The sequence below is a fragment of the Nicotiana tabacum genome, chromosome 1, assembly GCF_000715075.1.
Source record: "Nicotiana tabacum cultivar K326 chromosome 1, ASM71507v2, whole genome shotgun sequence".
NCBI classification, from domain to species: Eukaryota; Viridiplantae; Streptophyta; class Magnoliopsida; order Solanales; family Solanaceae; genus Nicotiana; species Nicotiana tabacum.
Genome location: NC_134080.1, coordinates 6,804,215 through 6,876,303, shown reverse-complemented (window position 1 = coordinate 6,876,303; position 72,089 = coordinate 6,804,215). Strand labels below are relative to the sequence as shown.

Here is a 72,089-nt window from a genome sequence, read left to right as displayed (position 1 = left end):
TTAATCAGTTGACTATTTACAACATTTGTCAATAATTAGTCTAAAACAATAGAAGCAGACTGTTTTAGTCAGCATTTTCAGAAATGAAAATTCGTAATATAACTAATCGACGAACTTAATCGAGTCGATTACACACATTGTAAACAATCATAACCAACAGAAACATTTCACTTTAGAAATCAAGTAGACGGGTAGGGAACAGTATAACAAAATTAATCAAAACAAAACTATGAAAAATCCACAAGTTATTAAACAAACGAAAATACATACAGAATATCACAAACAGAAATAGAAAAAATACCTTTGAATCTTCAATTTTAATCCGACTCGAACTCAACTTGGATTTGGATTTTTGTTTGAAATCAAACAGACCTTAGTCGAAGTATTTTCCACTGAAAATACTTCGACTAAGGTCGATTGAACCTCAATCTTTACTTAATCTGAACAGAATCCGAAAGTTTGGTATTTTTAGGGTTCTTAAAAATTCGATTTGGGATTTAACCATTTCTGGTCAGATTCGAGAAGAACCAAACATGATACATGGGTGAGGGTAGCCTAGGGGTCATTTGGTGTTAGTTTGAAACGGATCTGAGTTTGTTCTTGTTTGGTTCGAATCTTCAAAAGAAGATTCGAGAAGTTCAGAACTGATTCGAGCCAAACAAACAACAGATCCATACTCAGGATGACTAGGGGAAGCTATGGTGTTAACTAGGTGCTGTTTGGTTTAGATCTGAACTTGGCTCGAATCTTCAAATGAAGATTCGAGAATCTTCAGGGAGATTCGAACCAAGCAGATAACATATTTGGATAGAGGAGGTTCAGGGGGTTCTGGGGTGTTATTTTGGTGACCGGCGGCGTTGATGCCGCCGGGTTTCAGGCGAAGGGGAATAGGGGCGGCTAGGGTTAGGGGTCTGTTTGGGAAGACGATGAACAGGAGAGGATGGGGGGGTGTTTAGTTAGGGGCCGGGGTAAGGGTTTGGGACTTATATAGGGGTGGGGTGGATTGATATCGTCCGTCCGATCAAACAAGATGAAGGGCCAGGATTAATTCATTAAACCAAACGACGTCGTTTGGTTTAAAGTTGGGGTCGGACTGAATTGGGTTAATGGATCGGGTAAGGGTCTTGGGTTAGGGTGATGAAATCTTGGTCGTTGGTTGGATTTAATCCAACGGCCCTTGATGAGAGGTGACCAAACGACGTCGTTTGGTTCTGGCTTTGAATTGGACCGGACAGGCTGTTTGGATTGGGCTGACGGGGGGGTAAATTGATTTGGGCCTGGATTTTAATCCAGGTCCAATCTTTACAACTTGTATATTTTTTATTTATTGATTTTATTAATTAATAAAATCCTAATTAAAAATAAAAACAAAATTATCATTACAATAATATTAACTATAATATAATTTTAACTTCACAAAAATATATTAATTACTCTATAACAATTATTTAACACATAGACAAAACATCAATCACACAGTGAAACATTTGAAATAGAACCAATGCATATTTTTGTGATTTTATTTAAATTATCTTTTAAATGCATAATTAAATCCTATATGCATGCAATATGTATTTTATTTTATTTTCATTTTATTAAGACATAGTAAACATTTACGGATATAACACAATTATTTAGCATCACGCAAAATTCAAAAATTACACAGTAAAAGAAATTTATTTTATTTTTTGATTTATTTTGGAGTAGTTTTCGTAAGGCAAAAATCACGTGCTCACAAAATCTAGACAGCAATCTGACCATGTCAGAGGTTTGAGAAAGTTATTTCAAAGGCTTCGCAGGTACAATCTTAAGCTCAATCCTGCAAAGTATGCTTTAAAGGTGCCATCTGGGAAGTTGTTGGGGTTTATAGTCAGCCGGCGGGGTATTGAATTAGACCCGTCGAAGATCAAAGCTATTCAGGAACTGCCACCTCCAAGAAACAAAACCGAGGTGATGAGTTTGTTGGGAAGATTGAACTATATCAGCAGGTTCATTGCTCAGCTCACGACAACTTGTGAGCCGATTTTCAAATTGTTGAAAAAAGACGCTGCGGTCAAATGGACTGATGAATGTCAGGAGGCTTTTGATAAGATAAAGGGGTATTTGTCGAACCCACCCGTGTTGGTCCCGCCAGAACCAGGGAGGCCCTTAATTCTATATCTGACGGTTTTGGATAATTCATTCGGTTGTGTATTGGGGCAGCACGATGTTACGGGTAGAAAGGAGCAGGCTATCTACTATCTTAGCAAGAAGTTCACATCTTACGAGGTTAAGTATACTCATCTGGAAAGGACGTGTTGCGCTCTAACTTGGTTGGCACAAAAGTTGAAACATTATTTGTCATCCTACACTACTTACCTCATATCTCGCTTGGACCCGTTGAAGTATATTTTTCAGAAGCCCATGCCCACAAGGAGGCTTGCAAAGTGGCAGATCCTGCTTACAGAGTTCGACATTATCTATGTGACACGGACTGCGATGAAAGCACAGGCGCTAGCCGATCATTTGGCTGAGAACCTCGTCGATGAAGATTATGAACCTTTGAAAACTTATTTCCCTGATGAAGAGGTGATGTACATTGATGAATTGGAACAAGCCGAGAAGCCGGGGTGGAAACTTTTCTTTGATGGGGCTGCAAATATGAAAGGTGTGGGAATAGGAGCGGTACTTATTTCTGAAACCGGTCAGCATTACCCTGTTACAGCTCGGCTTCGTTTCTACTGTACGAACAACATGGCAGAATATGAGGCATGTATATTGGGATTGAGATTAACTGTGGATATGGGTGTACGGGATGTCTTGGTCATGGGTGACTCGGACCTACTAGTACACCAAATTCAAGGAGAATGGGAAACACGGGATTTGAAGCTTATACCGTATCGGCAGTGTCTGCATGAGCTTTGTCAACGGTTTCAGGCCATAGAATTCAGGTACATTCCAAGGATTCATAATTAGGTTGCCGACGCTTTGGCTACTCTGGCGTCGATGTTGCATCATCCAGATAAGGCTTATGTTGATCTATTGCAGATTCAGGTTCGTGATCAACATGCTTACTGTAATATGATAGAAGAGGAAATTGACGGCGAGCCGTGGTTCCATGATATCAAAGAGTACATTAGGGCGGGAGTATATCCGATACAGGCCACCTGTGATCAGAAAAGAACGATTCGGCGATTGGCAAGCGGGTTTTTCTTTAGTGGAGGAGTGTTGTACAAAAGAACTCCAGACCTCGGGTTGTTGAGATGCATGGATGCAAGACAAGCCACATCTATCATGACTGAGGTACATTCCGGAGTTTGTGGACCACATATGAGTGGGTACGTTCTAGCAAAAAAGATTCTCCGAGCAGGTTATTATTGGCTCACGATGGAGCAGGATTGTATCAGTTTTGTGCGTAAGTGTCATCAGTGCCAAGTGCATGGAGATTTGATTCATTCTCCACCATCAGAATTACATACGATGTCCGTACCATGGCCTTTTATTGCATGGGGCATGGATGTTATTGGGCCAATTGATCCAGCAGCGTCAAATGGGCACAGGTTTATTCTGGTAGCTATAGACTATTTTACCAAATGGGTGGAAGCTAAGATGTTCAAGTTTGTGACTAAGAAAGCTATAGTCGACTTTGTGCACTCAAATATCATCTGTCGGTTTGGGATTCCGAAGGTAATCATCACGGATAATGGAGCTAATCTTAATAGTCATTTGATGAAGGAGACATGTGAGCAGTTTAAGATTACCCATAGGAATTCTACTCCATACCATCCCAAGGCAAATGGTGCGGTTGAAGCAGCCAATAAGAATATAAAGAAAATACTCCGGAAGATGGTTGAAGGGTCTAGACAGTGGCATGAGAAATTATCGTTTGCATTGTTAGGGTACCGCACCACCGTTCGTACCTCGGTGGGGGCGACTCCTTATTTATTGGTGTATGGCACCGAGGCAGTAATACCTGCAGAGGTGGAAATCTCGTCTCTGCGAATCGTTGCGGAGGTCGAGATCGATGATGATGAATGGGTGAAAAGCCGTCTTGAGCAGTTGAATTTGATTGACGAGAAGAGATTGGCATTAGTGTGTCATGGTCAACTGTACCAACGAAGAATGGCAAGAGCATACAACAAGAAAGTGCGTCTAAGGAAATTCGAAGTCGGACAGTTAGTACTGAGGCGGATTTTGCCTCATTGGCTGAAGCAAAAGGAAAATTTGCCCCAAACTGGCAGGGACCATTTGTAGTAACCAGAGTGTTGTCTAACGGAGCATTGTATTTGACGGATGTGGAAGGAAAATGTATAGAAATGGCCATCAATTCTGATGCGGTCAAGAGATATTATGTATGATTTCTTTATTTCTGAATGTATCTGTTTGTATTTGGCATATCTTAAAGATTGAAATGATGAAGGCGTTTTGTCCTGCTATCCAAATACTTTTATCCCTTGTCATCCCCTTTGAGCCTTACTTATTTTTCATACCCCTCTTTCGGAATCAATGGCACTATCAGGGAACACAGATGTCGAACATAAAAGAAAGAAGAGAAAAAGAAAGGAAAAAAAAAAGAAAAAAAAAGAAGAAAAGAAGGAGAAAGGAAAACTGAAAGCAAAGGAAAAGAGAAAGAGAGAAAAGAAAAAGAAAGAAAAGGAAAGAAAGAAAAACGCAACAACAAAGGTAATTATGATACAGTGAACTACGTTTGACTTGATCCCGAAAGGGTACGTAGACAGCCTTACTCCGAGGTTCAGTCATACCAAAATAAAATCCAAAAATCCCCAAGCAAGAAACTGGGGCAGAAGTTGTGATTGTTGTGAAAGTTGGATTCCGAAAGTTGTAATTTGAACCCATTTGAATTGTTTTGAGCCTTTTATACCTTTCTTTCTAACCCAATCTAAAAGTCTACATTACGGTCCAAAGAAAGACCTTCTGATCAATTTTTGATAAATGCCAAGTCGAGCAACTAGCGGTAATTCACGGCACTGGCAACACTCTAGTTCAAGCAAGAAGAACAAAAGATAAAAATGAGAGAGTTTTATGGGTGAAAACCCTCACGGGCACCGTAAGGTGACGGGAGCTGAGAGAAAATAAAATGAGAGAGTCTTAGTGGTGAAAACCTTCACGGGCATCTCAAGGCGAAAGTGAGTTGAGAAATGGCAAACTGAGAAAGGTTTGTTGATGGAAATCGTTTGTGGTACCGCAGGAAAACAAGGTTAAGGTCTGGGTAATTCAAACAATTGATGGAATTTCTGGGCAATAAGGTATGACAACTGAGAGTTGTTTAGTTGGATCGGTTGGGCCGATTAGTCCGAAATGCATGTCATGACAATTGGTGCTAGCTGTTCCGATCAGATAAGTTTCTTTTCTTTACTTCATTTTTAGTAGCCATCCGGTTTTGGATTCTTCTTATCCTTAACCCGTAAAACCATTGCATTTCATTCTCTTTTGGGGGTTTTGTTTGTCTAAATATTCTAATGTCAGTTATGTTCAAAAGCAAGTGGGAAAGGATTTCAAGGCTCACTGTCAGCTTCCGGAATTGTAAAGCACAACGTGGTCAGAGCATGTCAAAAACAACCTGATGTCAAGTGGAATACAGGGAATTAACGGAAGTTTCATCGGTGAAATGATTGGGGAATGTCGTGGGAAAAGCAAAGGTTCAAACAAAAGGGTCAGAAAAGTGAAATAACATCATGGGTGTAAAACATTTAGGTCGCTAGAGGTTGGGAAATTTAAAAGTTGGTCAGAAAGTCAAGCAGTTCAGGGTCAGTGCGTGAAAATCAGTCAACACAAAGCAAGGCAATGGAAGGATTTTTCAGCAATAATGCCATCAACTAACCACCGTTTTAAACTGACGAAATTTTCTTTGATTGAGCAAGGGCAGAAAAGTTAGTTGTTGAGGAGGAATTCTCCGGGAGGGAAAAACAAGCAGTAATCAGGTTTGACCGGAAAGTACGGTTTGATTAAATACAAGATAATCATGAATAGCATAGGGGAATATAATTTGGATGCAAAGTTTGCATGATTAGGATAAATGCAAGTTGTCGGGACCTTCCTGGAGAATAGGACGTAATTCAAATACCCGGGTAAGATAACTTGGTACAGTGAGAAGTAACACCTTAGGTTCATAACTGTTTGGAGTTGTCAGGATCTTCCTGGATAAAAGGATGTAGTCTAAACCCTTGAAGATAACATGATGTAGTGAGGGTAATACCTTAGGTTTGTAATTATGAGGAGTTGTCAGGACCTCCCTGGATAATAGGATTTAGCTTTCAATTCTTAGTAATATGCGATAATATGATTCACTTCAACACTCACCCATACACTCAGCTTCCAAACTGGGGCAGAAAATTTTCGTCGGTCGATTATTTTGTTGAAATCAGGAGTCCGCCTGGAGAACAGAGACATACTTTTCAAGTTTGATGTTAGGAGTCCGCCTGAAGAACGGAGACATACAGTTTAAATTTTAAAAGTCAGGAGTCCGCCTGGAGAATAGAGACATTCAATTTCAAATTCAGAAATCAGGAGTCCGCCTGGAGAATAGAGACATACCATTCAAATTTTAAGCAATCAGGAGCCCGCCTGGAGAACAGAGGTGATACAATTCAAATTTTAGTTTTCAATCGATTTCTTTGTCTTTTTGAAGTCAAGAGCCCGCCTGAAGAACAGAGGCATACAATTCAAGTTTCGGAAGTCAGGAGCCCGCCTGTATAACAGAGGTATTTCAAGTCAAGTTTTTCTAGTAACATGTACCCAGTTTCCAAACTAGGGCAGAAAGTTTTCTTTGTTTTGTCTATTTTTATGAAGTTAGGAGCCCGCCTAGATAATAGAGGAATACATTTCAATTCCAAGTTCAGCAGTCAGGAGCCCGTCTGGATAACAGAGGAATACATTCAATTTCAAGTTGCGGAAGTCAGGAGCCCGCCTGGACAACAGAGGAATACATTCAAGTTCAAGTTTATTCAGGGTCAGCGATTTGGAGAAAAGGAATAACATCTCAGCTAACAATTAGAAGTAACAACAATGGATTTCACCAAGAGAACACAATGCAACAAGGGAACAAAAAATGCAAGATAACAAGACAACAAGGAAGTACAAGAACAAGTTTGAAGAATTTAGATAGGATTTTGTATTTCGTAGCTCGTAGCTTAAGCTAACTTCTTTTATTTTCGACATGGTGTAATAAGGAAGGTCAGCGAGCAGTAGCAGCAGCAGTAATCGCAGTGAAATCACAGCTCCTGGTAATCCCAACTACCAGACATTCCCGAACTACACTGACCTGATTCCTGTTTAGCCCAGGATATGTAGGCAACTTCTGAAGCTGAATGCGGTCAAACTTTTCAAAATGCTTCACAACGGAATGTTTGAATGGGCAAAAATCGCTCGTATTTGCTCACTTATCTTTGCACGAAAACTCTTCGTGTTTCCGAGCAAAGAGGGGCAGCTGTGAGCACGTGATTTTTGCCTTATATATGAATAATTCCCAAAATTCAAACAAAATAATTTTTTCTTTATTTTTACAATTCTTGTGAATTTTGGTGTCATTTCGTGTTAATTGTTTGCATTTTATTTGTGCATGTTAATTCATATAAAACACAAAAAATATGCATTTGCATTTAGGATATAATTTTATATTTTTAGGACCGATTAGTGGTTAGTTTGTTTTAGAACCAAACATGAAAAATTACAAAGTATCTCACTTTCGCTTTTTTATTGTTTTAATAAAAAATTGGCGTAAAATAGGTTTTAGATAATTTTTAGAGTTTAATTAGTTTAGTTTTGAAATATATTAGGACTTTATTTTAATTGTTGCAATTCTATAAAATCAGAAAAATAATTACAAAATTACAAAGTGGAAAACAAAATAGATAAAATGAAATAAAAAAGGAAACAAAGCAAAAAGGAAGCAATTGGGCCTTTTTCTGAAATTGAGCACCAGCCCAATCACGCCCAAGCAGCCCAGAACCCTCCGATCCAAGGCGTTAGATCAAAACGACGTTGTTTGGCGTCGATTAATCCAAGCCGTCGAGGTCTCATGATCTAACGGCCGGGAAGCCCCACTCCTACACTATATAACTGTCCAAACCTTACCCCCCCCACCCCGGTCCTTCGCCTTCCTCACCCTACCTCTCCTTGCAAACCCTAATCCCAGCCGCCCCAAAATCCTCGCCGGAGGCAAGTGCAACCTACACCGTTCAAACCCAAATTAACACCATAGATCCCCCATGAATCCCTCTTTCCATTCCCGCTATTGGTTTCCCTCGAATATTGCCAGAGTTCGTCGAATCTCCGTTTGAAGTTTTCCGGCCAAGTCGCAAGTTCGTCCAAACCGGCCCAAAATCATACCACACCATCCCCAGACTTCCCTCAACCCAAATCCATGACCATCTTCCTTCGAATCCCGATGGAGCGGCTCGAATTTCAGATCTAAGAATTTCTGGCCAAAACACTAACCCAAAATCTTTGTGATTTCAGATCGTAATATCCTTAACCATGTGTTCTCTTGTAAAAACACATGGTTAGGGATGTTACGTGTCAAAAATCCTAAAAGATTCGGACGTCGATGGCTGACCGGCGTTTCTCTTGGCATCAGTGAGCTCTCGTTTTCCTCTCTTCTATTTGCTTCTATTCTAATACTGGCTAGTGTCCAAAGTTTTTGTCAACTCCGTATGGATTCCATGTTTTGATTTATGGCTTGATTCTAATTTATTTTGTTCTTGGCATATTAGTTTACTCTGTTTCGATTCAAGAAGTTAGTTTAGGTTTTGATTAGTTTAAGTATAATCAGAATAATTGTTCTTCACTTTAGTTTGCTAATGGTAAGTCAATGCTAATGTGTTTTGTTGATAATTGGTCATTGGTTAAGCGGGCTTTGATCGGGATTGATTTCAGTTAGTATTAGTTGATCATTCAATTTTAGTGTTAATTGGTGTAGTGTTTAAAATATGTGTATTGGATATAGCTGAGTAAGTCATTTGTTAATTAACTTTAGTTAAGTTTTAGCTAGGGTGAGGGGATTGGGATCAGTTAACCTTAGTCTGTAGTTTTCAGACTATTGGAAGGGCATTTTAGGCATAGAAAGGGGCAGTTTCTTTAGGAATAGTAATTTCAAAGTAGGGGTAAGGGTAGCATAGGTATTTTGGGGGGTAGAAGAGCATCCTAGGGCCTTCTAGAAGGGTACTTTAGTGTAGATATTAGCACAGTAGAGGTATTTACTTGTTGAGCAAGTCAAAATAAAGGGACCAAACTGAAATAAGGGAGGGGCTAAAAGAGAAACCTAAAATCTGATTCACCTTCTTGTGTCACCTATAAAAAGGGCATCAAGTGCCTTGAGGAAGGGTCTTCTTTTAAGCCATTATTAGCTCCCAAAAACTCTAGCCATTATAGACTTCAGATCTGAAGTACTGTTCCATTAGGCATTGAGTGACTTTCAATTCTCAGCTTTCGATTTACCACTTCCTAGTTCAGATTTTTGGTTGTCATGACTTAGCAGTCTCCTGGATCTATTTTTTTTTTTGAGTTCATTTGAATCAGTTCAGGCCCTTCAGTTGAGGCAACAATCGAGTAGTGTGTTACTTAATGTTTGTTGAAGCTGTTTTGTGTTAAATCATACTTGTTTGGTTGTTGTTTGAGATTGGTTCTGGTGCTTAATTCTCCCTGAGCTGCTGAATATTGCTTTTGGATACTGCTGCTGTTTCACCTGCTTCTGCTAACTCCTTCTTCTTTCACTGCAATTCAAAAAACCAGGTACATATCCTGAAGTTTGACGCTATGTATCTTCATTTCACTGGAAATATGAATCAGGATTGAAGTGAACTATCTGCTGTGGAGTTGTAGTTTATATGATTTTGGCATTAGTGCTTTCTATATGTAGTTCATATGTTTCATTATAATTATATTCTTTGGTTAAAACTGGTGATGCATGTCTGATAGTCGAGTCATGTAGCTAAACATATGCTCATTGGACTGTTAAACTCATTGACTTCATTGTAGGTAGATAACCTGTTTAGATTGGTTTGGTACACACGTTTGATAATTGATTTTTACAGCTAGATTTGAGTTATTGGTACTGTTAAATATGGGTTGTGCAAATCCAATTGTCTCATGCTATTTGTATTCAAATTGAGCTCATAAATTGTTAATTTGGTATAGTTAAATATCGTTGTAGGTCTGGTTCTGCATGCTTTTAGTTTAGTCTAGGATATTTTAAAAGGTAATCCGAGCTTCTGTGTTAGTTTGAATTCATATTTCTGCTTAAATTGAGATTAGGACTATTGAGTCTTTGATGAAACATTAGTTGCCTAAGCAATCAAGCTGGGTGGGTATTTGGAGTTGCATCCACTGTCCTTACCCAAGCTCGATCCTGAGCCATGTCTTCAGGTGTATGTAATTGTTTGGGCCTGGCTTCTCACGCTATAGGCCCAATGTGTTGAAATTTTTTTTTTTTAAAAAAAGGGGAACGTCGGGTGGGCCAGGGCCCATGTGGGAATGAGATTTAGCCTTGTGAGGGCTCGATCTCAGGCTGTCAAACGGACTGCCCTCACGAGTTTAGGCTTCCTAGGGGATTCGATCCCAGGTGCAGTCATCTGTCACTTGGGCTTCTTTCTTTCCTACCTGACCAAAATATTCGAGCCGTTTCTGAAGCCCATCAGTGGTCCAACTCGTTGTTGAGCTTGGACTACTGAATTTCAGTGCATAATTTCACCGGACAGTTCAATTCTCACGTAATTAGTTTTCTTTCTTCTTTTAGAGACGATTGATCAATAGAAAATTGTAGTCACTCTCAAATGGGCCTTTTTAATAAAAAATGTTGAGACGAATCTCGCCAAACAAAATCATGTATACGAGTCCTCAATAAGTGATTATTAAAATGATTAGAATTTGGGAGGGCCATTTAGCGAACTTCTCGACCTTCCCCAAATAATATTACGTTACAATATTTAGGCGCAATTTAATTAAATCACTTTCTTAAAACTCGGGTGCGCATTGATGCGACCCAAATTCAAATCTCGACGAAGTTGAAATGTGTTGACAACCGCGGGTGCATTGATTGCGACGTGGTTCGAAGTACATTTTCACGACGTCGCAATTCTTTTAGAATAAATAATGATAAAAAGCGGTTTACGAATAAAAGGCACATAAGCTAGCATGTATTAAAATCAGATGAAATCAAATACAACAGTTAAGCGACCGTGCTAGAACCACGGAGCCCGGGAATGCCTAATACCTTCCCCCGGGTTAACAGAATTCCTTACTCGGATTTCTGGTTCGCGGACTGTTAACAGAGTCATATGTTTCCTCTGTTCGGGATACGACCGGTGACTTGGGACACCATTAATCTCTCAAGTGGCGACTCTGAAATAATCAATAATTGAATCACGTTCCGATTGTCCTTTAATTGGAAAAAACTCCTTCATGCCCTTTATGTGGTGTAGGTGAAAAGGAGGTGTGACACGGACTTCATGCCTAGATCCTAACACGTTGTCTAACTGTGAAATAATGAATCAAGAACCAGAATATGACGAAGATGAGACTTTTAGGGAAATAAATCGAGAACTCGAACAATTTGAGAATAAACCTAAGCCAAACTTAAATGAAACCAAGCCAGTCAATTTGGGTAGTCAAGAAGAGATCCGGGAAACAATGATAAGTATGCACGCCAATGAAAGCACTAGAGATGCATTGATCCAACTTTTGTTCAAATTCAAAGACGTGCTTGCATGGTCCTATGATGATATGCCAGGACCGAGTGTTGATTTGGTAGTGCATAAATTGACAACTTATCCTGGTTGCCCGCCTGTCCAACAAAAGCAAAGAAAATTCAAAACAAACATCAGTGATAAGATCAAAGAAGAAGTCACCAAACAGTTAAAAGCTGGTGTGATCCAAGTTGTCCGATACACCATGTGGTTGGCTAATGTGGTCCTAGTGCCAAAGAAGGACGAGAAAACCCGAGCGTGTTTGATTATCGGAATTTGAACAAAGCAAGCCCAAAGGACAAATTTCCATTGCTAAACATCCACATTCTTGTCGACAATTGTGCTAAACATGAGATATAGTCTTTTGTGGATTGTTATGCTAGGTACCACCAGGTTCTAATGGATGAAGAAGATGTAGAAAAGATGCTTTTACCACACCCTAGGTCACCTACTATTATCGGGTCATGCCGTTTGGTTTATAGAACGTCGGGGCAACTTATACGAGAGCTATGACTGTCATCTTCCATGACATGATGCACCAAGGAAATTGAGGTGTATATGGATGATGTGATCATTAAATCCAGAACGCAGGACGACCATATACGGGATCTGAGAAAGTTCTTCGAGTGTCTGCGCAAGTATGACTTAAAGTTAAATCCAGCTAAGTGTGCATTCGGAGTTCCATTTGGGAAACTTCTGGGGTTTATAGTCAGTCGGAAGGGTATCGAGTTATATCCAATAAAGATAAAGTCTATTCGGGATTTACCGCCTCCAAGAACCAAGAAAGAGGACATGAGTCGGTTGGGAAGATTTAATTAGATCAGCAGGTTCATTGCTCAGCTGACTACCACATGTGAGCCCATATTTAAGTTGTTAAAGAAAGACGCGGTGATTAAATGGACGGATGAGTGTCAAGAAGCTTTTGATAAAATCAAAGAATATTTGTCAAATCCGCCGGTGTTCGTTCCGCCTGAGCCTGGAAGACCTTTGTTCTTGTACTTGACAGTCTTGGAGAATTCTCTTGGTTGTGTTCTCGGGCAACATGATGCGACCGGGAAGAAAGAGCAAGCCATATACTTCTTGAGCAAGAAATTTACTAGTTATGAAGCCAAGTACACTTTGTTGGAAAGAACTTGTTGTGCCCTAACTTGGGTCGCCCAGAAGCTTAGACATATCTGTTGGCTTACACCATATAACTCATAGCAAGAATGGATCCTTTGAAGTACATATTCCAAAAACCGATGCCCACGGGAAGGCTAGCAAAATGGAAAATCTTGCTCACTGAGTTCGACATTGTCTATGTCATCCGCACGGCCATGAAAGCCCAAGCCTTGGCCGATTATTTGCTGAGAACCCAGTTGATGATGAATACCAACCCTTGAGTACTTACTTTCCGGACGAGGAAGTGAATTCAGTTGAAGTAATTCCAGAAGGCACCAATGCGTGGAAAATGTTCTTTAATGGAGTTGTAAATGCAATAGGTGTCGGGATTGGGGCAATTTTGATTTCGCCCACTGGTCAGCACTATCCAGCCACAACCCGGTTTTGGTTCTTCTGTACAAACAACACCGCTGAGTATGAAGCTTGCATTATGGGTGTGAATATGGTAGTTGACATGGATGTGAAAGAATTGTTAATCATGGAAGATTCTGACTTGATTATTCGGCAAGCTCAAGGTCAATGGGAAACTCGGGACATCAAGCTAATCTCATACATGCAACATGTGGAAGATCTTAGAAAATAGTTCAAGTTTGTTGAATTCAGGTACATCCCTCGATTCCATAATAAGTTGGCTGATGTGCTAGCTATTTTGGCGACAATGTTGCCATATCCGGGTAATATCCATATTGACCTATTGGAGATCCAAATTCGAGAAAGACGTTGTTATTGCAATACAGTTGAAATAGAACCAAATACTCAGCCATGGTAGCATAACATCAAAAGATTATTGAAAATAAAAAAATATCCTGAACAGCCAGTGGAGACCAAAAGAAAACCATTAGAAGGCTAGCCAGTAGTTTCTTCTTGAGCGAAGAGGTCTTGTACAAAAGAACTCCAGATTTGAATCTTTTAAGGAGCGTAGATGCCCAAGAGGCCGGAAAGATCATGAACGAAGTGCATTCGGGAGTATGTGGGCCCCACATGAACAGATATGTCCTTGCAAAGAAAATCCTTCGGGCAGGTTATTATTGGATGGCCATGGAAAATGATTGCTTCAGTTTTGTCCAAAAGTGCCATCAGTGCCAAATACACGGTGACCTGATTCATGCACCGCCTTCAGAGTTGCATCCTATGTCAGCACCTTGGATGTTCGTTGCCTGGGGTATGGATGTCATTGGGCCGATCGAGCCAAAAGCTTCAAATGGGCACAGATTCATCCTGGTTGCCATTGATTATTTCACAAAATGGGTTGAAGCAGTCACTTTCAAAGCCATCACCAAGAAAACGGTGGTGGACTTCGTGGATTCCAACATCATTTGTCGTTTTGGTATTCCTAAAACTATCATTATAGACAATGTTGCAAATTTGAATAGCCATTTGATGAGGGAGGTATGCGAACAATTTAAGATCACGCATCGTAACTCTACCCTTTATCGGCCCAAAGCTAATGGTGATGTTGAAGCTGCAAACAAGAATATCAAGAAGATCCTTAGGAAAATGATCCAAAGCTCTAGACAATGGCATGAAAAGCCGCTTTTTGCATTATTAGGATACCGCACAACCATGCGCACATCAGTTGGGGCAACACCCTATTTATTGGTTAATGGCACCGAAGCCGTAATACCTACAGAAGTTGAGATTCCCTCTCTTTGAATCATTATTGTAGCTGAGATTGAGGATGATGAATGGGTCAAGACCCGTTTAGAACAATTAACCATGATTGATGAAAAGCGGATGGCTGCAGTTTACCACGGGCAGTTGTATCAACAAAGAATGGCCCGTGCCTCCAACAAGAAAGTGCGGCCTCGAAACTTTGAAGTGGGGCAACTCATTTTGAGACGTATTCTCTGCATCATGAGGAAGCAAAAGGAAAATTTGTTCCAAATTGGAAAGGTCCGTACATTGTAAGAAAACTGTTGTCGAAAGGAGCACTGTATTTGGGAGACATCGAAGGAAATGATCCCGAAACAGCTGTTAATGCTGATGCGGTCAAAATGTATTATGTTTTACCCTTTTACGCGATTTTAATACTCTCTGATTGGGATGACGAAAGCTTTCATTTCTCACTACCCAAACACTATCAACCTTTTGCAAATCCTTTCAGCTGGTTACTCTTCTTTAATTACCCTTTTTGGAACCAAGAAGTTGTCATATTAAAAAAATGATAAAAAAATGAAGCAAAACAAAACAAAAGTTTTCCTTGAACTACGTTCGACTTGATACGTAGGCAACCTCTCTCTGGGGTTCAGTCACACCAAAATAAAAATCCATATTTTCCCAAAGTTGAAACTGGGGCAGAAGTTACAATGATCTGGCAATAGTTTTGCTTGAAAGGTTCCAAAGTTGTAATTCGGTCCAAGTTCTTTTTACCCAAATCCTTTTCAAGTCCTTCCGATCAATCGGCAAGAATGTTAAAATTGGAGAATACAATTGTTGAGGTCTGATACAACAAAATGAGAGAAATAAAATGAGAGAGTCTTAAACCTTCACGGGCACCGTAAGGCGATGGTAAGCAGAGAAATTAAAAATGAGAGAATCTTATTAGTGAAAATTCGCAAAGAGCACTATAAGGCGACGATAAGAAGAGAAATGAGAGAGGTCAGCTGGTAAAAACCCGCAAAGGGCGCCACTGATCGAAAAAGAGATCCTCACAGCCATCGGCATCGGCAGAGTCCTAGCAAGGTTTCTCAATTTCGAGGCAAAAGTTGTGATGAATTTCTGAGAGTCAGACGGTTTGCACAGATCAGGCATCCAGTCCAAAAGACATGTCATGTTCATTGAAGTCTGCATGTACTCCATATAAGTCCTTCTGTCCTTTCCCCGAAAGGGATACCTTTTGTTTAAATTTATTGTCCTTTCCATTGTTTGTTTTTCTTTGAATTACTTTTGGTCTAACTCTATTCCGAAACTAAGACAAATAAAGGATGGTAAGACTGATTTACAGGGCTTTTGTTTGATACGAGCTAATATGCAAAAGGCACTCAGCCTCGTCAGGGGCATCAAGTTGACCTCGACTGGCCATGGCGGCCGATGCTTCAAAATCAAAACTCTTGGAAGGAGAAAATCAAATTGAAGCGCCTATAAAGGCAAATGAAGTTGAAAAGGTTAAGCAAGGTTTGAAAAGCCAAGGTACCCCAAATGCTCTAAAATTGAAGTTGGAAGAAAGAAACTAGAAATAAAAGGCCTGCAAAGGCGAAATGAAGTTGAAAAAGGTTCAGTTCCATGCGACTAGCCGTTACATCAAAGTTTGAGGAGCCAAATGTTCCTCAATGCTCCGAAGTTAAAAATTTAAAAAGAAAAAGAAAAAAAAAAGAAACAACAAAACAAGTTAGAAGTGAAAGGCCTACAAAGGCAAAATAAAGTCGAAAAGGTTGAATCCCACGCGACTAACCGTCATGGCAAAGTTTGGAAAAACCAGAGGTTCTCTAGGGTCAGAAATGCAATTGTTATCAAGAAACAACCAGTTGCAATTGAAAGGGCCGAGATCAAGTGACTGAAATAACCAAGGCCACAAAATCAACCACCGCTTCAAACTAATAAATTGTTCTTTGTTGAAAAAAAAATAGGAAACAGGTGAAATCCAGAAGCAACCTTGCAAAAAGCAGGTGCTACCAAAAAGAAACTATGCAAGGGCTAAAAACAGCTTTACAATGACAACCCAAAAAAAGAGAGGGAAGTTTTCTCCATATTCTTCCCCCACTTTACTCATTCTCTTTATTTAAAAAAAAAAAGAGAGAAAGAAAACAAAGAAAATTAAAAACCATGATAGTATGGGGTCTCTAATCCCTAGCTGCGTTTTTCCAACATAAGGTCTCCATTCCCTAGCTGATGCCAACATATGGTCTCCACTCGCTAGTTGATGCCAGCATAACCTGATGCCAACATAGGGTCACTACTCTTTAGTTGATGCCAACATAGGGTCTCCACTCTCTAATTGATGCCAGCATAACCTGATGCCAACATAGGGTCATCACTCCCTAGTTGATGCCAATGTAGGGTCACCACTCCCTAGTTGATGCCACTATAACCTGATGCCAGCATAACCTGATGCCAACATAGGGGCCACTCCCTAGTTGATGCCAACATAGGGTCACCACTCCCTAGTTAATGCCAGCATAACCTGATGCCAACATAGAGTCACCGCTCCCTAGTTGATGCCAACATAGAGTCTCCACTCCCTAGTTGATGTCAGCATAACCTGATGCCAACATAGGGTCACCACTCCCTAGTTGATGATTTTCCAACAATAGAGTCTCTAATCCCTAGTTGATGTCAGCATAACCTGATGCCAATATAGGGTCACCACTCTCTGGTTGATGCCAAAATAGGGTCTCCACTCCCTAGTTGATGCCAGCATAACCTAATGCCAACATATGGTCACCACTCCCTAGTTGATGCCAACATAGGGCCTTCACTCCCTAGTTGATGCCAGCAAAACCTGATGCCAACATAGGGTCACCACTCCCTAGTTGATGCCGACATAGGTTCCCCACTCCCTAGTTGATGCCAGCATAACCTGATGCCAACGTAGGGTCACCACTCCCTAGTTGATGCCAACATAGGGTATCCACTCCCTAATTGATGCCAGCATAACCTGATGCCAACATAGGGTCTCTACTCCCTAGTTGATGCCAGCATAACCTGATGCCAACATAGGGTCACTACTCCCTAGTTGATGACCAACATAGGGTCTCCACTCCCTAGTTGATGTCAGCATAACCTGATGCCAACATAGGGTCACCACTCTCTAGTTGATGCCAACAAGGGTCTCCACTCCCTAGTTGATGCCAGCATAACCTGATGCCAAATAGGGTCAGCACTCCCTAGTTAATGCTAACATAGAGTCAACAATCCCTAGTTGATGCCAACATAACGTCTCCACTCCTTAGTTGATGTCAGCATAACCTGATGCCAACATAGGGTCACCGCTCCCTAGTTGATGCCAACATATGGTCTCCACTCCCTAGTTGATGCCAGCATAACCTAATACCAACATAGAGTCACCACTCCTAGTTGATGCCAACACAGGGCCTCCACTCTCTAGTTGATGCCAACATAACCTAATGCCAGCATAACCTGATGCTAACATAGGGTCACCACTCCCTAGTTGATGATTTTCCAACAATAGGGTCTCCAATCCCTAGTTGATTTCATTTAGATATAGGTTCTCCACTCCCTAATCTTTTTTTCCCAAGGATACACAATCTTGATTTTTATTGCATTCAATAATGAAGTAGTATAGAGTTTTGGTTACAAATAACTCACGAAATTTTTCTAGTGAAAACTGGGACAGAAAAATTTCATTCGTTTGTTTGTTTTGGTATCTGAGCAGGTTATACCTCGAGACACAAGGTTCGAGACGATCAAAAGAAGAAGTCTCAATCCGGAATAAAAGAAAAAGAAGAAAAGAAAAAGAAGTGAACTCAAAGTGTAGAATCAGAGAAAAATGTGGACTGCTCAAGACATGATTGGAGTCATAGGCTTTGCATGTCCCGCATTGATCCGAAAAGTTGAAGGAGAATGAACTAGCACTTGCAGCTAACAAGCATCAAGATTCAGATCAGAGTCTGCATGAAGAACCAACCAAGACTCAAGATCAAGCTTTAGAAGATTTATAGATATGAATCTTGTAACCCGTAGCTGATAGGCTTTGTTAGTTTAGTTTTTCATTTTGATTTTGGTGTAATAAGGAGCTCAGCAAGCAGAAACAACAGCAACAACAGTGAAATCACAATTATTCAGTAGTCCCAGCTACCAAAACTTCCAGAACTACACTGACCTGATTCCTTTATAGCCAAGGATATGTAGGCAACTTCTAAAGCAAGGTTTAGTCAAACTTTTTCAAAATGCTTCCCATGGAGTATCCAAACGGGTAAAATCGCTCGTGATTACTCACTTTATCTTTGTCCAAAAACTCTTCATGTTTTCGAGCAAAGATGGGCAGTTGTGAGCACCTAATTTTTGCCCTATGCCTAAAATACTCTAAAAATAGTAATTGCTTTTATGAAATTTTCAGAATCTTCTCATACTTAGTAGCATTTCAAATCATGAAAATAACAAAAAAATATGTTATATTTTTAGTCTTTGCATTTTAGATCTAACTGCATAAATTGAAAGCATTATTAAAACGAAAATCACAAAATGATGTTCATTTTTATATTTTTTTAGCTTTTAGTGTTAAATTAATAATTTTCTTTCATTGATTTAGGATTAATTAATTATGTAAGTAATATAAATAGATAATTAGTTTAATTTTATAAATTAGATTAATTTAGGACTTAATTTAAGATTTTAATTAATTTAATTAAATTTTTAAATCAAAGAAAAGAAAATAAAAAAAGGAGAAGAGACTATTTTTTGAACCTCAAACTAGATTGGGCCAAATTTAAATGACCCAAATGATTTAAAATCGCCCCAGCCCATTACCCAACCAGACCCCCCATCTCTCATTAAAAGCATTCACCCTCCAAACCCTAAAAGATAATAGATCAGAAGATCCCCCTCCCTCCCTTCTCTAGGAAAAAAACCCAGCGCATTCCCCCTTCTTCTCCACTCATACTCTCACACAGACTCCCCTCCTCACACACATAATTGATTCATACTTTACTCATCTGTACATCTAGAAGAAGAAAAAATTCCGAAAGAAAACCAGATCTGAAAACTAAAAAAAAAATGCGTTGGAAGAACAAAGAAGAACATTTTTCTATCTGCGAAAATCTTCACGTTCTCTTTTTCGGGTTGTTTCAAAAATTGTGACATGATTTAAAATGGATACTCCGGTTACCCATATTAGCAAAAACAAAAAACAAAACGAAAGTTTGTTGCTGATGGCATCTTCTTTGCGGATCTTAACGGAGTGTTGACGCGTGAAGTGTTGGGGATTTTGCTTTGCTCGCTGCTGTCTCTGTACCGGAATTTGTACAAGATGCTCTCCTTAGCTAAGAGCTAAGAGATCTGGGAAAATTTAAAGCATTCAGATTCACTTCCGTCTTACGGTACTGTTTCGATTTCAACTTAGTAATTAAGATTGGTTTAATAATGCTCACGATGTTATTGTGTTTTGCTTGCTCAAATTGCTTTCTTTGTTAGTGTAGTTGACTGAACAGTGCTAATTATGGCTAGAATGAAATCATTTGGTAGATTATTGAATACCCAGTTGCTTGTTTTCATTTGGTTATTATAAATGTAGATAGTAAAAATTAATGAGAGGAGGGAATTGATGAAGCTATGTTATGTATTTACACTCTGTCTAAATGAAGGCACAGTCTACAGTTGTTGAGGCTTTAATTGTTTCTTCCGAATTAATTGTTCCGATCAACTTGCGTACAAGACATGTTTTGGATCAGCTTTTTCTCGCTTTAATTTCTCTCTTTGTAAATTTAAGTAGTAGTTTGTAAATTTAAGTAGTAGTAATACATTTGCTTTTTTCTGTGGTCTCCATTTTTACTTTTCGTAAATGAGGTTGTGTCCTTAAATATATTTCTTGACTCTCACATCAATTCCATATCCATAAGCCATGGCTTCATAATAATCTCAAAGTAGTCTTAGAAAGAATAAATCACGAACATCGTAGCCTGCTTTAGGTGCGATTAATAATAATTATCGTGATTGTGTACACGTTCGCGTGACATAGTTACGATTTCCAAAATTAACTAAAGTTATGCGTTCCCGCAACTTCGGCCGAACAATCTTAATAATTAATAAAGCGCAATTAATTATGTACACGTTCGCGTGACATGATTTTAGCGCCCCAAATAAAGCGGACTTATACACATGTAGTCCATTTCAAAGATAAATCCATAAAACGCCATAACTAAAACGGTAAATGATAAAAATGCACATAGGTTTTAAAACATGTAAGTAAAATAATTTAATTAAGTCAGGTATGATTAAAGCGACGATGCTAAAATCACGGAACTTTACATCATTAAAGTTAAAGAGCAGGTGAAGGAGGCGATTCTTGATTTCTACCAAGAACTTTATACTGAAAATGAGGATTGGAGGCCTACTGCCTCCCTTGAAGGACTAGGTTGAGCTCTCTTGAGAAAGAAGAACTGGAACATGATTTTGATGAGGAGGAAGTTCTATATGCCATCAATTTTTGTGCACCTGATAAGAGCCCTGGTCCTCATGGCTTCACTATGGCGCTTTACCAGAATTGTTGGGACACCTTAAAGTTTGACATAATGGGAGCTCTTAGTCACTTCCATGCCAATTGCCATATGGTTAAATCCTTTAATGCATCCTTCATTGCTCTTGTCCCTAAGAGAAAAGGTGTAATTGAGCTCAAAGACTTAAGGCCAATTAGTCTGATAGGTAGTGTCTACAAGATCATGGCAAAAGTTCTTACAGAAAGGCTGAAGAAAGTGATTGGAAAATTAGTTTCAAGCTATCAAAATGCCTTCATCAAAGGCAGGCAGATCACTGATGTAACTTTTATTGCCAATGAAGTGCTAGATTGGAGGCAAAAAAGTGGCGTTCCTGTACTTTTATAAAGCCTTTGACAAACTCAACTGGAAGTTCCTTGTCTCAATTCTTTGGTAAATGGGATTTGGGGTGAGATGGATCAAATGGATCAAGTACAGCTTCTCAACTATGAAGTATTCTATCTTGTTCAACAGGAGCCTTATAGGTTTTTTCTCTCCTGGAATAAGGCAAGGGGATCCCTTATCCCCTTTTCTCTTCACACTGGCAATGAAGGGACTTAGTAAAATGCTTGAAAAGGCCAAGCAATTACAATGGATAGAAGGTTTCAATGTGGACAGAGCTCAAAGCTCCCTAGTCAATGTATCACACCTACTGTTTGCCGATGACACTCTCATTTTCTGTGGTGCAGAGAAATCTCAGGTTCAGTACTTAAACCTTACTCTCATGTTCTTTAAAGCTATGTCAGGGTTACACATCAACATGTCCAAGAGCATTTCTACCCTATTAATGTGGTTGCTGAACACCACTTTCTACCCTTGAATAAAAGTCCAGGAACACCACTTTTTTGCCTCCAATCCAGCACTTCATTGGCAATAAGAGCTGCATCAGTCATCTGCCTGCCTTTGATGAAGGCATTTTGATAGCTTGAAACTAATTTTCCAATCATTTTCTTCAGCCTTTGATGAAGGCATTTTGATAGCTTGAAACTAATTTTCCAATCACTTTCTTCAGCCTTTCTATAAGAACTTTTGCCAAGATCTTGTAGACACTACGTATCAGACTAATTGACCTGAAGTCTTTGAGCTCAATTGCACCTTTTCTCTTAGGGACGAGCAATGAATGATGCATTAAAGGATTTAACCATATGTCAATTGGCATGGAAGTGACTAAGAGCTCCCATTATGTTAAACTTTAAGGTGTCCCAACACTTCTGGTAAATCGCCATAGTGAAGCCATCAGGACCAGGGCTCTTATCAGTTGCACAAGAATTGATGGCATATAGAACTTCCTCCTCTTCAAAATCATGTTCCAGTTCTTCTTTCTTAGCAGACCTCAGACAACCTAGTCCCTTCAGAGAAGCTTTTCATGGCTCTTGACCTCCTTATGCAGTTGAATATCTCATTCTCAAACCTACAAACATTGAAGTTGCCCCCTATAACCCAGCATTCATTCCAGAGGCCTCTTACAGCCGCCAACTCATTCCAAAGGTCGACCATTTCCCAGTTAGTATGAGGTCCGTAAACACTAGAGAAGAAAAATCTGAAATCTACCAGGGTGCCTTCAAACAAAGCTGAGATAGTGTGTTGACCTTGATGAGAGTCTAAATATCTCCACTGTCCCTTGTCCCACATGATTAGAATACCACCCCTACTATCACTAGCTTTAAGTCCGACCCAAGCTACCCACCTTGAACCCCATACATGCCTTACCATTGACACAGAACAATTTTCAGTCTTTGTTTCTTGTAGGCATACGATGTCTAACCTCCATTTTTGAATACGTGACTTAATAGTGTCTCTTTTGCACAAATCATTGAGCCCCCCCCTTATATTCCAGCTTATAATTTTTGCCTTCATTCAGAGAAGGCTCTGTGAAACTTGCCTCTGCTTGACTTACTTCCTCTATCATAATTAACTAAGCATTTCAGCTTTTTGGCAATAATCTCCCCCCTTTTCTTTGGAGCCACAGATTAAGCTTCTTACTTAAAAAGTTGGTGTAACCATGTAAAACAGTGCTGTTGAAACAGAGTACTCTTTCAGAATTAAAGTGGAACAAATTGAGCTTTCCAAGCGAATACTTTCTGCCTTGCCTTCTGTTGCTTGTTTTGATATACCTCTATCACATATTAGTCCCACTACATTGCAACATATTTCACTTCCCTTATGCATGTAACGTACACTTTTGACATTGCAGAGTGATGACATTTCTTTAAATCTCCTGCAGGCTTTATAATTTGATGGAGCTGGAGGATAGCATTTTAGATTTCTCTGATGAAGAGGAGGGCTTCGAGGATGATGATGTTAAAATGAATGATATTGAGGAAGGAGAATTGGTTGAGAGGATTTCTAAGACTGGATTAGAGGAAAGTGGTGATGCATGTGCTAGTTTGACCAATCCCGTTTCAAGCAATAAAAATCAGAGACCCAAGAAAAACAAGAGGAAGAACAAGCGTAAGAGAAGTTCTTCGGGTCCAAAGGTCACAGATATTAACAGGTTTGTTACGCTAACCATACTCATTATACCTTTTCAAGGGGAAAAAAAAGCTTTGCGTTGCTTATCACCATATGCATATTATGTTTATTTCCTTACAGAAAGCATTATTGAGCTTGATCTAGTTTGATGAAGGGAAGATAATTGCCTTTATGGGTTGGATACCATATGATTGATGCATGGATTTAGTTTCTTTTATAATCTAGCCATATATAAGTTGTGCCAAAGACTAACATTTTAGTCAAAGTTGTTGCTTCATTTTGTATATACTAGTCGTTACAAGAATTAACATCTTTATTATTTGTTGTCGAAATGTAGCAGGCTTTGACTTTCTCTTTGAATTTTTGTCTTCAGATTTGTATTGGATGTCTGTAAACGCTTGAGAGAGCGGAAATCTTATCTCATATGGACTGCGGTTGGTTGCCTTGGAGTATCTGCTTTGAGTGATCTGGTCAAAGAGGTATGCTTTTTGTTCTATATGCTTGTTTTCTTAAATGTCGACTTTTGTTGTCATATCTGATTGTGGTTTAACCCATTAGTTTAATTTTGAATTTAGACAATTAGTGTGAGCATAACTTCACCAATCTGCCCACCCCCCCCCAAACTCAAAAAAAAATACTAAATAAGTCAATTTAATTTTTATTGTCACACAGATCCCGAAGTTGGATTCGCTGAAGCTTATGACCTCCATCTCAGTACTCATAAAGATGATCTTTTATTTATTTCTTTAGCTACCACAGATTGGGCATTCTAGAATTTATCTACCCCCTGAAATCCAGACTTAAACCTTGGGTGCAATTTGATGAGCTTTTGCTATTGATATTCTATGAGTGAATTTATGCATTTGTTGGTGTGCGACACCCTTAATTTCTCATATTGGAATGAGTCGGATGCTCTTTTCTGGGAATACCCTGCTTCTGTGGACATGCATTTTACTTGTAAAGAAGTTGAAGTTTTGTGAGTAGAAAACTTCAAAAACTTGAAAAATAGTCTAAACCACTTCTTGGAACTAGAAAAATTCATGCTGAAAAACTTCCCAAATATGGTCACTTTTTATAACCAAACAACGTTTACAAAATATTTTTGAAAAAAGTGAAAAAAACTTATGGCCAAACGGGAGAGGGTAAATTATTCTATTGAATGTTCAATTGTCAATTGGACGTGTTTGGTTGTACTTAACTAGCAGCGAATTGCTGGCATATGGCTGTTGCATGTGAGGGTCTGATGAGTATTTTTGCATAGTTTTTTTGACAAGTGAATAAATTAGGCCAGAATAGAACGAAGTTCTGGATTTTGGCAAAGGCAGAGCTTCTGCGTTTTATGATTGGAAATGATAATTTTGCTCCGGAGCCTATTTGCTTATGAAGATGATAGTTGCCCGTCCAAAAAAAAACCTAGACCTTTTTTTAATGAAGGATTGCATGTATGTGTTAACGTTTATTGTTCTCTAGCCAGTGAGTTATACATACATGTTTTCGGTCGTCATACCCCTTTTCCTGCATATCTAGTGCATAATTAAAGAGAAAAGCTATAAGTTTTTATAAATTATAAGTTCTGTTACAATTGTGAGTCAGTTGATCACGCTGCAGTAAAATTTACAGGTGGATGCAATTCAGAATTGTGGTGGCCAGAAGACTGCTGATGGCAGGCGTTTCCGAACAGGCGGTGGGATATTATGGAGCATCCTTAAAGTGCGAGATCCAAATGCATACAAAGAGATAATGAAGAAAGGGCAGGAGTTTGAGGTGGGTTATAATTTTTTAGCGTTTATCTTGTTGATAGTTATTCCCTGTGCATGTGGCAATTTTGTGGCCCAACCTGGAAAGATCATGAGTTCCATCATCAGGTGCTGAAGATTTTGTTCTACCTACTCTCAAATAAAAGAAAAAATAAAGCAGGTAACGTTGAAGAAAAGAAATAACCTTTCCTTCTCCCAAAAAAAAAGAAAAAGAAAGAAAGAAAAGAAGTAGCTTTTAATACCAATCAAAAAAAGAAAGAACCTTTAATAAAGGCTACATGGAGGTGTTTGTAAGGTTTACTTTCTTATTTGGTAAGTTAAGATGAGATATAGCTTTATATATTGTTTGACTCCACTCTATATTATTTAGTTCAAGTCAAATATTATGAAATTACCAATGTATCTTTGCTCGTTGCACTACTGTAATGCTCTAATTTTCAAACTGCATATTTGGTCATGTTAGTAATTTAAGAAAAATGTTTGAATGTTAAGTGAGTATTTTTGTTGTGCTCTAGTATCACTTCCTCGAAATTAAAATGCACAGTTTCTGGGAAAGCCTCCAGCCTTTGGATAGCCATGGTTATTCTTGTTGCAAGGACTATATTTATCTTACCTATCAAAAACACTTCTCAGTTTTTGCTATTTCTCGTAATTCTAATGATCTTTCAATGATAGCATGCATGCTGTATTTGTAAACAATTGCATATATAATTTAAACCGTCAGTATGCTGGTCACTTCTCCTATTATGTATCTATATACCAGTGTTCATTAAGAGCCTCATTTCAATAATAATTGCAGAAGCAATTTAAGCAGGCTAAGCTCAAGCAAGAACCACTCCCAAATAATGAAGCTTCTTTCGAGAGATCTAGCCAGACCACTGTGGGAGACAAAACTACACCCACTTCTAAAGATGTGTTGCTGCAACAAGTTCAGCAGTCAAATAGTGGAGCCAAACGTGCATCTGTTCATGACAGAATAAGGGTGCCCATCACGTATGATGATATATTTGAAGGAATTGATGAAGGAAGGGAATCAAGGGATTCGTTGGCTTAATACCTTTTGAAAAATCGCTCATATGATATGGTGGAATGAGGCGATCTGAAAGATATATAAAACTCAATGCAAGTGGCATATGACGATCAGCTTAGACTAGGGGATTGAAATGAATCAACTTGATTTTTGATGGTCTTCTATGGGGTTTCAAGTTGAATTTCACTTGTGAACTCCTAGATCCCGTGGAACTGTTCCCTTCCATTTTGTTCATTCTTATTCAGAGTAAATACATATCTTTGTTGTGGCCCGAAATTGTTCCAAATCAAATTTACACTTTGAAATTGCTTATAAGAATGGAAAGAAGTCGTTGCTTGATAGCATTAAGGATTGATTTTGTCTGTAAATTCTTTTGCATGAAACTTGTGAAATCATGGCTGTAAGTGTTGCCTGGTGCCTGAGACACTTGTGTAGTGTTGATAACCAAGTAATAATATGATGAACAATGATCAATTTTTTTGTTGGTTCCTCTTTATCCTTATTTATTTCTCAACCTGGAAATGAGTCTTATCAAATGTGTCTATGCACACACTAGCAACTTACAACTCGCAAGAGATTATAGCCATATATCTTTGAAGTCTTCCTACATTGGACTCCAAAATATTGATCACAGAAATGAAAATCTGGTTGATTGTTCTTAACTATATTGCTAAATTTCTACAACAGAACCCAAAGTTATAGTAGCTCAAGTACAGTGAACTTCTATATAGCTGTGGCTTTTGCAGTTTGGATAAATGAAAAGCTTGTATTTGGCCATAGTTCAAGTACTATTTTGCAAGAATAGGCAGGACATGGCAGCGCGTGGCCATGGCACGAGTTCGGGCGTCGCAGGGCATGGCCATAGCACGACGCAGAGCGTCGTAGGGAATGGCAGGGTGTGGCCATGGCACGAGTTAGGGGCACGACGCAGAGCGTCGTAGGGAATGGCAGGGCGTGGCCATGGCACGAGTTAGGGCGTCGCCGGGCATGGCAGGGCGTGGACATGGCACGACGCAGAATATAGCAGGACATGGCAGGGCATGACCATGGCACGAGTCATGGTGTGGCAGAGCGTGGCCAGGGCACGACGCAGGGCATTGCAGGACATGGCAGGGCGTGGCCATGGAACGAGCAGGACGTGGCAGGACATGGCAGGGCGTGGCCATGGCACGATATAGGACGTGGCCATGGCACGATGTAGGACATGGCCATGGCACGACGCGGGACATGGCAGGGCATGGTCATGACACGACGTCGCACCAAGCCGCACCATGTCGCACCACGTCGCTCCACTGCGCACCATATCTAGTGCTAGCCAATGCTTAGTAACAACACAATGATGTTGGCGGTGGTGGGAAGTTGCGGTAGTTCGAGCGATAGCGACCGACGACGGTTGGTCGATGCTTGGTGGTTGGCGGCGGTGGTTTGAAATCGGAATCACTTATGGTGGTTGTGACAATAGAGGTGCCTCATGCTTATTGGTGGTTGGTCATCTATATGCTTTTATAATAATATTATGTATTTTACCTATTTTTTTACAGATTTTCTATTAATTTTTATGCATTTTTTGTAATTTTAAATAGTTTTTACGTTACTTTTTTATAAAAATATTTACTCTTTTATGTGTTATATTATTACTAGATGTATTGGAAATTTTCTAGATTGTTTTTTCTATATTTATAATAATTTTCATATTATTTAGTATTTTATTAAGCATTTTTCGTTTTATAATAAAAATATTTCAAAAAAGTATTCCTTTTTGTAAAAAAATATCATTTACAATGTTTAAAAGTCATTTATGAGTATATTAGCTAGGTTGTACTTTAGTTTGTATAATTTGTTGTTGTACATGTCTATTATGATTCTCTAGCCAAAACATGTCTACTCCTGTCACTTGGATTTTTTTTAAAGCATATATAAGTGGGGTAGAGGTGTTGAAAGGTACTTCAAGGCGCTTGCTGTCAGGCTGAGGCGGGCATGCATGAGGGACGCTGGCATGGGGCGTGGGCATTGGGGGCATGCACGGCTTGTCCGTGCTACGTCCCCGATGTTCGCAAACCACGCCGGCAAGTACTCGTGTGAGCTCGTAGTACGTCTGGTGGCGACACCGCTCGTGGCAAACATTGGCTTTTGGCAACAAACAGCGGAACATCGTGCAAGTAGCGCCGCAAGGTGCCATGCACATGGGGCTAAGCTCAGTACATGTCGATTGCCATCGAATATTGCGGGCAACATCGAGGGGCGACATTGCTCGTGGCGGCTGATGGCTTTTGGCATCGGAATAGTGGAGTGTCGTGCAAGTAGCGCCACAAGGTGCCATGCGCATGGGGTGAAGCTCAGTACATTGCCGATTTTCATCGGTTGTTGTGGGTTGTGTCTGGCATCGCTCGTGGCAGCTGATAGCTTTTGGCAACAAACGACGGAGCATCGTGCAAATAGCGCCGCAAGGTGCCATGCGCATGGGGCTAAGCTCATGATTGCCATCGATTGTTGCGGGCAACATTGGGAGGCGACATCGCTCGTGGCAGCTGATGGCTTTTGGCAACGAACGACGGAGCTCAGTACATTGCCGATTGCCATCGGTTGTTGGGGGTTGTGTTTGGCATCGCTCGTGGCAGCTGATGGCTTTTGGCAACGGAGCGTCGTGTAAGTAGCGCCGCCAGGTGCTATGCGCATGGGGCAAAGCTCAGTACATTGCCAATTGCCATCAGTTGTTGCGGGCAATATCGGGAGGCGACATCGCTCGTGGCGACTGATGGCTTTTGGCAACGGAACGATGGAGCGTCGTGCAAGTAGCGCCGCAAGGTGCCATGCGCATAGGGCGAAGCTCAGTACATTGCCAATTGCCATCGGTTTTTGTGGTTTGTGTCTGGCATAGCTCGTGGCAGCTGATGCTTTCGGCAACGGAACGACGAAGCATCATGCAAGTAGTGCCGCAAAGTGCCATGCGCATGGGGCGAAGCTCAGTACATTGCCGATTTCCATCGGTTGTTGCGGGCAACATCGGGTGGCAACATTGCTCGTGGCAGCCGATGGCTTTTGGAAATGGAACAACAGAGCGTCGTGCAAGTAGCGCCGCAAGGTGCCATGCGCATGGAGCGAAGCTCAGTACATTGCCAATTGCCATCGGTTGTTGTGGTTTGTGTCTGGCATAGCTCGTGGCAGCTGATGCTTTCGGCAACGGAACGACGGAGCATCATGCAAGTAGTGCCGCAAAGTGCCATGCGCATGGGGCGAAGCTCAGTACATTACCGATTGCCATCGGTTGTTGCGGGCAACATCGGGTGGCAACATCGCTCGTGGCGGCTAATGGCTTTTGGCAACAAAATAACGGAGCGTCGTGCAAGTAGTACCGCAAGGTGCCATGCGCATGGGGCGAAGCTCAGTACATTGCTGATTGCCATCGGTTGTTGTGGACTGTGTTCGTGCCTTTCACTTGTGGCGCCTTCTTCGTTTCTACACTCCAACCCCCTGTTTGTGCTTTGCGGGGCTTGTTTTGGCTTTGCAATGCTGGCATCGGCAACAACACATGGTTGCGCGTCGCGTGTTGGGGCTGTTGTTGGCATGCATCGGCGAGGCAAGTGTACGTGCGGCACATGAGTGGTGTTCCACTTGTATGGCTAGGTTGGATCCCTGCTTGAGCAACAACGTCCTAGCCCGCATACCATCTCAGTCATGACACAAGCGCAAATTAGGCTTGTTCAGCATCGGTTTTCTGTGTTGCATACCTAATGCCAAGGCATTATCAAGCACAATCGGTTGCCTTTCGCCCCTAGCGTTCGACGTGCGGGGTGAACCAAAAGCTGCAGTTATGTCTCAGGTCGTCCTCGCTTCGCCCTTCGATGGCTTGGTCCATGACTAGTATGCTCGGACTCTCGGATTTGGTAAACGCAATAGGCATGGGTTATTCATTGGCTTCTATCTGCCCAAAGAATACTCCTTACGAATGACGGTCGTGCTCATCTTGGACTTGGCCGTGCCCTTTGGGTCGGCCATGCTCATGCGACGCCGGCGTCAATGAGCAATGCTACATGGTTGATCCTGCCAGTAGTCATATGCTTGTCTCAAAGATTAAACCATGCATGTGTAAGTATGAACAAATTCAGACGGTGAAACTGCGAATGGCTCATTAAACCAGTTATAATTTGTTTGATGATATCTAGTATTCGGATAACCATAGTAATTCTAGAGCTAATATGTGCAACAAACCCCGACTTTTGGAAGGGATGCATTTATTAGCTATAAGGTCGACGCGGGCTCTGCCCGTTGCTGCGATGATTCATGATAACTCGATGGCGGCGACACATCATTCAAATTTTTGCCCTATCAACTTTTATAGAATTTACTCATTTTTAGTAACAAATTCATTTTCTAAAAATGTTAATTACATATTTCTGATTATAAGTCAGAATTTGGCGGCAAAAATTATAGAACATAAAATTAGAAAATAATTATTACGTAATTACTAGTTACTAGTATTAATTGTTAGAGCAACAATATTTACACCTCATCACATTCAAATTCGAACTTCAAAGCATAGCAAGGTGGGTCCCGCTTACAGCTTCTCCTACACACTTCCTCCCTCCATGTTATATCATACACCCGCTCTTCCCAATTGGCGGGAATTTTTCAAAAATCCCCCAAAATCAAAAACCCTAATTCGCGCAAAAATTATTTAAATCCCTAATTATCTTATATATACAACAGAGTCACCCAGTCAGTCACATCTCGCTAACATCAAGGACCAATCCATATTCCTCTCCTCTAGGTGTTCGACGAAATTCCTCACAGAGAGGTAAAAAATGTATGTGGTGAAGAGAGACGGTCGACAAGAAGCTGTTCATTTTAATAAGATCACTGCTAGGCTTAAGAAGCTGAGTTATGGACTCAGCCCTGATCATTGTGATCCGGTGCTTGTTGCTCAGAAGGTCTGTGCTGGTGTTTATAAGGGTGTTACCACTAGTCAGCTTGATGAATTGGCCGCTGAAACTGCCGCTGCTATGACTGCTACCACCCGGACTACGCCTGTGTGAGTCCCTCTATATATCTGTGCTTCTGTGTTTGTTTGATTTTGTTGATCTATAGAAATGCTGTTGAATTTTAAGCATTTGTTCAAGTTTGGGACTCATGTTGCCTCTTGATTTAATTTTATGTATGTGTTTACTTTCTTTTCGTTGCTTTGGGGTTTAGTTTCAAATGTATGTTTCCTCAAATATCTGATAAGTTTAAACAATGTAGGGACTCTACTGATTTATTGGTTATGTTTATATTTGGAAATGATATGTTGGTCTGGAATATTGAAATATTCGCTTGTGAGTTGCTAAAGTTGAACATTTTATTGAATTTTATTGCTCGTTGGAATTGGTGTTTTTTCAAATTCAGACTCTGGTTTTCTTTTTCAGTCATGATTTGCTGAATTTGAACATTTTTAGTATTATTTTTCAGTTTTATCTCTTGTTTTTCCCTGTCTGGTCCCTTGTTTTATAGTGCTCAACCTTGCTTCTGTATGCATATTAGCTCATTTTGGATCTAGGCAAAAGATTTTTTTTTTTTTTTTTTTAAATGTGCGGTTTCAGAGTAGATAATGTTTGTTCATTTGATTTTTGAGTTATGTAATGAAGCAATAGAAAATAGTAATTAGACTCTTCCCTTGCTTTTATGCTCATTGAAATAATTCAAAGGAGAATTCTCTTACATATGCATATATGCTGAAATTAAAAAGGAAATTAAATATATGAGATGTTTGGCTTCAAATGAGGAAGTGGGGAGACCAAAGGAGTTTCTATTAACTCCTCTCCTGTTGTAGGATAGATCGGCTGACGCTTATATAGTGCATCCTAGGACAAGGTACTTTGTCTGTAATGAACATATTAATTAATCTCTAATTTGTTCAAAACTCTTGAAAGTGCAGCTGGCCGCAAGGATTGCTGTGTCCAATCTGCACAAGAACACCAAGAAATCATTTTCTGAGACGTAAGTGATTTGAATCAACGTTTGTCCTTGGCCTTCCGTTTTCTTTTTTTTTTCATACAAAATGCATGTTGGTATAGTGATTAATAACCAAGTGCTGGTTGTAATATTGGAATATCACAGGATTAAGGACATGTATTACCATGTCAGTGAGAGATCTGGATTGAAGGCACCACTGGTTTCTGATGAAGTGTACGAGATAATCATAAAGGTATCACTGCCATTTGAAATTTTCCTTTATGTTTAGGTATTGAATTACGGATAAGGCTTTTAGGTGGATCAAGAGCTTGTTTATAATTGCCTTTAGATACCACTTGTTAATAACTTTCCTTTTTCTCTCAGAATGCTGCTCGTCTGGACAGTGAAATCATATATGACAGAGATTTTGACTATGATTATTTTGGTTTCAAAACCTTTGAGAGGTCTTACCTCTTAAAGATTCAGGGTAAAGTTGTAGAAAGGCCACACCACATGCTGATGAGAGTATCTGTTGGGATACACAAGGATGATATTGAATCTGCCATCAAAACGTATCATTTGATGTCTCAACGATGGTTCACTCATGCATCTCCAACATTATTTAATGCTGGAACTCCAAGACCTCAAGTATGTCAAACTTTTATTTTTTTGAAAGCTGTGTTTTCTTTTCTTGATTTGATGATTCAACTAAGTCATCATGAATTTGTTCCACTATGTTATAAAAACAATCCAACATTGACCTCTCCTGCTTAGTGACATCCTTAGTAGAAAGTTCCCTAATTGTTTACATTGTGTTCTTTTGTGATTTGCAGTTAAGTAGCTGCTTCCTGATATGCATGAAAGAGGACAGTATTGAGGGTATATATGATACTCTTAAGGAATGTGCTGTTATTAGCAAATCAGCTGGGGGAATTGGAGTTTCTGTGCACAACATATGTGCTACTGGGAGTTACATTCATGGAACAAATGGGACATCGAATGGAATTGTTCCTATGCTGCGTGTATTCAATGACACTGCTAGATATGTTGACCAAGGAGGTGGCAAAAGAAAGGGTATGGCCTCATTCCTGTGCTTACTTTAGAATTCAAAAGTGTAAGATGTAGGGACTACTTTCACTTTTTCTCACTGTGTTATGCTGCATGTAGGTGCTTTTGCTGTCTACCTTGAGCCTTGGCATGCCGATATATTTGAATTTCTGGATTTAAGGAAGAACCATGGGAAGGTATAGTTAGTACTCTTCATGTCATCAATTGTTTAATATATCTGTCTAGTGGGCCTGCACAAGTTCTCTGCTACTGCAGTAGAATATTCCTTACTCCTTTCATATGATAAAGCTTGTCCATACTCAGCAATTCGACAAGATATGGGTGATGTTTCCATTTCTGCAGGAAGAGCATCGGGCACGAGATCTTTTCTATGCTCTTTGGGTGCCAGATCTTTTTATGCAAAGAGTCCAAAGCAATGAGCAATGGTCTTTGTTTTGTCCAAATGAGGCTCCTGGACTGGCAGATTGCTGGGGTGAAGATTTTGAGAAGCTGTACACAAATTATGAAAAGGAGGTAAAATCAAATCTTGTACTGAGGTTAATTGTACACTATTTATAGGGTGGATTAAATGATCCTTTCAGCATTGATCTTAAACAATGTCCTTTTGTCAATTCAGGGTAAGGCAAAGAAGGTGGTTCAAGCACAAAATCTTTGGTTTGAGATCTTAAAGTCCCAGATAGAAACTGGGACCCCTTACATGTTGTACAAGGTGGCTTTCATATGGTTCTGTTATTCTTCTCATTGTTTGTCTGTATGCACTTAAAGTTTTACTCAACCACTATTCTGTTTGTTATTGTAGGATACTTGCAATAGAAAAAGTAACCAGCAGACTCTTGGCACTATCAAGTCGTCTAACTTGTGTACTGAGACTATTGAGTACACAAGTCCAACTGAAACTGCTGTGTGCAATCTTGCTTCAATTGCTCTACCAAGATATGTTAGAGAAAAGGTAGTTAAAATTTATATATGCTTTACAACATTACTTGTCCTACTTTTGCCTTGCCTCTTAGTGTTGCATTGCCTTTATGTCTTTCAGGGAGTGCCAAGTGAATCACAACCATCTAAGCTTGTCCGGAGCAGGGGTTCCAAAAATCGATACTTTGATTTTGACAAATTGGCAGAGGTTTGATTTATTCTGACTACCAACTCCTCTGACATGTTTTTCTTGGATATTGTTCTTGATTTTGTTCTGTTTGCCATATGTTACAGGTTACTGCATTAGTCACTACAAACCTGAACAAAATTATTGATGTCAATTACTACCCTGTTGAAACTGCAAAAAGGTCCAACTTACGACATAAGCCTATCGGAATTGGAGTCCAGGGTCTTGCAGACACATTCATGCTGCTTGGCATGGCATTTGATTCCCGGGAGGTAAGTGCTGTCGATCATCTTTCCAAGCTGTACATTTATTCTAATGATTCTGATCTTATACTTTGTCTATGTATAGGCTCAGCAGCTAAACAAGGACATATTTGAGACAATATACTACCATGCATTAAAAGCTTCTTCTGAATTAGCTGCCAAAGAAGGCCCATACGAGACATATGCCGGAAGTCCTGTAAGCAAGGTGTTTATCCTTCTGCTCCCAGATTTAACTGATGGGTACTGTGCGGATAACTTGTTTGGCCTTACATTGTGTGTAGATGGTCATCCAGAATTAGTCAAAATAGTTGCTAGACTGTTAAGTGTCCTAACCAAAAAAAGAAGGCATCTCCTTACTAGTTCAAATTTGAATATGTGATACAAGTTTAAAGATAATCCTGAAAATGCTGAGAACCAAAATAATACACAATATTGTAGAACACGAACTGACTGCCAGATTTTATTTTGATTCAGTATTATCAATTCACATTGCATTTCCACTGAAGACAATGTTGTGTTCAGGGTACTATCCAGCCAGATATGTGGGGGAGTAACACCATCAGATAAATGGGATTGGCTATTCTTATGTCTATGATTGTCATTGATTGAGAGTATATATGTATTCTGGCTTTTTTCCAGTATTCTATTTCATTTGTTCGCTGATACCTCGTGGAATCATCAGATGTTGAATGGTGTCCCACTCGATAAGTCATTGCCTGAACATTTTCACCAAATGCACCTATAATTTTTCACTTCATTTAGTTGGATGCATTCAAAAGCCAATTATGACAGTATACATAAGTTTCACCTCAACTAATATTGGTCTATCCTCATTGATTGCCATATTCCGAGCTGCATGAATAGCACCATAAACAGCAATAGCACTTTGTATACTTCTTATTCCATAACCTAGTCCCTTTGTCACAATGCCATCACCTGCCACAAGAAGAAAAAAGAGGAGAAGCTAAGGAGATAACATAGATTAATCACATTCCCATGTCCAAAAAATGTAATTTAGTTCCCCCTTTCAGGTTTTATATATGCTTTATTTTCACTTAAATAATATAATTAAGTAAATACAAGTGTATCCTTTCTAACATGTTAAACTTTTAGATAAGGTGGTAACACAATTTAGACCGAATTAAGAGGAAATGAATTTACTTCGGAACTGTTCATATACAGGGGTGCTTGGAAGAAAACTTGTACCATCTTTAAATTTAAAGAATTGCTTTCTGGGATTCCCTGCAAGCTTGTACCATTTTTATATTTAGATTTTTCTATAACAATTTGATATTTATTGATAAAAATAACTTTTGGTGGTATCGAGCTTTAGAACTACTCATGGTCAATAAGAGACTAAAAATATTGTCGCCAAATTACACCAATTATTTTAATTTAAACAGGGACCTTGTCTCTAAAAGATAATCTGGGACGACCAGTTAAAGGTTGGTTGCTAAAATGGTTTAACGATTGAAATATATTTATTTTTTACGACCAGATTTTCTGTCCATCTTTAAAAGTATTATACGACCAGATTTTCTGCCCATCTCTAAAAGATAATCTAGGACTAGTTGGAGGTTGGTCGCTAAAACGCTCTAACGACGGGAATATGTATAATTTTCATCGCCTTTTGGGGACGAGATGTGCAGTCTCTAAAAGTATTTTACGACTAGATTTTTTGCCCGTCTCTAAATCAATTAACGACCAGTTTTTTGGACCCGTCGCTATTGACTCTTAGCGGCGGAAGCTATTACGACGGGTTGCGACCAGCTGTGGCCCGTCGTTATTTCTTTTTTGGGGACCAGATTTGGTCTTTTAGGGACTAGATTTCCCTTCCTTAAGGCCGTTTTTCTTGTAGTGAGTAAACATAGACTAATGAACATGCTGGCCAATTGGCATAATTGGTGCGGAGATAATCCCGCACCAACACGCCAATTGGCAATAAAGTTGAGAACTCATGCCAATGGTGTTCACATTTGAACTTTATTACCAATTGTTAATGAACATCCCACCTATCCAGGCCATAGGAATTCACTTTCAGAAGAATATACTTATGGACATCCTCAGCAGGTTATCTATGCGGTCTCTTCATCAATTCAAATGTGAACATTGATCCCTTACCCTTACTTTACGATGAAGCATCTCAGTCATGCCAAGAATGATCCCAATTCCCAAAAATTTCTTATTTGCCAAATATCTCCCAAGGATGATCTATTTAGCATCAATTGTTGTCCATTATAGTAAGTTCAACAGTTGAGAATGTACAAAAACTTGATTGCCCTTCAAACTCTGAACCACAGTCTTGCAAAATCTGTTGTTGTGGTGATGGCTCGGATGTTATGGAGGTTTATGATAATATTGTTTAATACGACATAATTTTGCTATGGAATCCCTCCACAAGAGAATCAATAGTGCTTCCAGATCCAAAATTTCCGACTGAGGTACTTTCTTGTTTGGGATTGGGTTATGACTCAACTAGTGGTGGCTATACGATCCTTAAGATTGTCGAGAACACATGTGATGGTCGCGTAGTACCTAGTGAAATTCTTGTGCTGAAAAGTGGTTCATGGAGAAATATTGATACATCCTCATAGCATTTGCAGTGTGTTGTCTGGTATGCGTTCTTTGGCATTTGTTCATGGGGCATTTCATTGGATCGGTTTTTCAACAACTTTTGATGTGGTTTCATTTAGTATTTCAAATGAAGTTTATGCAGAGATACCTTTGCCGGTGCAAATATGCTTGATGAGAGACTTCATTGGCGTTTCAGCATTGGACGAAATGCTTTGTTCTTATTCTACTAATGAGGAGACAGACACTTTTAATTAATGGGTAATAAAAGTTTATGGTGTCAAGAGCCTTGGAGGGCATTGTTTACTATAGTATATCCTGGAATTCATATAACTATGCCGAGATATTGGTTTACGAATGGTGAAGTGCTATTTTGGTGCTTTCATTTTCAATGTGGTTGGAATATATTTAGGACATCGAGAGGACCATTTGTATTATGGTCTCAAGTTGGCATTCAGAATGGATTCGCTTTTACAGAAAGCTTAATCTAAATATGGCTGTCCAACGGGACGGGACGGGACCAAATTAACGGGACGGGACAGGACGACATTTAGGCGGGATGGAGGCGGGACGAGACGAAATGGGACGGGACAAACGGGATGAAACGTTCGTCCCATCCCGTCCCGCTAACAAACGAGATGGGACGGGACAGAACGGGGCGGGACGGGACGGGTTCGTGGGCCTTAAGTGTATTTTTTTTTAAAAAAAACATCTAGTTTTTTGAAATTTACTATGTTTTTAAAGTTTGCAACGGCTAGATTTTTGACTTATTTAATAAACTTAAATGTTACTATGTTAAAATGAAAATTAGAAAACTAAGTTATATTAAAACAAAAGACTTGTAATGAAATATTCTAGTAATTATAAATTTATAATAGAGTTATAATTTATTTAATATAATTTCAAAGTATTAACTATTAAGTAACTAAGACAATTCATAAATAAAATTCAACGCTTAGAGCCTTTTATTTTATTAATAGAACTTTCAAATCTCAAATACAAATATAATTCTTTTGAAGAGCACCTAATCTACGCAGCCACCTTCTAGGAAGGGTTCTGTTTGAACTAGGCCTCTTAGTAGCCAATTACAAATTATCATACTAATATTTGTAAGCTCCTATATAGCTTCTTTGTAACTTATCAATAATATCTCTCGGACATTCTGCTGGAATTGGCAATGTTGATTGATGTTCCATGAGCTCCATGCCGTCATCGCTCCCAGTGGTTAGTATCTCATTGTATTCTTCTTCTTCCCTAGTAGTTAATTTTTCAAAACAAAGATTTCTTCTTTTTGCATTAATCCAATCTCTGAATAATACAAAAATCTCTAGACTGTCCTCCGCTAATGAATGTCTATGATCTCCAATTTGAAATCTTGCCGCGCTAAAAGCACTCTCCGATGCTACTGATGATGCTTGAATAGCCAGGATATCTCGGACCATAATTGAAAGTGTTGGAAAAGCCTTGCCACGCTCCCTCCACCATGGCAAAAATTGTTCCTTACCTTCTTCGTCTTTAATACTTTCCAATCCTTGATTAAGATAAAAATCAAGTTCATCATCAATAGAGGAATCAAAACCTGTTATATTATCCATATCTTCCCATAAAACTTCTGCTCTAAACTTAGAAGTAGAATGAACAGTTTCACAACCAGTTGTATCCATAGATTTATATTTATCAAACATTGATCTATCATAAGAATATATGTTAGCTTGGCAGTTTTCGAGAGATGGTTGTTCATTTTCTTGAATTTCTAAATTCTCATAAATTTTACGAACAAGTCCCTTTGCACCTCTTAGTTTTAAAGATGGGTTAAGTAGAGTAGAAATTAAATAAACCTAGGGAATAGGGAAAAATACTTTTTAAATTTTAAAATTGTTTCTTTAATGGCCGGTGCATAAGTTGGATTTGTTTTATACTTACCAAATACAATAGAAATTCCACAAATATACCATAATATTTGTGTAACAGTAGGATAATATATACCAGAAAATTGTTTTGTAGCATAATAAAAATTTTCTAAAAATTTAGTAAGCTCTCTGATCTCATCCCAATCAGAATCAACAATTTGATCAACAGGGTGAGCATTATGCATATTAAATACTTTTTGGATAGGCACCCGATAATCATAAGCAACTTTAAGCATTTCATAAGTAGAATTCCACCTAGTACAAACATCTTTTGGAACTTTTCTAAATGGAAGGTTAGCACTAGCACATTGTTGAGCAAATTCACGAATTCTACTTTGTTTATGAGCACAAAAATTATAGCCACAAGCATGTTGTATTTTACTACAAGCATCAAAAAATAAATTAAGACCATCTTTTACAACCAAGTTAAAAATATGGCATGCACATCTAACATGAAAAATTGTTGGATTAATTGGACAAAGTCTAGATTTTAAGCTATTTGCTGCGATTGTGTTAGAAGAAGCATTATCTAAGGTGATAGTTAAAACTTTATTAATGAGTCCAAAAAAAATCAAGTATTTGTAGAACAGTAATTGCAATATATGCTCCAGTGTGTTTTGAATCAACAAATTTATAACCAATAATACGTTTTTGCAAGTTCCAGTGATGATCAACCCAATGACATGTAACAGTTAAATAATCACAACCATTAGGACTACGACCTATATCAGATGTGATAGACACTTTACAATCTAAGTGAAAAAATACACAACGAATATACTGAAGATATTCGGTTTGAAATTTAAAAATATCATTTCTAACCGTGGTCTTAGGAAAACCTTGAAAAGCAGGGTTATAAGTTTCTTGTATATAATGCACAAAAGCAGGGTGAGAAGGGAAAGTAAAAGGTAAGCCGCAGACAGCCACCATTTTTGTTAAGTTCTCACGATCTCTATCTTTGTTATATTTGCGTAAAACATGACCAGAAGCAGGGTCAAGTTGTTGTTGAATTTGATTAGAACCATATCCACTAGGAGTGTCAGTACTGATGATAGGATCTATAATTTTTCTGCTTCTATGTTAGCTTGTATCCATAAAGATTTGTGATCCCTTATTAAGTGTCTACTTAAACCCCCCGTCCCACCACTTGTTGTGTGTGCAAATACTTGCTTACATTTTTCACATATAGCACGATGATTGACTTTATCATGTTTAAAATTTTTTCATACAAGTGATGTTTTAGGACGTTCAGCCTTAGGCTTACCCCTTACAGGGGGTACAGGGGGTAAAGCTCCAGACTGAGATTGACTCTGAGTTGGAGCTTGTGTTGCGGGACTAGTGGGTGTTTCATCTAATTTTTCTTCCTCATTTTCTTCATCCTCAAAAAAAATATCATTGCCAAATTGTCTTTGTAAAGTTTCATGATCTAATTGTTCTCCGACATGACCATCATAAAATGTGGGGGGTTGGGAAAATGAAGTTTCATCAACATGAGTCATTTCATCAATATGCTTTCTAATTCTAGGTCTAGGAGAAGGGTTAAGATTAGGATTACTACTACTTTCACCTTTACTTTTTTTTTACTGCTTTTTAAAAAAAAATACCAAATACATTTTTAGGTGCCATAATTTAAATACGAAATTAAATTTAAAAAGCTAACACAAATATTAAACACACAAATGAAATACGAAATTATAACACGTAAAGTAAACACAAAAATTAAGCACTAAAATGATACGCAAAAATTATATATTAAAATTAGGAGATGGAACGAGTGCACCGTGATTAAATATTGAAACTTGAAGAAATTGCCCAAAATATTGCTCCAAATACTTGACGAATTAATTTGAAGCTTGAAAGTTGCTCCAAAAAATTTACCCAAATACTTGAAAGTTGAAACTTGATAGTAACAAAATTAGAGAATAATATAGAATATAGATAGAATATTAGAATGTAAGAGATTTGAGAGAGAAGATTGATTTTTTGTGGGAAAAAATGAAGAAGAATGGGGGTATTTATAGTAGAAAATAGGGCCAAAGTGTAATTTAATAAACTTAGGGGTTATATTAAAAGTTTGGGGGGGGGGGGGGTTAGGGGTGTTTGGGGGGGGGGGTAGGGGCTGTTTGGACCGTTGGCAACGACTATTTTTGCAATTTAAGCCGTTGCCCAACGACTAGTTTTTTTTTTAAAAACTGGCAGGACGGGACGGGACGAGACGAAACGGGACGGGACAAACGGGACGAAATGGTCGTCCCGTCCCATCCCGTGTCCCGTTTAACATTGGACCATCACATTTAACTTGAAGCGGGACGGGACGGGACGGGACCGAGACGAGATGCGGGACAGGACGAGACGTCCCGTCCTGTTGGACAACCATTCTAAAATCACCGACTTAGAATTTTCTTATGTATGATTCGAGGCACTTTTCTTTTTTTCACTTATCATGTTACTTCATTTGTGGTAGCTTATGTGGAAACTTTTCATAAGTGAGATACAGTAGAGAAGACCACATGTGGTAAGAAGATTTATACATGAGGTTTCAGTTAAATTATAATCTAACCCAGCCAAGAGAACTTGTGGATAGGGCAATGGCTTCAAATTTCAGTTGAAGATTCTTTGAAACTTGGTGTCCTAGTTGTTGATAGATTTGTGTTTTTATCAGGTGAATTCAGCAGGCCGGATGACCTGAAATTCAAAAATAGCCAAATTTACAACTGGTCGTTCAAAAATAGCCCAGTTTCAAAAGTAATCGAAATTTAACCACTTTTCATGTAAAAATAAATTTGAGCGAAAACACTGTTCAAACCCCAAAAAATACGCCAACATATTATACTGGAGTTCCAGGATAAGTATGTTGGAACTCCAGCATAATATGATGGAGTTCCAGCATAAGTACACCAGAACTCCAGCATAATATACTGGAGTTCCAGCAAGTATAATTGTCCAGTATAATATACTGGAGTCAGCAAAGTATACCGGTCCAACATAATATACTGGAGTTCATACACAGGTGCACCGAACTCCAGTATATTATGCTGGACCGGTCTCTGTTGCAGCAAAATTTTCATTGACTTTATAAACGCTGGCTATTTTTGAATGACCAGTCCGAAAACTGGCTATACCGTGCTATTTTTACTGGAGTTTGTCGGTGGCTATGATAACTATGTGCACAAATAGCAAACTTTGTTATGTTGTAAGGTTATGAAGTTAGGTCACAGTAGCTTAGATCAACAGTTTAGGTAAAGAATTTAGGGGTGTCAAATGTGCGGGTTGAACCGATTATGGGCAGGTCAAAATGGATTGAATCAATAAATGGGCGAGTCATTGTGTGTTTTACTGATTTTGGACGGGTCAAAATTGGTTGAATCAATAATTAGGCAAGTCAAATAACCCGCCTAAAAGTTACTTGGGATGAGATGTGCTGGGTCAAGATGGACTAATATTTGGGTCATACCCAACCCGCCGAACTCTCACCAAGCTTTAATTAATACTATGTGTTAGTTTCTTATGAATTGTATAATTGCTAAATAAGACTTTTTTTTATTTTGTTATGGTCATTTATAACATATCAAACACAAAATAATTATTTTTAAGATATTTTGGAAAAGTTATTTGTGTATCAAATTGGACCAATATAACTTAAATAAGTTCAAATGAGTTGGATCAAGATGAGTTGAGTTTAATAAATGGACAGGTCAATAACCATCTTAATCTTGAACGAATTGGACGTATCATTTGGACTTGGGCCAAATTTGACAGCCCTAGTAAAGATACTATTATTTGGTAGTGGAAGTGTAGCAGTTAGTTCAGTAGCAACTGAAATTGGGGTTGCTGTCCAAATTTAGTTTCTCTCTGTGTTGTACATATTTCTCACTCGGTAATTTAAAAAAAATTAATTACCAAAAAAGGATATGATATTTTTCAAATCAATGATATATTTGTCAACGAAAACTTCTTGATTGTGGAAATTTAAGAGAGTGCGTTGCTTCTCATATATTCAGGGATCGAATTTGTTCTTCCAATGTTCCCGAGCATAATAATTAAAACTTGCACAAAAAGAGAATTCAAATACATTATGTGGATTAACTATTAAGTTCTAGTTTCTTTTTATTACTATTATTTAGATATTTTATCTTATCATTTGCTTTTACTTTTATTTTACTTTGGTAAATAATGATGATACAAGTTGAGCTTGAAGAAAGAATGAGAATTTATATTATCGATCCCAACTTGTTTGAGACTGAGATATAATTATTGTTTGTTATATTTTTCTAGTCTCTTTGGTTTGAAGATATTTACCATATGTCCGTACCTCATAAGAGTAGCCGAGTAGGTAATAAATAGGTCCATAGAGTTCCTTGTATTGAGATAAGTAAGGTTGTTTTGTAATTTCTCATGTACTTAGATAAAATATACACGACTCGTACCCGATTCTCTTTTTCAGTTAATAAGATTTCTCCTCCTTCTCTCCCCTTCCTCTCTCTAGATACTTCTATGCAATTCATTCTAGGTTACAAACTGATGCACAATCTGCTCAATTCTTTATAGTATCAGAGCAACGAGCAAGGGACTAGGTAACATTCCTTGAGTTTTGAGTGCAAATCATCGTCGAAGAAGATCGATTAGGGTTCATCGACATGGGAAACGAAGAACTCAAAATCGACCACCACCGCTTTATTTGCAACCTTCCACTGCTCCTAGTGTGGCTTTAATAGATTTCAAGCTCACAAGACCTAAGAACTACGGATTGTGGAGAAGATCGATGCGCATGACACTGTTGGCGAAAAATAAGCTCGGATTCATAGAAGGACCCAGTGTGAAAAAGAATGTATAAAGGAGCACTAACAGAGCAATGGGAGCGATATTGTAACACGATAGTGCTGTCTGTTTAACCAAAAAATAGAATTTTAGTCAAAGCTAGAATTTAGAAGAACACGGGTACTGATAATCAAAAGAATGTATAAAAGAAAGTAATTTAAGGTAGCCAAAATATAATCAGGATAAAAATCAGTAGAGCCAATTGTATTCCAATAATCTTCCGTGTCCCTACAAATGTTCAGCATTCTCCCTTTTATAATGATTTTTTTGGAGATATGTGTATTGCCTTTGTCTTAATAAGACAATTATGGGTAATAAATGACAATAAAAGAAACGTTACTCAATCATTTATATTAAATACAAATTCTCCAACGTACTCAGTATTTAATATATGTCAAATACTGAATTTGGACTCTCATGCATTGTCAGATTCATTTCCTTGATTCTTCTTGATCTTTGAGCTTTAAATGACTTAAATAGGTACGGGCGCCGAACTATTTGAATAACTGCCCGTGCCTCTTTCATCACCTCCTCTCATATCTGTTGTTGCTCATGCCTCCTGGCTAATTATAACTCTTTGATCATTTGACTAATCCACGCGTCATGACACGTCACCTCCAATATGCAAACTCAATTTTTTCCAATACAGATAGTCCCCCTACTTTCCATTTATTTATCAATTAAATATTTGGGAAGTGAATTTCATTAAAAAGGGAATTTTTGTCATCATTAATTCTATGACAACATTGACGCTTCAATTGTCTCTTCTATTAAATGCTCTATACACGTGTCATTCTCCCATCGGTTCTGCAGTTTTGCAGCCTTTTTCAAGGCTTTTACAGCTCCACTATTCATGAAGAGCTAGTTGCCTTTATTATAGGCTTTCCATTATTACACTTCTTACCTTTGACGGTCGTTTTCTTACATAAATATAACCCTTTTCTTTTGTCCTCTTCTTCATAAAGTTTTATTGAATACTTTATTCTTCGATACTGTTCACTTCTTCCTTAATTCGACCTTCTTCATCATGTCTTCTTCAAACCCTAACCCTAGAAGAGTTCCTATCTTGGATAACTTCCCTAATGCCCCTGTTAGACATAGAAGGGGTAGGGGTGGTAGACTCCGTAGTTTAGGATCTGCCCGTGGCGACAGTTCTTCTATACCTTCCTCTAGTTCTGGTACTTCCGCTAGAATTAGAGGTTCTTTTACTCAAAAATTATCTTCTCAGGGTAAAGAAACTTCTGAACCTTTACAAGAACCTTTGATAGAAGAGATAGTTCCTAGTGACTTATCTTTTACCCATGACAGAGAATCACTTCAAAAACAAGTTTCTGAGTTGAGTCGTGCTGATACCTACACTACTATGATTACAAAGGTTTTAACCCCCATAGTTTGTAACGACTGTCATGGGAATAGTGACTTCCCAATTGTTGTTCCTAATCCAAATCAAAGAATTACTTCTTATATGACTGGTTTTTCTTTCGTTTATACTTATCCCTTTATTCTAGGATTTAAACCAGCCATTGATCCATTAATTCTTGATTTTTGCCGTTTTTTCCAAGTTTGTTTAGCACAAATCGGCCCACTCGTTTGGAGAGCTGTGGCTTGCTTAAGACATTTATCAAACAAGGCGGGTGTTGATTTTACTTTCCCTCATCTAATTCATCTTTACTCCCCAGGTTCTATCGCATCGTTGTTTTTACTTTAGTAGCTAGGAGTAAAGAGTTTTAGTAAGCCCAGAAGATGATAAGGATCGTGGATGGTATGCTCGATTCGTTACTGCCCCTGCTGTTGGTTTAGTGGGTGAAGAAAACGTTCCTTTTCCCGAGAAATGGAATTTTGCACGCAAGTCTTTTATTCTTCTCGTACCTTTTCTTTCAACTTTGATTTTTTTTTTAAATTTTCTCTCCCTCACCTTTTTGTAGCAATCATGGGAGTTGTGGATAAAATTCCCAACTTTCGTGGTTGGGTAGACAAATTATTGAAGACCGCGCCTATGGAGGCCAGGTCCTGGAAATCTATCTCCAATCAGTACGGTTGGAAAGTGAAAACTCATGGTAAGAGTTTTTTTTATTTTCTAGTATGTAAAATATTCTATTTATTGCCTTAATTTTCATCCTTCTTTTTGTCAGGATTTTCAATTCGAGGCGTCTCTGCTGAAGCAGTTGCGGCTTCTCGAACCTCTACAGGAGCTCAACTCACTTTAAGGAGAGTTCAGGACATACTTGTGAAGAGGAAAACCATTGACGAAGATTCCGAAGAGGAAGATGAAGATGGCTCTTTGATAAAGAGGCCAAGGGCTAGGAGACGTGTTATGTACGATGATGAGGCGGAAGTCTCTCCCCGTGCCTCTTCTGCCGAGCCTGTTCATCTCGTCTCTGATGACGATATTACCCCCCAAGATACTCATGAATCCACTGATCAACGTTTTGCTAGTGGATTTGATAGTGGTGATCTCAGGCATGTTTTAGATGAAGTACCTTTATCGTCTTTTTCATCACCTGTGCCTGTAATTCCTTCTTTACCGGCCCCAGTTATTTCCATTCCTTCTTCTACTACACTCACCTCTTTTCTGGCTCCTCCTTTGATTATTCCCCCTCCTATTGTTCATCATACTGAAGTTGGTTCCACGAGCAGAACTACTGCCATGAGGAGCGTGACTATTGAAGTTCCCGCCAACAACAACCTTTTGAGAAAATCTGGCCAGGCAGACGTTTGGCTTAAGCCTTTGATTGGCTCAATTGAAAAAGAGAAGATGAATAGCCATAGCTGCTTGACTTTGATGAACGATATTGTTCATGCCACTTTGAAGGTATTTTCCTCCTTTATCTAAGATTTTTTTTTACCCTTGGATTCTTACTTTCCTTCTTTATTATTTTCAGGCCAACCTCATTGGTACAGAGTTGATGGGCAGAATTTCTCTTTCAGAGAAGGTGGCCCGTGACTCTGAGAAAGTGACTCGTGAAGCTCAACTAGAAGCGGCTAACTGGAAAGGGCAATTTGATAGTGCACAAATTGCTATTGAAGATATGCAAGAGAATAGGAATAACCTGGAGCAGCAGGTGCGTGCATTGATTTTGGAATTGGCAGTAGCCAAGGCTTCTTCAAGCCAAGCAGAGAAGGACAAAGAACGCCTTGAGTCTTCTTTCTCAGATCAGCTATCTAAAGCAAATGAGGAGATTAAAGAGTTGAAAGCACTTCTGAGTCAAAAGGAGGTTTATGAGAATGATCTTGCACAGAGCTTGACTCAAACTCAAATGGACCTGAGGGCCTCTACTGATAAAATCCGTGCTTTGGAAAGTTCCAATGCCTCTCTTCAAATCTCCCTCAATTACACCTTGGCTGAAAATGAAGAACTCAAGAGTGAAATTGCTGTTTGGGAAAGAGACTACGAGCTTCTCGAGGATAAAATGGCTGTTGAGGTAAGTTGGACTTTTCTGAACTCTCTCCGTGATACCTTAACCGAGGCTAGCCAAGAGAACTTTAATTTAGAGTCAGAATTGGCTAAAGTCATGGAGACTATTGAGAAGGCTCAACAACCACTAGACTTTGCATCTCCTGCAATTGAGGCTCCCGTGGCTGAAGCTCCCGAAATTGATGTAGCCATGGCTCAAGTTCCTGAAGTTGAAGCTACCGTGGATCAAGCTCCCGAAGGTGAAGCTACTATGGCTCAAACTTCCGAAGTTGAAGCTTCCATGACTCTTGCTCACCTCATCGAGCCTGCTGTTACAAGTCAAGTTGACACCGTGCTTGTGGCTGCTCCTTTTGATGTTGGCACTGTTATTTCTGATGCTCCTGCCTCCCAGTGACCAGTTTTTATAACTTAACTTGTTTTTGTTTTTTGTTTTTGGAAGATAATGATCAAACCCTTAATTTGTTTTTAATGGGTTTTTAGAAGGAAAAAGTCCCCAGTTCTTATTATGGGCCATCTATATAAAACAATTTTGATGACTAAGTTTATACTTAGTTTTTAGATTTTAAATATATTAAGAAGTTTTTATTACTTCTATTCGTTCTATTCTTGCCTTTTATTTTGAAGGACTTAAAGAATAGCTTGCATTTTTATCCTTTGAAAATGCTCTATGATTAATCTCATGACTTAATAACATGAGTTTTATAAAAGAGGGCCCTTTTATATGTTCGACACTTAATGAAGAATACGTCTCAACTTCATAATGGTGTTATAATACGATGAAAGGAATATGAACACACATGTTTTGTTTGAAATAACTTTGACAAGTTTTTATTTATGAACCTTGACAAGTTTTTGAATGATACTTTACATGTATTTGGATTACATCTATAGTTTTCTCGTAACTGCTTTACTTGTAACAGATTTTTACAAAAGAAAAATAATACATACAAGGTTTTTCCTTATAACCCCCGTTTCAGTACATAGTCATTACCCTAACTCCATGTATTAGGAAGGGTTTGAGAAGTGACTCCGTTGTTCTCATGAGAAAAACACTATGATGAATACCATAGCTCTTCATTGTCTTAATGGGAAAGAACACTATGGTAATGCTATGAATGCCGTAACTTCGTAACTTTTGCTCTACACTTATTTCTTCTAAGGTTGATTTTTTCCTCAAATCTTTGCTTGATTTTTACACATATGTCAGTGTATATTATGTAGTCTCCCAAGTGTTTGAGCGTTGAAGTTTGAAGCCTCAAGCACTTGTTTGTTTCTCTCATCTTGGTCCTTTTCCTGAAAAGGAAAAATACACGGGACTCGGAGGGACGATTATAGATGAAGACTGCATAACCCGTTTTCGTTTCTATCAGAATAATTGTAACCCTATGCCAGAAATTTTAGGTTACTCCATGTGCCTTACAGGTCGTGACTCATCATTTAGTACGGGCTAGCTTTTTGCCTATCATCTAAAATCGTTAGTAAAATTAATAATTCAAAAATAAAATTTAAAATGGTTATACCTGACCGTGGGCTTTCCTTAGAAATAGTATATCTTCAAATGAACAACATTCCAATGTGAATGTAGTATCTTGCCATCCATTGTTTCCAGTTCATATGCTCCCTTTCCTGCAACATCACGAATTATGTAGGGACCTTCCCATCTTGGGCTTAATTTCCCTGAGTTAGTTACCTTTGTAGATTGAAAGACCTTTTTAAGCACGAAGTCCCCAATTTTGAAGAATCTGAGGCGCGCTTTTCGGTTGTAATATTGTTCAATAACTTGCTTTTGTGCTGCCATCCTTATTAATGCAGCTTATCTTCTTCCCTCGAGTAAATCAAGATTGACCCGCGTCTCTTCGCTATTAGACTCCTCTGTTGCCTGCATGAACCGTGTGCTCGGCTCTCCTATCTCAATTGGAATCAAGGCTTCGGCTCCGTAAACCAACGAGAATGGTGTTTCGCCCGTACTTGTTTTAGCAGTTGTTCGATATGCCCATAAAACCCCAGGTAACACTTCAGGCTAGTTACCTTTTGCTTCTTGTAAACGCTTCTTCAAATTGTTAATGATAATCTTGTTTGTTGACTCTGCCTGCCCATTACCCACTGGATGGTATGGTGTTGACGTAATCCTTTTAATTTGCCAGCTTTGAAAAAATTCCGTGATTTGAGCTCCAATAAATTGAGGGCCATTATCACATACAATCTCCTTTGGTACGCCGAATCGACATATGATATTTCGCCAAATAAAATCTCTAACTTCCTTTTCTCGCACCTGTTTGAATGCGTCTGCCTCTACCCATTTAGTAAAATAATCAGTGAGAACAAGCAAAAATTTTACCTGTCCTTTTGCTTGCGGTAATGGACCCACGATATCCATTCCCCATTTCATAAATGGCCATGGTGCAATGACCGGATGTAACAATTCCGCAGGTCTATGCATATTGTTACCGTACCTTTGGCATTTATCACATTTGGCCACGAAACATTCTGCCTCCTCTTCCATTTTAGGCCAGTAATAACCTGCCTTAATCAAGGTTCTTACCAGTGACCTTCCACCTGCGTGATTTCCGCAATGACCCTCATGTACTTCTCTCATTACATACTCTATTTGCGAAGGTCCAAGACATCTTGCTAATGGACCACCGAACATTTTACGATATAAATTGCCTTGTTTTAAGCAGTACCGAGCAGCTTTTCTTCGAAGCACACAAGCCTTTTTCTTGTCATCAGGAACGGTTCCATACTGCAAAAAAGCAACAATTTCGTTCCTCCAATCCCAAGTTAAATTATTAAAATTTACCTCATTAACACCAGGATCAAGAACTGAATGAAATAAATGTATCACTGAGGCATTTGCATTGTTTGCCAAGTCGGCCGCAGATGCGAGATTAGCTAGGATGTCTACTTCAAGATTTTCATCCCTGGGTTTGTCTAATTTCCTAATCTTGAAATTGTTTTATCAATTCCCGTACCTTCTCCAAATACTACTGCATCCTTGATTCCTTGGCTGTATAAGTTCCCAGCATTTGATTAACCACGAGTTGCGAATCACTTTTGATTATGATCTGATTTATGCCAAGCTCTCGTGCCAATTCTAAACCTGCAATCATAGCTTCATATTCTGCCTCGTTATTAGTTATGGAACGACATTTGATAGCTTGCCGAATGATTTCACCCGTAGGTGGTACCAATATGATTCCTAAACCTTCTCCTCTCACATTAGATGAGCCATCAGTGAATAAAGTCCAAGTTCCTGGGTTACCTCTATTGAACATCTGCAATTATTTCTCTGCTTCAAACTATATTCCCTGACTAAAATCAGCCACGAAATCCGCTAATACTTGTGATTTTACAGAAGTTCTAGGTTGGTATGCAATTTCGTATTCACTTAACTCTGTTGCCCACTTAGCTAGCCTACTTGATAACTCATGCTTATGTAATATGTTACGTAAAGGGTAGGTAGTTACCACAACGATAGGATGACACTGAAAATAAGGTCTTAACTTTCTAGATGCCATGATTAATGCAATGACAAGTTTTTCTAATTGAGGATACCTCGTTTCTGCATCTAACAAAGATTTACTTACGTAATAGATAGGGGATTGTTTACCTTGCTCTTCTCGGACCAAAACAGCACTTACCGCCACTTCCGAAACAGCAAGGTAGATGAGTAGCTTTTCCCCAGCCTTTGGTTTTGCCAACAAAGGTGGATTTGATAAGTAAGTCTTCAAATTCCTAAGGGCTTGTTGACATTCCTTATTCCATTCAAAATGATCTTGCTTCTTAAGAGCTGAGAAGAATTTGAAACACTTCTCTCATGATTTTGATATGAATCTTCCCAAAGTCACAATTCTCCCTGTTAGTCTTTGAACTTCTTTTTTATTTGAAAGTATATCAGGGATTTCCTCAATGGCTTTAATCTGTGCGAGGTTCACTTCAATTCCACGGTTAGAAATGAGAAAACCCAAAAACTTACCTGATGTAATGCCAAATGCACATTTTTCGGGATTTAACTTCATATTAAATTTGCGCAATATTGAAAATGTGTTAGATAAGTGTGATATGTGATCTTTCGAGTATTGAGTTTTAACAAGCATATCATCTATATATACCTCCATAGTCTTTCCTAAATATTCCTGAAACATTTTGGTTACTAACCTCTGATACGTCGCCCCTGCATTTTTTAGACCAAAGGGCATTACTTTATAACAGTAAGTCCCACTGTCTGTTATGAACACAGTTTTTTCTTCATATCCCGGATCCATTTTAATCTGATTATAATTTGAATATGCATCTAGAAAATTTAGTAATTCATGACCTGCGGTTGCATCAATCAATTGATCTATATGTGGTAGCGGAAAAGAATCTTTAGGGCAGGCTTATTAAGATCTGTATAATCTACACAGACCCGCCACTTACCATTTTTCTTCGGAACCACAACAGTGTTAGCTAACCAATTAGGATACTTTACCTCTAGAATGGAACCAATTTTTAACAATTTTTGTACTTCTTCTTGAATCACCTGATTCTTGAAAGATCCCTACTTTCTCTTCTTTTGCTTTACAGGAGGATATGATGGATCTTCAGTAAGTTTATGAGTCATCACCTCCGGTGGAATTCCAGTCATGTCTGAGTGAGACCAAGCAAAACAATCCATGTTAGTTTTTAAAAATTCAATTAACTTACCTTTCATTCATTGGTCAAGATTGGCTCCAACATAGACTTTTTTATCAGGCCATCGAGTATATAACATGACAGGCTCTAATTCCTCTATCGTTGTTTTGATATTTTCATTCTCTTCTGGTTCTTGAATGGTATCAGGCCTTGAATCTACATCTGTCTGCCCTTGTTCAGTTGAGGTTTGTGTTGTGATGTCCTCAACTGCCTTCTATGATTGCTATTTGCCTTCACTTCTCGTGCTTGTGTCTGCAATGGAGTTGATATCCCTGGATATATGTTGATCCCCACGAATTTGACAGATTCCCCATGGCGAAGGAAACTTAATAACTTGACACAAGGTTGAAGGAACAACATCCATTTCATGGATCCATGGTCTCCCAAGAATCATGTTGTAAGCCATTTCCATGTCTACTACTTGGAACTTTGTATCCTTCACGATCCCTTCAGCAAATGTGGTGAGTGTTATCTCTCCTTTCGTGACGACACTGGAATTATCAAATCCAGATAGAGTATGCGCCTTTGGTATTATTCTATCTTCAGCTTGCATCTCACGTAATACTCTTAGCAAAATAATGTTCACGGAACTACCTGGATCAATCAAAACTCGTTTCACATTAGTATCATGCACATTTAGAGATATTACCAGTGCATCGTTATGAGGGGTTAATACGCCGTCAGCATCTGCATCATTGAATGTAATATTGTCTTCTTCTAGAACCTGCCGCACCCGCTTCCCTTGGGTAATAGTCACTTTGGAAACTTTGTTAGCTACAGTATATGATGATGTCTTCGCCCCCACTTATAACATTAACAGTTCTTTTGGGAGAAGGGGGTTTTGGAGGTTCCTGCCTGTTCTTCATATAAGCTTGCTTGCCTTTCTCACTAAATAACTCGGTGAGATATCCTTGTTTTAATAAATGATCAACTTCACTTTGTAAAAATCTGCAATCTGCTGTTTTATGCCCATGGTCATTATGGAACTCGCACCAATGGTCAGGGTTGCGCCTGTTTGGATTCGATCTCATTTCCTTTGGCCATCGAACCTTATCACCCATGCCTCTCAAAACGGCTACGAGCTCAGAGGTGCTGACATTAAAGTTGTAACCTCCGAATCTCGCTTTTAAATTTCTATCATCGCCCCATGACTTATAGTTGTTTCGCTCGTTCCTAAATCTTGATGAAGGACCTGATTCTCTGTTCGTTAGTCTGTGATCGTGCCTTGTTGACCTGTTTTGATCGTGAGTCTTTTCCCGTAGGTCCCATATAAGGCTCGTACCTGTTTTTACCGGATCTTTTGTAGGTCTCTGCCCGTCTTCGACGTAAATTTTCTTCTTTTTGAGATCGTGGCACAGTATCTTCCTCAATCCTCAACTTCGTGCTATACCTGTTATAAACATCATTCCACATTGTAGTTGGGAATTCTCGAAGGCTTTCCTTGAGCCTCCTCGTAGCTTCCGAACATTTTTTATTCAAATTACTTGTAAAGGCAATAACTGCCCAGTTGTCAGGTACACGCGGCAATGTCATTCTCTCACGTTGAAATCTGTCCACGAACTCTCTCAGCAATTCTGAATATCCTTGCTTGATTTTGAAAATATCCTCCATTCTTTTTTCCACTTTTTGGGCTCCCGAGTGTGCTTTGATGAAAGAATATGCAAGCTCAGCGAAAGAATTTATAGAATTTTCAGGTAGAAGAGAATACCATGTTAGTGCTCCTTTGGTGAGTGTTTCACCAAATATTTTGACTAGTACCGATTCAATCTCCTGCTTAGTCAAATCGTTGCCCTTTACACCCGTTGTGAAGGCAATCACGTGGTCTCGTGGGTCTGTTGTTCCATCATACTTTGGAATATCAGGCATTTTGAACTTTTTTGGGATTGGTAACGGAGCAGCACTTGGCTTCCAGGGTGGTTGTGAATATCTATCCATATCTACCCCCTTGATTATAGGTGGCATCCCAGGTATCTGCTCTATGCGTTCACTTTGCTCCTTGAGCTGTTTCTGCAAGGTTAGTACTAAAGTTTGCAAATAAGAATTAATTGCATTACCTGGTTCTCTCTCCTGCGATTTACTGGGAGTTCCACCACTGCTTGAGTTAACAAGCCCGGAACGAGGGTTTTCCATAGTGTTATTATTTGGAGTAGGTGCAGGTGTTGCAACAGGTAACTGGTTAACAAGTGCCTCAACAACTTTGTTGACCTGAGCAATAATTAATTTCTGCAAAGCTTCATCAGTGGCTTCCATGTTTTGAAATTGAGCATACTCATTTGTTTGAGATTCATCAGGAGAACCCTCGCGAGATTGTCGTGGAGAGTCTTACGGAGCAGGAACTTGAATGTTGATATTTTGTGGATCTCCCTGACTTTGTTGGTTCTCTTGGTTTCCTTGAGTATTGTCATCGTTATTCGACATAGTTGATGCAACAAGGAAGGTTAGGAGAAGAGAAAATAGATTATCAGATTCCCGGTAATAGAACCAATTTGTTTAATCAAAAAATAGAATTTTAGTTAAAGCTAGAATTTAGAAGAACATAGGTACTGATAATCAAAAGAATGTATAAAAGAAAGTAATTTAAGGTAGCCAAAATATAATCAGGATAAAAATCAGTAGAGCCAATTGTATTCCAATAATCTTCCGTGTCCCTACAAATGTTCAACATTCTCCCTTTTATAATGATTTTTTTTGGAGATATGTGTATTGCATTTGTCTTAATAAGGCAATTATGGGTAATAAATGACAATAAAAGAAACGTCACTCAATTATTTATATTAAATACAAATTCTCTAACGTACTCAGTATTTAATATATGTCAAATACTGAATTTGGACTCTCATGCATTGTCAGATTTATTTCCTTGATTCTTCTTGATCTTTGAGCTTTAAATGACTTAAATAGGTACGGGCGCCGAACTATTTGAATAACTGCCCGTGCCTCTTTCATCACCTCCTCTCATATCTGTTGTTGCTCATGCCTCCTGGCTAATTATAACTCTTTGATCATTTGACTAATCCACGCGTCATGACACGTCACAACCAATATGCAAACTCAATTTTTCCCAATACACTGTCATGGATAGGAAAATCAGTTTCAGCAGAGCTATTTCCTAGTATTGCTTATGCTTCAAATTCTGCAAAAATTTGGAGTGAATTCAAGGAGAGGTTCAACAAATCGAACTTAACCAGAATCTATCATCTGTGGAGAGCGATAGAAATCCTAACCCAATGTACAGACTATGTAACAACATGCTACACAAAGATGAAGTATTTGTGGGATGAAATGGATGTTCTGTTGCGTTGTGCAGAGTCAGAACCTTTCTTTGAACACTTTATCAGCAAAGACTATTACAATTCCTAGTGGGACTTAATGAGAGTTATGGTCATGTAAGGAGTCAAATTTTGATGAAAGCTCCAGTGTTGACTGTGAATCAAGCGTATGCCCTAGCTATTCAAGAGGAAAGTCAGAGAGCACTTGGTGTAATTGACAATTACAAAGAACCATTGACTATGTTTGCAGGAAGAGGGCAAAACATGAAGGGAAAGAAGCCTGATTTAATCTGTGAGCATTGTGGGTACAAAGGGCCTTTAAGGAAAAATTCCGATAAAATTGTAGGATATCCGGCAGAATTCAAAAGCAAGAAGAAAAATCTTTCTGGAGGAGTTAGATCATACGCACATGCAGTGAGTTCTGAAACTAGTGGATCATCTGAGAATGCGCAAGGGCATTTCTTTATAGAGGATCAGTATAAGTAGTTGCTGGGACTGGTGAATAAATCGGCTGCAGGTGATAGTTATGCTAACCTGGAAGGTTTATCCACATTATTGTGAAATTCCTTTACATGTGATTGGATAATTGATACCAGGGCAACACATCATGTAACTCCACACAAAGAAGTTTTAGATGATGCAAGAAAAAATCCTAATTGTAGGAATAATAGTGTACAAGTACCTACATGAAATAAATGTCTAGTTGCACATATTGGTGAAACAACCATACTAGGAAATCAATTATTGAGGAATGTGCTACATGTTCCGACTTCAAATTCAGTCTGTTGTTAGTATCCAAATTGACTAAAGAACTTCGTTGTTCTGTGTGTTTCTTCCCTGATTTTTGTATGATTCAGGAACTTTACAATGGGAAGGTGATGGGGATTAGTAGAGAAAGAGATATATTATACATTCTTGGGAGAAAATTTTCATCAGTTGTTGGAGCTGTATCACAAGCAATTGAAGATACAAGACTATGGCATCTCAGACTAGGGTATCCCTCAATAACTGCAATACAGCATATACCACTATTCAGGAATAAAGTTGATAAAGCAGTACAACATAACTGTGAAGTTTGTCCATTAGCAAAGCAGACTAGAGTTAAATTCCCCATTAGTAATAGCAAAACTTATTGTATTTTCTAGCTCATACATGTAGATGTGTGAGAACCTTACAAGGAATCTACATATGACAGAAAGCATTATTTTGTGACCATAGTGGATGATTTTAGTAGGTTTAATTGGGTATGTCTTTTGCAAGCAAAGTGTGAAGCAGTAATTGTAATCAAAGACTTTCTATCAATGGTAAGAAATCAGTTCAATACTAATGTCAAGGTGTTGAGATTAGATAATGGGAGATTGTTCATTAATTCCAACTGCAATAATTTGTTATCTTCTTTTGGGATTGTGCATCAAAGTAGCTGCCCTTACATACTCCAACAGAATGTGGTGGTAGAAAGGAAACACCGACTATTTTAGAAGTAGCTAGAGCTCTTAAATTTCAAAGTTCTATGCCGATAAGCCTTTGGGGTAACTGTGTTAAAATGACTGTATACTTGCTCAATAAATGGCAAACCTCAGTTCTACAAGGGAAATCACCCTATGAAATGTTGCATGGTGAACCTGCTAAGATCGATCACCTAAAGGTTTTTGGTTGTCTTTGCTTTGCAAACTCCCTGCCAAAATGTGACAAGTTTGCCACTAGAGCAAGGAAAACAATTTTGGTAGGATTCTCAGAGACACAAAAAGGCTACAAGTTATATGATTTGGAATCCAGAAGCTTTCTTGTAAGCAGAGATGTCCAGTTCAGGGAACATGTATTTCCTTTTGCAAAGTCAGAGCTTGATACATCAGATCCTTTCTTGGATCATGCTATTGTACATGCACTGATAGACACCAACTCAGAACATCAACCTACTTCCTCAACTGATGAAGCAACAAGTTAACCTTCACAATATGCTGCACCAGCTAGTGAAGTGGGTGTTTCACGTGAAGATACAGATTGTCACATGCTTCAGGAAGGGAGACACTAGAACATATTCATGTTGCTGAAGAAGTGAATTAACGCAGAACCTATAGAAGAGGAAAACACTATAAGTGAGTCAACAGACTATGATAGCATGGGTGATAACAACATTCAAGATACATTCCAGACCATGATGAAGGGAGAAAGAGTTCAAGAGTGTCAAGGCCTCCCATTTGGATGAGAGACTATGTTACCACCAAACAATCTAAATAACCTGGGAGCATCAATTGCATATATTCCATCTCGGATAACTTGTGTTATGCCAATCTTAGCAAGGCTTATCAGTCATATTTGGATGCTTTATCTGTACATATTGAACCTGCATCCTTTAAGGACGCTTCACAAGACAGCAGATGGATTGAAGCAATACAACAGGAAATCAATACTCTTGAAGAAAATCACACATAGGACATTGTAGACTTGCCATCAAGTAAACAAGCTATTAATTCTTAATGGGTATACAAAATTAAATATAAGGCCAATGGAGAGATTGATAAATTCAAGGCAAGATTAGTAGCAAAAGGCAATAAACAAAAGGAAGGATTGGACTATCATGATACATTCTTCCCAGTTGCCAAAATGGTTACTATGAGAACTGTATTAAGCATAGCTGGTTCAAAAGGATGTCCTCTATTCCAAATGGATGTTAACAATGCACTCCTGCAAGGAGACCTCTATGAAGAGGTTTACATGCATTTACCTCAGGGATTTCACAAACAGTGGGAGAAGAAAGTATGTCGGTTAGTGAAGTCACTCTATGGTCTCAAGCAAGCTTCAAGATAGAGGAATATAAAGCTCACCAATGCCTTAACTTATGGGGGTTTTAAACAGAGTACATACGATCACTCATTATTCACAAAGAATCAAGGCCAGAGTATGGTAATTGTACTAGTCTATGTGGATGACTTGCTAATTATAGGGAACTGTTCAAGGCTAGTAGAAGATGCTAAGCTCACACTACAACAAGTTCAAAATGAAAGACTTGGGGGAGTTGAGATATTTCCTAGGTCTAGAAGTGATGAGATCCAAGGAAGGTATCCTACTCAACCAGAGGAAATATGCCTTGGAATTAATTTTTGAAGTGGGACAGTAGTGCTAAACCTGTGAGCACACCATTAGAACAAAATCACAAGTTGACGACTGTTGACTATGACAAACATGTGGGAAAGTTAGATGATCCTAAATTAGAAGACACAGTCAGCTATCAAAAACTTGTTGGGAAGCTGTTTTACTTGATCATCACCAGGCCTGACATCAGCTTTGTTGTGCAAACCTTGTGTTAGTTCATGCAACAACCCAAACAATCACATATGGATGCAGCCATGCGAGTGATCAGATACATAAAAGGAACTCCTAGATTGGGGATTCTTTTTAAGAAATGGGTAGTAGACATTTCTATCAAATTTTCACGGACGACCTAACAAGATGTGACAAGCTTGCATAGGAACCACATCACAAAGAACATCATCCACATACCTACCAACATTTAAGAAAATCATGCATTGTTTGTTGAATTTCAGTTCACCACTATCATTCAACCATTGAAGTCTATATGGCTTAGGGTATTTCATGCATGCAAGCTCTAACATGTTCACCAAGTGTGAACTCACCACATTAGCATAAATACCACTATCAATAATCATAGAACAAGTTTTCCCTTTTATTCCACACCTAGTATGAAATATATTCTCCCTTTATTCTTCACTATTTATTCCTAAATTAATAGTCATAATCCTCCTAACTACCCCAACCAAACCATCATTAAAAGAAAACTCTACATCGTCTTCACTCACAATGATTCAGATTGGGCATCTTGTCACAATACGAGAAGGTCTGTGACAGGTTTTGTGGTAAAGCTAGGGAATTCTTTGATTTCGTGGAAGTCCAAGAAGCAACAAACCATCAGCCGAAGCTCTGCTGAAGCTGAATACAAGAGTATGTCTGCTATGGTGTCAGAGATTACATGGTTAACTGGTTTGTTGGCAGACTTGGGGGTCTCAGTTTATATACCAGTGCAGCTATTTTCAAAGAGTAGAGCAGCTATACAAATTGCCAGTAATCCCATTTTTCATGAGAGAACGAAACACATCGAGATTGATTGCTAGTAGCCGAGTAGGTAATAAATAGGTCCATAGAGTTCCTTGTATTGAGATAAGTAAGGTTGTTTTGTAATTTCTCATGTACTTAGATAAAATATACACGACTCGTACCCGATTCTCTTTTTCAGTTAATAAGATTTCTCCTCCTTCTCTCCCCTTCCTCTCTCTAGATACTTCTATGCAATTCATTCTAGGTCACGAGCTGATGCACAGTCTGCTCAATTCTTCACCTTGTCCTCTTGATTTCGAGAAAGGAAAGGTTGATATTTATCGTAAAGATTTGCTCCTAGTAACTCCTCGCCAGTTTTTCTGATTGTGTCAAAATTACTAAAAATCTGCAAATAACAAAGATGTTCATAGTTGCAAATGCTATACTTTAATTCGTATTCGCTCTTTTGTTTAAACAAATTGATTTTTTTGTTTTGTTCAACTGGAATGTACATTAACTGAGTAGGAAGGTGCATCTATGCTTTAAGAAGAATTTTTTTTAACAGGCTAAGACTTTTGAATTATCATACTAATTATTCAAAAATGCTAAATAAAATGGAATAGAAAAATAAAAGGAAATGTGTTTGTATGTTGTTATACCAATTTAATTAGTCATATTATTTTTCTTTAACAAAGACATGGACTTAAATACATCCTTAGTTATGCATTTAATGTCGAAAAACGACATATCTTATCCTTTGAAAAGGATGTGTAACCACCCATGACTTTCTTTAATTTGTGGAGCAAAATACAAAATTATTTGGTCGGTTGAAACTAATTGTATTTTTAGCCAAAAAGTATATAAAATATTATATATTTTTTATATATGTATATTATATATAAAAATATATATTTTATTGGTATGTATGTATCTTTTAGAGCATCTAAAAATATACATTTCTCTAATTTATAGCCTATTTGGCCAAACTGCAAAAATTAGCTAATTTTGAGAAGTATTTTTTTCCAAAAATATTTTTCTCAAAAGTATTTTTGGTGAGAAGCAGTTTGTGTTTGGCTAATTAATTTGAAAAACACTTTTGAGCAGCAATTAGTGTTTGACCAGGCTTTTAAAAACTGTTTCTAAGTGTATTTTTTCCAAAAGTACTTTTCAAAAAAGTACTTTTGGATAGAAGCTATTTCTTTCTGCTTCTTCTCAAAGAACTTTTTTTTCTTCCAAAAGTTTGGACATGCACTTTAACTTTAAAAACAAAAAGTATTTTTGAAGAGAAAAAGTGCTTGTAGGATTGAAGAAGCTTTGCCAAACAGGCTATTATTGTGATTTCTGTGATGAAAATAATAAAAGTAGAAGAACAATATTGCAGAGAAAGAGAGAGTAATTCTTATTGAATTTTGGGATGATTTACAATGGGGTAAGACCCCTCTATTTATAGGGGAAAAATGACTTAGCCACAAAGTAAAACTCTCTACAAGATAGACATTCACTATAAATAGAATTCTATTAATAACACTCCCCCTTGAATGTCTACTCGATAAATAATGTGCCTCATTAAAACCTTAACTAAAATAAAACCCAATGGGAAAAAAATTCTAGAAAAGGAAAAAGAGTACACATAGCTAATAATACGCCTTTTGGTTGCCTCGTTAAAAACTTTGCAAGAAAAAATCAGTGGGACAAAACCTTGTAAGGGAAAAAGAGTGCAACGCGCATTAACTCCCCCTAATGAGAGCATCAATTCACATCCTTGAGCCTTCGCATCCTAATCTTGTGCACTAGCTTCTTGAAGGTTGACGTCGATAGAGATTTTGTGAACAAATCAGCCATATTATCACTTGAACGAATCCATTGCACATTGATATCACCATTCTTTTGAAGATCTTGAGTAAAAAATAACTTTGGTGAAATGTGCTTTGTCCTATCTCCTTTTATGAATCCTCCCTTCAATTGGGCTATGCATGCTGCATTGTCTTCATACAAAATTGTGGGGAGTTTGTCACACTTCAAACCACATTTATCTCGAATAAGATGTATTATAGACCTCGACCACATACATTCTCGACTTGCTTCATGAATAGTAATTATCTCAGCATGATTAGATGAAGTAGCCATAATTGATTGCTTAGTCGATCGCCAAGATATGACAGTGCTTCCACATGTAAACACATAGCTTGTTTTAGATCGAGCCTTATGTGGATCGGATAAATACCCAGCGGCGGCATAACCAACAAGATCATGACTACAATTATTGCCATAAAATAAGCCCATATCGGTAGTTCCTTTTAGATACCGCAATATATGTTTGATTCCATTCCAATATCTCTTTGTAGGAACAAAGCTATATCGTGCTAGGACATTAATTGAAAAAGTTTTGTCGGGCCTTGTAGTGTTAGCAAGATACATTAGTGCAGCAATTGCACTAAGATATGGTACTTCAAGACCAAATAGCTCTTCATTCTTTTCTTGAGGTCGGAATGGATCCTTATTCACATCAAGTGATTGAACAACCATTAGAGTACTTAATGGATGTGCTCCATCCATGTAAAACCGTTTCAATACCTTTTCTATGTAGGCAGATTGATGAATAAAAATTTCGTTTGCCAAATGTTCAATTTGCAAACCAAGACATAATTTTGTCTTTCCGAGATATTTCATCTTGAATTCCTTCTTTAAATAATCAATTGCCTTTTAGAGTTCTATAGGAGTTCCAATAAGGTTTATGTCATCAATATATACGTCAAGTACAATAAATTTCGATGTTGTTTTCTTTATAAAAACACACGGGCAAATGACATCATTTATATAGCCTTCCTTTAATAAATACTCACTAAGATGCTTATACCACATTTGTTCTGATTGCTTTAGACTATACAAAGATCTTTGCAAATTGATTGAAAATATTTCCCGACACTTAGAATTATGTGCGTTAGGCATTTTAAATCCCTCGGGAATTTTCATGTATATCTCATTATCAAGTGATCCATAAAGGTAGGAGGTAACCACATCCATTAAATGCATGTCAAGCTTTTTATGGACAACAAAACTAATAAGATAACGGAATGTTATAGCATCCATAATGAATGAATATGTCTCTTCATAATCTACACCAGGGCTTTGTGAAAATCCTTGTGCAACAAGGCATGCCTTATATCTTTGTACCTCATTTTTCGCATTCCTCTTGCGTACAAAGACCCATTTATAGCCAACAGGTTTAATACCATTAGGTGTTTGGACTACAGGCCCAAGAACTTCATGTTTCACAAGTGAATTCAACTCTGATTGGATTGCTTATTGTCATTTTGGCCAATCACGTTTTTGTCGACATTCTCCAACAGATTGAGGTTCAAGATCCTCACTTTCTTGCATAATTCTAGATGCAACATTATATGCAAAGACATAATCCACCACTATATCCATTCGATTCAAATTTGTCTAAATATCGGTTGGATTTATTAATAGTTCCTTATTTTCTTGAGTCTTAGGTTAAGTGGATTCCTCATGAATCTCAGAATTTATTAAATCGTGGATTTCTTCATGAGATTCTTTCGTAGTGTCATTTTGATCTTTTGTTTTACTTTTACTAGGATTTAGATCTTTGGAACCTAATGGTCTGCCACGTTTTAGGCGTGCTTTTGACTCATTAGCTATGACACTAGAAGATTGTCCAATAGGGATATCAATACGGATTGGAACATTCTCTGCAGGGATATGTGATTTTGTTATCCTTTTCAAATCCGTAAATACGTCTGGCATTTGATTTGCTATTCTCTGCAAATGGATAATCTTTTGCACCTTTGTTTTTACAAATAGAGGCACGTGGATCAAGATGAGATAATGATGAATTTTTCCACAAAATTTTCCATTTGGTTTCACCAACTTCTCCCCCCTAATTTTGGGAAAAGTGTCTCATCGAATTGACAGTCTTCAAATCATGCATTAAACAAATCCCCCGTCAATGTTTCGAGGTAGCGAATAATGGAGGGCAATTCAAACCCAACATATATTCCTAACCTTCTTTACGGACCCATTTTGGTGCGATATGGTGGTGTTACAAGTACATATACTGCGCATCCAAAAATTCTTAAATGGGATATGTGAGCACGTGATTTTTTCCCTATGAGAACTACTCCAAAAAATACAAAATAAAATGGTTTTGTGTTGTTTGTAATTTATTTGTATTTTGTCTGCGCATGTTTATTTCTACTTTAAATGAGAAAAATACAAAAAATATTTGTTTGCATGTGCATTTAGAGTTTAATTTTACAATTTAGGAATTAATTAAACAATCAAGTTTGTTTTATGAAATGGAAAAATCACAAAAAAAAATATGTACTTTGCATTTTAGCATTTAATGTCCGAATTGTGTAATTTTATCTTTATTTTATGTTTAATTTCGTGTGGTAGCTATTATTAAGAGTTAATGTTTTAGTTAATTGTCAATTTTATAATTTAATTAGGATTTTTAGTTGAAAAGGAATTAAAAGAAAATGAAAGAAAAAAGAAGAAAAGAGTGAAATTTGGGCTAGTTTCAGTGCAAAAAATCAGGCCCAAATCACCCATGGACCAAGTCCAGTTTGGCCTGGCCAGAGACGTCTTAAAACGACGTCGTTTGGTCACTCTTAATCAAAGCCATTGGATTAAATCGATCCAACGACTGAGATTCAATCTCTCTTACCCGTTTTGACCCAACCCGGACCACCCCAGTACTACTCCAAACGACACCGTGCCTATTAAGTGAATTGATCCAGGCCGTTGATCGTGCTTGATCCAACGGCCAGGATCAAAACACCCCCTCCGTATATAACCCCAATCCCATACCCCACACCCCAAAGGCATACCCCCCTTAACCTCTTCGTATCTGAGCTTTAGAGACCAAACAGATCCCCCGCCTTTTGCCATCGTGCACCGCCCATCGGAAATCGCCTCACGGCGGTTCCAGCGGTCCAAACGACCCCATCTTTTCACCACTGATTCCCCTCGACCTCCCCATTCCGAATCCCTAACTATTATCCCTCGAATCCCAGCCGTGTGCTTCGAATATTAGATCGAAAATCAGGTCGGAACCCTATCTCGTCCAATAGCCTCCAATTTCATACCACACCTTCCCCAAGACTTCCTCGTTCTAGTCCCACGCTCAGTTTTCTTCGAATCACCCCCGAGCTCCTCGAATCTTAGATCAAAGGAATCGACCCAAACCCTAATCCATTCAAATACCACCAAACTCACACCCTGCCACCCCCTGACCTCCCTCGTACCCAAACCACCCTTAGTTTGCGTCGAATCACCCCGGAAGGTCTCGAATCAAAAGTCTCAGAGTGGTGATCTGAAGCTAGTTCAGAGATTGAGGTCAAAACGGACCTTAGTTGAATGTGTTATCATTCAGGAACACTCGGCTAGGGTCTGTCTTGGCCCCAAGTCCAAAAGGCATCGGAGGTTCGAACCCAGGCCCGTTAATTGGTAGGTTTTCGTTTTATCTTCTTTTTCTATTAGTTTTGTTCAGTAAATTCATCCTCGACTCCTTTCTTATTTTTTCGAATGTTCTGTGCTTACTATGTATTTTGTTTCTTTGTTTTCCTGAATGATTCGAGTCAGTCAGTATTAGTAAGTTTTGTATAAACTGTAGCTATCCCCGTAATTGCTCGCTATTACTGATTAGTGCAAAGTATGTCATCTGTGATTGCCCATCACTTTGTATATGAATTCAGTGTTTTCATTCAATGTATTTACAGTGTTCCTTGTTCGTATTTAGGCTTAACATGGAATTATGTTTAGTTTATTCCCTGAATCCCCGTGTCGTTCATCTTGTTGCAATGCTATTTTGATCTGGTTTGAATTCAATTGTTGTTTGAAGTTTGCTAAGTTAAATAACAATGTTTGGGGTCTGATATGAATTGAACTTGAGTTCACCTTTGAACCTTAATTTATTCAGTTGTTGGGGCATTGGTTATAACTGATATGTTTCTTGGTCTAGATGCAGTTCATTATGTTTCAGTGATTAATTAAGAATGAGTTTAGGTTAATCAGTGATTATGTTTTTTGTTAGATCAATTGGTCATAGTTGATGGGTTACATGGGTGAGGCAGGATAGTAGGGGATTCCAGGATAATACACAGGGGTTTAGGAGGGTATTTTGGGGTTTAAAAGGTTTGAAAATGGCTTAAGATGAGTGGGCTGACAGTAGGGTACTAAAGTACCATTAAACTAATGCAATTGTTTAGTGCTAATGGTGAACAAAATATAATGGTGGGGGGAAGGTTTAAAGGAAATGGATTAAGAAATAGGTGCCCATACCTATTTGAATTTAAATAAAGAAAATACAAGGGTAGTAGGGAACAAATGAATGAAAAGGAGGGAAAAACATAATATAGTGGATGATGGGCAGGATTAGTTTAAAAAAATTCTGCCTAAAGTGCCTTTGAGAATGGAGGGGGGCAGGCCTGCTTTGGGGGTTATATATAGAGTCATTTTTAGACAAAGAGGGGGATTATTCTGAAAATCTGAAGAGAGACCTGGAGAGAGGAAAAAGTGAATCTGAGAGGAATATTTTTGAGTCTTGAATCAGTTCTGAGAGAGAGTTTAAAAGAAAGGGTACTGTTCCATTGAGTTCTAGGCAGAATTCATTTTGGAGAGTTTTGGGAGTTGAAAAAGAATAGCTAGTGTTTCATTGCCTCGCTTAGGATCTGAAATAGCTAGAACCTTTCTTCCTTTTACTTCTGCTCTATACTTGGAGTCGTTTATAGGTTTGGATCTGTTTGTTTGAATCAAAATTCAATACCAGTTGGTTTGGTCAAGGTTGTGTTTGGGTGTTCTTTTGTGGTTTCTACTGGGTTCATACTCTTCCTGGTTTGGTCGAGTTAAGCTCGGGGCTGTTGTTGATTTCTGCCCGTTACTGCTGCTTGTTGATTGTTGAATACCAGTTGACTACTTGCTGCTGACCTCTCATTTTCTATTTGATTCAATTTCCAGGTACACATCTCAGACTGTTTCAATGTATTATCTCCTGTCGGAATAGCGAAAATGAAACTGAAGTTTTCTGCCGTAGATCTGTTGTCCTCATAGTTTCATTATGTTTTTATATAACTTATGTAGTTTGGTTTGTTGTATGCTGTAATTAATTGGGGTGTATAACTGGACTGATTAAGTTGAATTATGTAGGCTGCTGGACTGTTGATTTATGGTTATTCTAGCTTTAGACTTAGTATGGTTAGTATTTATTTAGTTGAGCATTTGGCTGTTTAAAATTTAAGAACCAAAAGCAGTTTAAAATTACAACCAAGTTGAAAGCAGGAGGCACTGACCACATCAAGTTCATTTCTAAGCCAAACGTGCTTCAGTAGTTGGAATTTTGACATAATGGTTAATATTAGTTCAGGGCTTAAACCATTTCTCATGAGTAAGTTTCTTTTATTTTGATTGGCATGTGAACTCAAATGGTCCTCCCAAATTAATATTAGTGTTTGAGTATAAGTCAGTGAAGCAATGGTCAAGTCTGTTAAGTTTTGGTCAATAAGTTGGTCAATTTGATTTAGGTAGCATAAGTTGAATCCATATGATAATCGTGTTCTCTATTTCAATAGCAGGTTCATTAATGCCAATTAGTAATATTAGTTCGGATCAACCTAAAAATAACCGGGTTTTCACGATCGTGTTTCCAGTAGCTAATACATAAGTATTCTGAGTCTTAAACTAGGATTCTAGGGATCACTATTTCATTAATTTCTAATAAGTAAATACGGCTTCCCCTTGATTCTAATTGTTAAGCACGTTTGAATAATCTGGATAATCTCAGTGAATAAATTAGGATTTCTTTTTTTTTTAAAAGACGAATAAAGTAGAGAATCATAGTTGCTTTTAGGTTTGCCCTCTTAAAACACATGATATGGGCCTCGCCGATCAAAACAAATGCATAAATTGTGGGGTCCTCTTAAATCGTTATAATGAATATATAGAATTCGGGATGAACCGTTTAGCAAATTTCATGGCCTTCCCCAACATAATAACGCGTTAGTCACTATAGGCGCGCTTTTAATAACATTACCTCCCTAAACTCGGGTGCACATTTACGTGACCAAAATCCAAATCTCAACGGAGTCGAAATGTGTCAATAACCACGGGTGCATTGATGTGACATGGTTCGAGATGTGTTTTCACGACGTTGCAATTCTCGTTAAAAAATAATAATAATAAAAGCGGTAAAAAGTTTAAATTTGCACATAGGTTCAATATGAATTAAAATCAGATAAATAAGCCGAATATAACAGTTGAGCGACCGTGCTAGAACCACGGAACTCGGGAATGCCTAACACCTTCTCCCGGGTTAACAGAATTCCTTATCCAGATTTCTGGTTCGCGAACTGTAATATAGAGTTAATCTTTTCCTCGACTCGGGAGTCAACCGGTGACTTGGGAAACCATAAATCTCCTAAGGGGCGACTCTGAATTAAATAATAAATCCCGTTTCGATTGTCCTTTAATTGGAAAAACTCCCTTATATATCCCTTTCCGGGGTCTAGGTGAAAAAGGAGGCGTGACAGGATATATTAGGTTCATTACCTAAAACTAATTGCAACGGGGAATATTTATGATAATTTATTGGTCTGAGACGAACTAGCATTGCTGCATGCAAAATGGTGTGACCCCAAACAGAAATGGGTAACCTTGTTTTCATGTGTAACGGTCTTACTATCAATTGCAGACGTTTAATTAAAGATTTTGCAATACCATTTTGAGTGTGAACATGAGCTATAAGATGTTCCACTTTTATCCCAATTGATAAGCAATAATCATTAAATGTTTGGGATGAAAACTTAGCAGCATTATCAAGTCTAAAAAACTTAATTGGATTATCGGGAAATTGTGCCCGTAATCGAATTATTTGTGCCATTAATTTTGCAAATGCGAGGTTGCGAGATGACAATAGGCACACATGGGACTATCTAGAAGATGCGTCTATTAAGACCATAAAATATCTAAACGACCCACTAGGTGGGTGAATAGGTCCACAAATGTCCCCTTGTATACGATCCAAAAACGCAGGGGACTCAATTCCAACCTTTGTTGGTGATGGTCTAATAATTAACTTGACTTGATAACAAGAAGTGCAAGAAAATTCATTATTTAAAAGAATCTTTAAATTCTTTAATGGATACCCATTTGAGTTTTCTATAATCCGTCTCATCATAATTGATCCAGGATGTCCCAATCGATCATACCAAAGTAAAAAAGTATTGGAATCAATAACCTTTTGGTTTACGGTAGAATGTGCCTCAATTGCACTAATTCTTCTCCAATACAGGCCACAAGATAAAGATGAGAACTTCTCAATAACCCTTTTCAGGCCAGAGACATTTTTGGTAATGATGAGATATTCAAGATTATTCTCATCTACTGTCTCAATATGATATCCATTTCGGCGGATATCTTTAAAACTCAACAAGTTCCTCTTCGACTTGGAGGAGAATATTGCATTCTCTATGATAAGTATTGTTCCCTTAGGCAGGGTTATAGTAGCTCTTCCAGAGCCTTCAATTAATTTACTACTATCAGAAATTGTAGTAACATCTGCCTTACACATACTTAAATGAGAGAAATATTTCTTCTCTTTGAATATTGTATGTGTCGTACATCAATCAACTAAACAAATATTTTTACAATTTAACTTTGATCCAAGTTTGTTTTGTGAGATATACATATTTGCTTCCCATGGTTTGACATATAAAAGAAATATACAAATAAATATTAGTATTTTCAGAGAAAAATGAAAGAAATAATGTTAAACCAATGATTCAATAATGATCTTTTAATGCAATTTCGAGCAAACTCAGATTATGATACAAACAATTACTAAATCCTTTTTTTAGGTCGTTAATTCTAAATACATCCATAGCACAAGTATCATGAAGATGGATACTAAAGAAAGATATAAAATTGGCAACCAATTATTTTGGTGCTTAATTACTAGTCCGATCCTGTTGTATTCCGTAAAAATAATTTCAGTAGCTCTTAACAATTTCCATAGCAACATTAAATTCAAAAACCATTTGGATCTAATATATACAAATACCTGAAGGGAAGGAATTTATGTTAACCTCATATACGTGTATTGTCAACTAGATCAGAAACCGAGGATACTAATGTAAGTTATGCAACTAAGCGCCTTAATGGTGAAAGAACAAAAGCATACAAAATATAGACATCATTTCACATTAATATGAAATTGTTTTAGTTATCAAGGTTTCAGTAAGAAACATTGTCTCAATATTCAAGAGGTTGTAAACTAATAGTCAACTCGTATGACGAAGAATGCAAACTCAAACATTGTTTAAAACAAATACTAGAACTGTATTTGATCAAAACGAACTAACACTATTTCATAAATAAATATTACTAATTGATACTAATAACTACTACTCATATAAAGAACTATGATTACATGATGTTTATTAGCTACTACGAATATGCAAAAATAAAAATCAAACTATTCAATCATCTTTAACCACAGATCCATCACCGATCAAGTGGTCTATTTTTCCATCAAGGTGCTCAAAGAAGTCTGCCACATCCAAATGGGTGATGTCAAAATTATTGTCAGAGACAAAATTGGCTTCAGGACCTTTATTCTTTAGAGATACTTGATAAAGCTCAACCAAATGTCTTGGTACACGACAAATATTTGCCCAATGCCCTTTTCCACCGCCACGATAGCGTTCAGTTTCTGAACCATTTGCTTTTGGCTTCTCATCTTTCCCTTTCCATTTTTGGTGGTTATTTCTCTTTGGGGGATGATTAACACCAGGAAAATTTCTTCCTTGTCTATGGCGAGGGCCACGACCACGACTACGAATAGAATCACGGTCTTTTCCACGCTTAGCATAATGGGAATACACCTCATCCACTCCAGGCAATGGTGTAGACCTAGTGGGTCGATTTTCGCGATTTCTCATGAGCAAATCGTTATTTCGTTTAGCCACAAGGAGAAGAGAAATCAACTCAGAGTACTTCTTGAAACCTTTCTCTCTGTACTACTGTTGCAGGGTCATATTGGAGGCATGAAACGTTGTAAACGTTTTTTCAAGCATATCATAGTCAGTGATAGTATCTCCACAGAGTTTCAATTTAGAAGTAATTCTGAACATCGCAGAATTATATTCAGAAACAGACTTAAAGTCTTGGAGCCTCAGATGAGCCCAATCATATCGTGCTTGTGGAAGAGTGACCAACTTTAAGTTGTCATATCTTTCCTTTAAGCCATTCCACAAAACAAGTGGATCTTTGACTGTGAGATGTTCTATTTTCAACCATTCATCAAGGTGATGGCGCAAGAAAATCAAGGCCTTAAAACAGTCTTGGGTGGGTGCTTTAGTTTTATCTTTAATGGCGTCTCCAAGACCCATTACATCTAAATGGATTTCAGCATCCAACACCCATGTCATATAGTTTTTTCCCAAAATTTCAAGGGCAACGAACTTTCTTTTCATAATGTCAGTCATAATTAAAAAGAGGAGAAAAGTTATACCTTAATCTTCTCAAAGAGCTTTTTGAAACGGTAGAGTCTCGTGCTGATAACGTGTTATGAAAATAATAAAAGAACAAGAGCAATATTGCAGAGAAAGAGAAAGAGGAAATTCTTATTGAATTTTGGGATGATTTACAATGGAGTAAGATCCCTCTATTTATAGGGTAAAAATGACTTAGCTACAAAGTAAAACTCTCTGCCAAATCGGAAAATTACTAATATGCCAATAAATGTCTATTGCAAAATATCATATCAAAGGGATAATATTTCTTGAAAGAGGGTGGTGATATTTCTCTTTCACCTAAACCCTATTAGAGGAATTTTTTCAGCTTTTAAAAGAACGAGAAAATATGATCATTTGGTTGTAAAATTCTTCTAAAAATACTAGAAAAATAAACGCATGAAATTCATTTTAAAATTTATTTAGGGATCTCGTTTCAAATGTTTATTTATGCCATTTTAAAAGAAATTTATACTATATTTTAAAAATTTGGAAGTTTGAATAAAAAATGCTCATTCATTTGAGAATTAAAGATCGAATTTTTTGCATGATGTTTAATCAGTAAGTCAGTCAAGTAGGTAATATCTTAGAGATATTTATTTCTTTTCATTATTACATTCAAGAATGCAGTATACAAAACAACTCCTCACTAAACAAGAAAATATCCTTTTAATGGTATTCCCTCCGGTCTACAATAAGTGACCATTGTACCTTTTTATTCTGGTCCCAAATAAGTGACTATTTATATAATAAGAACGAATTAATTTTAATTTTCTAAAATTTGTACTTATTGACATATTCCACTATGTCAAGGTAATAATTAATTAAGGTTAATTTAGTGAAAATATCTTTTTTTTTTCTCTAGGAGTTCGTATTTCCTTAACGTGTGTGTCAAAGCTAGAATGGACACTTATTATGAACCGGAGAAAGTATTTACTAGTCAAACCAGAATTCAAACAAAGAGAAAATCTCACCAGCTTTGCATTTATTGGTATACAACCTTTTAAGTTGAAACAAGAACAAGAAATAATCTTATTGTGTAGTCCTAATAAAAATGGAACAGTCTTGTCTGAATTCCAAATGGTTAGTACTATCATGCTTCCATTGCTCAATTCTTGTTATGTCTATGGCTATCTCAGGCTTGGAATTTATAGCTGATCAACAAGTTTTGTTAGGCTTCAAAGTTAGAATAACAAATGATCCATTCCAGATAATGGCTTCTTGAAATAATTCTCTCCA

At 38.1% G+C, this 72,089-nt stretch overlaps 2 protein-coding genes and 3 pseudogenes across 2 annotated transcripts; 4 read left to right on the top strand and 1 right to left on the bottom strand.

Annotated features, from left to right (window-relative positions):
* Nucleotides 1-19,317: 19,317 nt before the first annotated feature.
* LOC107806079 (uncharacterized) lies at nt 19,318-26,736 on the top strand. Its single transcript, XM_016630195.2, has 5 exons — nt 19,318-19,837; nt 23,214-23,483; nt 23,835-23,940; nt 25,082-25,225; nt 26,018-26,736. Exons 2-5 carry the CDS (start codon nt 23,227-23,229, stop codon nt 26,270-26,272), a joined length of 762 nt encoding a protein of 253 aa, XP_016485681.1. The 5' UTR covers nt 19,318-19,837; nt 23,214-23,226; the 3' UTR covers nt 26,273-26,736.
* Nucleotides 26,737-30,904: 4,168 nt separating this feature from the next.
* On the top strand, nt 30,905-35,272 carry LOC107782289 (ribonucleoside-diphosphate reductase large subunit-like; annotated as a pseudogene).
* Nucleotides 35,273-36,572: 1,300 nt separating this feature from the next.
* LOC142161885 (putative F-box protein At1g47790) lies at nt 36,573-37,438 on the top strand (annotated as a pseudogene).
* A 32,377-nt stretch (nt 37,439-69,815) lies between these two features.
* LOC142161883 (uncharacterized) lies at nt 69,816-70,277 on the bottom strand. Its single transcript, XM_075217850.1, has one exon. The coding sequence runs from the start codon at nt 70,275-70,277 to the stop codon at nt 69,816-69,818; it is 462 nt and encodes a 153-aa protein (XP_075073951.1).
* A 1,627-nt stretch (nt 70,278-71,904) lies between these two features.
* The window catches only part of LOC107782288 (uncharacterized), a 2,850-nt pseudogene continuing 2,665 nt past the window's right edge, over nt 71,905-72,089 (top strand).

What these genes read in the sequence shown, in the direction of transcription:
- LOC107806079 (XM_016630195.2), top strand. Translation starts at nt 23,227, where the DNA reads ATGGAGCTGGAGGATAGCATTTTAGATTTCTCTGATGAAGAGGAGGGC. An exon ending in TGAGTGATCTGGTCAAAGAG is followed by an intron (nt 23,941 to 25,081) that starts GTATGCTTTTTG and finishes TAAAATTTACAG; the next exon opens with GTGGATGCAATTCAGAATTG. An exon ending in AGAAAGGGCAGGAGTTTGAG is followed by an intron (nt 25,226 to 26,017) that starts GTGGGTTATAAT and finishes TAATAATTGCAG; the next exon opens with AAGCAATTTAAGCAGGCTAA.
- LOC142161883 (XM_075217850.1), bottom strand. Translation starts at nt 70,277, where the DNA reads ATGAGAAATCGCGAAAATCGACCCACTAGGTCTACACCATTGCCTGGA.